This window comes from Camellia sinensis, chromosome 8 (assembly GCF_055761805.1).
Source record: "Camellia sinensis isolate YWXY chromosome 8, ASM5576180v1, whole genome shotgun sequence".
NCBI lineage: Eukaryota > Viridiplantae > Streptophyta > Magnoliopsida > Ericales > Theaceae > Camellia > Camellia sinensis.
The window spans coordinates 153355935-153428023 of NC_138968.1; the positions used below are offsets into that span (position 1 = coordinate 153355935).

At 38.6% G+C, this 72089-nt stretch overlaps 1 protein-coding gene, 1 long non-coding RNA gene and 1 pseudogene across 2 annotated transcripts; 2 read left to right on the forward strand and 1 right to left on the reverse strand.

Moving 5' to 3' along the window:
- Positions 1-26887: 26887 nt before the first annotated feature.
- Positions 26888-28131, forward strand: LOC145796716 (uncharacterized). The gene is made up of 3 exons (XR_014337204.1): positions 26888-26967; positions 27089-27184; positions 27923-28131. It is a non-coding gene; the product is annotated as an uncharacterized LOC145796716 (long non-coding RNA).
- Positions 28132-29283: 1152 nt separating this feature from the next.
- Positions 29284-33695, reverse strand: LOC145797220 (uncharacterized). Its single transcript, XM_082883837.1, has 4 exons — positions 33220-33695; positions 31417-32485; positions 30525-30921; positions 29284-30055 (listed from the first exon to the last, which is right to left on the reverse strand). The coding sequence occupies exons 1-4, from the start codon at positions 33226-33228 to the stop codon at positions 29413-29415; spliced, it is 2118 nt and encodes a 705-aa protein (XP_082739963.1). The 5' UTR covers positions 33229-33695; the 3' UTR covers positions 29284-29412.
- Positions 33696-52965: 19270 nt separating this feature from the next.
- Positions 52966-69192, forward strand: LOC145798191 (putative cyclin-D6-1; annotated as a pseudogene).
- Positions 69193-72089: the final 2897 nt, after the last annotated feature.

The following is a 72089-nucleotide window of genomic DNA, read 5'->3' on the forward strand; positions in this document are numbered from 1 at the left end:
TAATTTAATAAAGGACGAATAATTTAAGGAATAGATATTAATCTCATTCCAATTATAGTAACATAAGAATTTAAATTTAAAATTTTATTTAAATAATATAAAATTAATTTATAAATCAATCATATTGTGATACGTATTAACAAAAATTCAACAAAATAAAAAAATGAGAATTTTTTTTTGTAAATTTTAACTTTAATATGATTATAAAGTTTTGTAATTATATAGTATCTATACATAGATAGATTTACCCAAGCCAATAATGGTTGTGGGGACCAGTAGAAAAAAAAATAATGGTAGGGGAGACAATCAACATATTTTTGGGAAAATTAATCTAGGGTCCATCTCCCACTTTTCGTAATAGAAGAGATCCACAAAATTATTTTTTGATATCTAAGGTCACTAAACATATCACAGAGAAATTTGACCTTACCAAATCAAAACTCATCTCTCTCTCTCTCTCTCTCTCTCTCTCTCTCTCTAAACTTCTCCATTCTCTCTCAGACCTGTCCAGATCAACTCTTGTTCCTCACCCCTGACTTCATTCTTCGCCCGATTGAGCTCTACCTTCACCGAATCTGACCCGTGCAGCAAATTCAAGAACTCATCCGCGTCCAAACTCGGCGGCCTCTGCGGAGCTCGCCTCCTCAAACTCTTAAACGATCCCGACACCGTCAACGGTGTTGATGCCGCCGCCGCATTGCCGCCGTTCTCGCCGTAACTCAATTCCGGCGCCACTGGTGACACACCTCATCCGTTCTCGCAGGCTCAATCCATTATAGCTCAATCCCTCAAATTGTATAGTTTCGAAGAACTTCAATCTGCAACAGAGTATTTCAGTCCTAATTGTTGGATTAAAGGATCTGTTTATCACGGTACAATCAATGGGGATTTTGCTGCCATCAAGGAAATGAATGGAGATGTGTCGAAGGAAATGAATTTACTAAACAAGATCAGCCACGCCAGTCTCATCCACCTATCGGGTGTTTGTTTCAGCGAAGGGCATTGGTATTTTGTTTATGAATATGCTATAAATGGACCATTGAGTGACTGGATTTATCACAACGATACCGATCAAAAGTTTCTGAATTGGACACAAAGAATGCATATTGCTTTGGATGTATGAGTTGTGAATTTATCTGGGTTGAGTGATTTGAAAAGGGGGAATTTCTCTGATTTGAGTGAATTTCTCTGGGTTGGTGAGGAAAATTTCTCTGGCTTTGAGAAAAAATTTCTGAGTTGAAGTGAGTCTAGAGAAATTCTTCCCTGGTCTAGAGAAATTCTCAACTTAGAGAAATTTTAAAAGAGCTGAATTTTGTTTCTAGCATGCTGCTCAGGTGTCTGAATTTTGATAAGGTTTGAATTCATTTTGAGTTTTTAGATTATGGATTTGGTTACTTGAAATTGTGGATTGAAATTGAATGTGTGATTTGATCACAGTGGGAGAATGTGATTTGGCCAGAGAAAATCAACAAATTTCTTTGGCCATTACACAGAAAAAATTAACACAGAAAAGTAACAGATACAATTTTCTTTGGTTTCATTAAAACATAGAGAAAATTATAAGTAAATCAGAGAATATTAGTCAAATACACAGAAAAAATTGTAAACAAATCACAGAGTTATTTGCTCATTTCTGAATGGGCTGCAGATAGCTGCCATGAGATCGATTCTTCTCGATATCATGAGAAACAACATCGTCAAAGAAATTTGGTTAAAACATATTATGAAAACACATATGATAAATTCCGAAGTCAGAGAAATTTGGTTAAAACACATTCCGAAGTTAGAGAAATTCCGAAGTTAGACAAATTCAAAATTTCTCTGGAGATAAATCCAGAATTTCTCTGGAGGGAAATTCCGAAGTCCAGAAAAAATTTTCAGAATTTCTCTGGAGAGAAATTTCTCTTAACCAATTTTCTCTGGATCAATTTTCTCTGGATCAACTTGAGGGACCTTAGACATTATGAAAATATTGAGTATACTTTATACTGTAAAATCTTAATACCAGGGACTTTAAAAAAAATTCCCCCATATTTTTAGTGTGAGAATGATAATTAATTAATTAATTAATATGGATTTCTCTTTCCCCTAACATGCTTCATTAGACGGAACAAATATTTAATAGAAAGGTTCAGCGTTCAAACAGATTGAAGGATGCGGTTGAGTTTGGGAGGATTCACTACGGGTCTGTGTTTTATAATATAAATCGTTTAATGTGTAAAATTTATCGAGTATTATATACTTGTAAAAAATTTAATTAATCAGATATCGATAATTACGTGATCAAATTAGTTTTGTATAGAAAAAATAAACAATGAAAACATAAACGGTTGAAAGAAATCTGATTCGATGAAATAGCTATCAATATCCGGTTAACTTGAGTTTTTACAAACATATAGGCCTCTACGGGAAAGAAATAAACCTTCTCGTATAATCCTGTTGATCAAGTCTGCTCTCCTCCAAACGTCGTCGCTTTACTCCCTGAAAACACAAACGTGAGCTAGCCGGCAGGTGTGTGCCGGAAACCCCTCCGATGCCTAAGTCAGCAAAATAAACAAGTAGACGAAAAGCTCTGTGTATCAAAGTTGTGTTACCTCCCCATAAGTGATATTTGTGAGCTTTTATAGGTTCCGTGTGGCACAATCCAAGTAGGACTCTTACTCCTCCATGTAGAGTCCTCCTAGGATTCATACTCCTGAAAGATAATACTTATCCTTCAACACCCTCCTCACTGCTTAAACCAAGTGAGATGGTTTTACCATGGTCGGATTCCACTATGACCGAGGTAAGCATGGCTTATGCTAAGCCGCAGACTAGACCGAGCTAACTTTAGTTCGGCTCTTCCATTCATTGCTCTTACCCAGGTTTCTCCTAGTGCCAACCATGGTGTGATCAGACCGAGCTATCAAACAGCAAGGTTTTGGCCGAGATAACCTCGATAAGCCAAGACCGGGCTAACTTTGAGTACGGCAACCGGGCTATGTTCAAAGCTTCCTTTAGACCGGAGTAACCTCAAGATTCTTTCGGACCGGAGTAACTTTATACCTCTCTTGGGCCGGAGTAACTTTACACTTCTCTTGGGCTGGAAAAACTTCATGGCCTTTTTACTCAATCCTTCGCAACGTGGCCCATAACGGCCCATTACCCAGCTCGGCCCAATTTATAAGTATAAATTACCCTCTCAATTGCCCCTTAATTCCATCTGCGTAGCATGATAGGGATTACCTGTTACCAGCCGAGCTAAAAAATTTCAGAATTCCAACCGAGCTAAAACCATTTAGCCTTTCCAGCCGGGTAAAAAACCCTTTTAGCCTTTTCAGCCGGGCTAAATTCACACCGGGTTGTACCTGTCCGGTCAAAACGTCTCTTCAATCACAGCAACTGAAACGCTTCCTATTTCATGGACACGTGGCATGCTCTTATTGGCTGAAGGCAGCTGTCACGCCGCCCTCGTACCTCGCGTTTTTTGAACAGTTCCCGCCTTTTCGTCCTTTCATCTACACAAAACAAACCCTTGCTATTTTGAATCACTACTCATCTCCTTCTCTTTGTCTTCTAACCTCCACTGTCCTTCAACCTTGCAACTGTGATGCTCGTGTTTTGCTGCTGCCGTATGCTCCCATCCTCTAGGCTGTTCGATCTTCATCAGGTAAGCATTATAAATCTGTTTTATTTTTCTTGTTTTCGTATTTGTTCAATCCACTATATTTTGTTTTGTGTGTTTTTGCAAAACACACTCTTTCTTTCTACTTGATTTGTATGTTTCTGGAAAAACTTAGCAATAGAACACTCGAATACATGTAATACCCTATAGAACACTGGTTTTCGATCCAAAATCATAATGCAACCGGACTAGGATACTGTTTATGCTATGTGTAAGTCTAGCCAGACCATTCAACCGAACCAACACTTGTACCAGTAGTTTTAACAAGTCAAAAAACCATCTTTTGATTTATCTTAGCCGAGATAACAAACCGAACTAAGTCTGCACTTAGTGTGTTTGAAGGCCTTAATTCCGACCGAACTATCTTGGGGCTAAACCAGCACTCTTAGTTCAGACCGAACTAAGAAAGCTGCCCCTAGAATTTCAACCGATCTAACAAATCACTCGCCCCAACCGAGCTACCAAGCACCTTGTTGAAACCGAGATAGGACCTGCAACATTTCACAAAGCCGAAGTAGGACTTAACTTGTTTTTACTTTGCCGCACGGTCTAAAGATATGTGCTTAACACTTCTGTTTTTTCACTTTGCAGACTTAGGTTGCCCAGGCATTCCTTTTGATCGCTCAACTGAGCTACACAGCAACATTTTCCGACCGAGCTAGCACCAAGCATAATTTATACATAACTTAGGAGTAAATGAGTAAATATAGGTTTTTAGTAGAAACACCAGGTGGCATGGCCGAATTCCGAAGGGATTATAACATCCCTGACGATGTCCACCTAACCTTAGCCAAAAAAGATGTTATACCTTGGGGAAACCAGGGCTTTGTACCCTTTACCCTTTTATCAATAATAGAAACCGGACTAAGATTTCCAGTCCAACCCTTAATTTGTGGCTTGAATGATGATGACTTTTTCAACCGGACTAAGATTTCAATGAACGAGAATATGCCCAACCCAGCTTTCCACCAACTCATATCGCATAATAATGGGCATAGCCGAGCTAAACCGCCAAGCTGGCATTAACCTTGGCTTAGCCGAAATCTTCCACCAGTACTCCATAGGGTCAAAAGAAGACGGCTGGGTTTACTATCTTAGAATACGCCGCTGCCGAGAAAAAATAATAAAAGACACACCGGACAAAGACTTGAATGATGATGACTTTTTCTGGGTGTCTGGCAATTTTGAAGACCAGCAAGCCCAGATCCCTAGCCGAAGTATAAACTGGAATAAAGGAGAACCTAGTATAATTACTTCGGTTTGTTGGAATGCTTTGCTTTATTTCGGTTACCTGCTCCTGAACCGAACTAACAGTTTGTCTTCTTTATGCAGATTCAGCCCATCTTCAATCCTTGTACAGTTACCCCAACCTGAACACTATCCGCGCTGCACTACGTTTTCCATAAAGAAGTTGGGCCAAACTTCTAAATTTTGAACCGACATACAGATACAGCGGTCGCCGAAAAGCCAGAGTAACTAACTTTTTGTTGGAGGACGCCCCCGAACCGGACCCAACCTTGCCGCAAATTAACCTAATCCCACTGACTGCTGAAGAAGAGATGGCCAAGAGAAACAGAGTCAGGGCTCTCTTGACCGAGACAAATAGGGCCGAGGTACCACCACCAAACCAAACACAAGAAACTGTGGTGGCCCTACCATCACAACAACCCTCCTCATCACGCCGAGCTAAGCGCGCCCGTACTATCCAGACCGAACAACGCTTAGTTGATGAAGATGAAACCACTCTGCCACCAAGCCCTCCACCGAGCTCGCAACCGGAGCACGCCGATCGAGCCAGCTCTTCCAAATGGGCACCCAAATTGACTTTCCAGAACCGTGATATTCATGACACTGATTCAGTTGTCGCTGAAAAAGACTATCTGATGGCTTTCAACCTTGCCAAGAGTGTGTGTCTCCCAGCCGACATGGAACACCACAAGAACTTGACCGAGCTAAAGGCCATCCGCTCGGCCATGAAATCAATGATCCTGGTAAGTTGTTCTTCTTGTCTCTCTAAATATCACCAACTTTCTGTTCGGTTTTGTCATTAGTTTTTTTTTTTTTAGGCCGTGCAAAAGGGCCAAATTGCGCATAAAAAGTTAATGGAGCTTAGAAGCACAGCGAGGCAAGCCATGGCAGAGGTTGAAGCAAAAACAACCGAACTGAAAGAGTCCTACCAAAAAAAGGCCGAGCTAGAGGCCGAGGTAGCTCGTCTGACCGAACTAGTTACCTCGGCCGATGCAGACAAACAGAAGGCCCTAGCTGTGATGAAGGATAAGTACCTTCATGAGCTAGTCAAGCTCGAAGGTAAGAAGGACGCCGAGATAATGGAGCTGAAGAAGAAGGCAGAAGACGCCGAGCTCCGGGGTTTCAAGGAAGGCGAAGCCCTCTATATCAAACAATGTGAAGCAGCAAAGGATTTGTTCTTCAAGTGCGGCTGGAGAGGTGCTGTGGAGCAGCTCGGTTGTGGGCCCGAAACCGAAATCTACAATGCTTCTCAGTATTTCATTCCGGCCTCACTGGTAGAGTATGCTGCCGACCTTCAGAAGCAATTTCTTGAAGAAGGTGGAGATGAAGGTTCTTCTTCTGAAGACGACTCCCAGCCCGGTCGCCAGCCTACTCCTCCAATTCCAGCGATCTCCAATCCCCCAGCACCTGATGCTATAGTCGTGTCTCCAGCTAAGCCGAATGCAAAGGAGCTTGTTTCAACCGAGCCCAACCGAGCTCTGGCTACGACCGAACTTCCTGCTGAGACCGGACTCAGAGTTGAGCTGGATGCTGATCTAGATGATCTCTTTAACTGATTTTGTATCTTCTTTTTTCTTTTTGCTTTTGTAACCGGGTTGTGGCCCCTCCTTTGTACTTGTTTTGAATTTAATCAATGAAAATCATCTTTTGTATTCAACACTTATTCCGGTTTGATCTGTATGCTTGCACTTGTAATGAGTTTTTCAATGAATTCTTTTGTTCCAACTGTTATCTCAGTTTGTTTTCCTGCTTGTGCTTGCTTTCTAACTGTAACTTGAACGAAACACAATATTTTTCGGCCGAGATACTTTATTCCGGTCTTAGCTGAGCAATCTGATTGAGCTTACTAACCAACCACTCTTTAGCTGATATATGTACTTCGGCTGAAGAGTACCAAGAGTGGTTTAATCCAGTCAACCATTCTTTAACCTATACCCTTACTTCGGCTGAAGAGTAATAAGAGTTTAATCCAGCCAACCACTCTTCAGCCGATGTTCTTACTTCGGCTAAAGAGTACTAAGAGTTGGTTTAATCCAGCCAACCACTCTTTTAGCCGATGTCATTACTTCGGCTAAAGAGTACTAAGAGTTGGTTTAATCCAGCCAACCACTCTTTAGCCGATGTCCTTACTTCAGCTAAAGAGTACTAAGAGTTGGTTTAATCCAGCCAACCACTCTTTTAGCTGATGTCATTACTTCGGCTAAAGAGTACTAAGAGTTGGTTTAATCCAGCCAACCACTTTTTTAGCCGATGTCATTACTTCGGATAAATAATACTAAGAGTTGATTTAATCCAGTCAACCACTCTTTAGCCGATGTCCTGACTTCAGCTAAAGAGTACTAAGAGTTGGTTTAATCCAGCCAACCACTCTTTAGCCGATGTCCTTACTTCGGCTAAAGGGTACTAGGTGTTGGTTTTAGTCCAGCCAACCACTCTTTAGCCGATATCTTTACTTCGGCTAAAGAGTACCAAGTGTTGGTTTAATCCAGCCAACCTCTAGATTGGTTTTTCCAGCCAACCTAAAGTAAAGTGTTTGGTTATTTTGACCAAACATCCTGCAGCCTGGATCCTTATCCTGGGCTTAGGAAGGGTGTTGGTTTTTCCAGCCAACCTTTAGATTGGTTTTTCCAGCCAACCTAAAGTAAAGTGTTTGGTTATTCCGACCAAACGTCCTGCAGCCTGGATCCTTATCCTGGGCTTAGGAGGGGTGTTGGTTTAATCCAACCAACCTCTAAGTTGGTTTTTTCAGCCAGCTTAGAATAAAATGTTTGCAATGTTCCTAACTTCACTAAAACTAACTTTTACAAAAAATAACTATGCTGAAAAGAATCGACTTGTTTTATTGAAGAAAGAAAAAATTACACATGTTTGAAAGAGGAAAGCTAAAAATAAAATAACATGAGATTGGCGATGTTCCATGGCCTAGGGATTGATTTGCCGTCATTGTCTTCTAGGTGGTATGCCCCTTTGTCTGCTAACCCAACCACTTTGTAAGGACCTTCCCAATTAGGCCCTAGCTTGCCATCTCCTAGCACCAGGGTGTTTCCCATCACTTTGCGCAGCACCCAATCTCCGATCTTGAATTGCCTTGGATGCACTGTTTTGTTGTATTTCCTGGATAACTCTTGTTGATATGAGGCAATGTGGACTAGTGCTCTTTCTCTTCTTTCTTCGGCGAGGTCGAGCTCCAATGCTATGGCTTCTCCATTCAAGTCTGGATCAAAATTTTCGCTTCTAATTGTGGGGAGGCCAACTTCCAATGGGATTACTGCTTCCATGCCGTAGGCTAAGGAGAATGGTGTTTCTCCTGTTGATCGTCGAGGTGTGGTGCGGTAAGCCCATAAAACATGAGGAAGTTCCTCCGCCCACTTGCCTTTTGCCTTCTCTAACCTTTTCTTCAGTCCATCCAAGACAACCTTGTTTGATGCTTCTGCTTGGCCATTTGCTTGAGGATATGCTGGTGTAGAATTGTAGAATTCTATCTTGTATTCTTCACAAAAGCCTCTAAAGATTCTGCCATCAAACTGGGTGCCGTTGTCTGATATTAGGGCTTTAGGTATGCCGAATCGAGTAATGATATTCTGCCAGACGAACTTCTTCACATCTTTTTCTTTGATTGATGCCAATACTTCTGCTTCCACCCACTTTGTGAAGTAGTCTGTTGCTGCGAGAAAGAACTTTTTGTTTCCGGGTACTGTTGGAAGTGGTCCTACTATGTCCAAGCCCCACATTGCAAAGGGCCATGGGCTGGTCAATGGTAGGAGTTCTCTGGCCGGCTGATGTATTTGATGTGCGAACTTCTGACATTACTCGCACTTCTTCACATACTTCTCTGAGTCTGCTTGCATGTATGTCCACTAGTATCCTTGCGAAATGGCTCTGTAAGCTAACGATCTTCCTCCTTGGTGGCTTTCACACACCCCTTCATGTATTTCGAACAAGAACGCTTCTACTTTACTGGGGTGGACACACTTTAGATAAGGTCCTGAGAATGACTTTTTGTACAATGCCATAGATGGGGAGAGCCAAAATCGCTGCGACTTTGCTCTAATTTTGTTGGCTTCTTTTTTGTCTTCCGGTAAGACGCCGTCTTTTAAGAACAGTATGATGGGATCCATCCATGAGGGGCCTAATTCGGCGCAGCATATCTCTTCTACTTCGGGGTCTTCAATGCTTGGTCTCAGTAGGTAGTCAATTAGTAGTGGGTGAGGGATGGATGTATCTACCATTGACGCAAAGCCTGCTAGTTCGTCTGCTCTGCTGTTTTCCTCCCTGCCAATCTGTTTTATCCTTACTACTTCAAATTTCTTGATCTTTGTTCTGACCAACTCTTGGTACTTGGCCATCCTGTCATCCTTTGCTTCATAGTCACCAGAAATTTGGTTTACCACCAGCTGTGAGTCGCTGTAGACCATTAGTTCGGTGGCCTTCATGTAGAATGCTAATTTGAGTCCTGCAAGAAGTGCTTCATACTCCGCTTCGTTGTTTGATGTTGGGAAGCCAAGGTTGATTGCTTGCTCCACAACCAGGCCGTCTGGTGAGATGAGGACTATGCCAAGTCCTGCACCATGCCGGTTGGATGCTCCATCCACAAAGAGCTTCCACATCTCTCCAACGAACAACTTCTAGCAAGTGGAGAGGTCAGATGATGTCGTGGGGTCAAGAATGTTGCTGGTATTTTCTTCAAGGTTCATGCTTGCTGTCTGCCCCTCGCTATCTGATTGTACCAAGTTTTTATTTGTTGGTGAGTCTTGGCTTGGTGTAGCTTGGTTCGCTCCTTCCTTGCTGTCTTTATTCTGGTCTGCCTTGGGGTCTGACTGAATATCCTGCACCAGGGGTTGCGCTATTCCGGCATCAACTTCTATCCCTGGTTTGGTTGTATCAGTCAGGTCGACTGGGCAGATATGATGACTTCCAGGGGTGAATTCTGCGACAAAGTCTGCCAAAGCTTGGGCCTTTATCGCGGTTCTGGGTTGGAACTTGATGTCGAATTGTCCCAATTCTACTGCCCACTTCAAGATTCGCCCAGAAAAGTTTGCTCTCTCAAACAAAGCTTTTAATGGGAAAGCTGTGAGGACGACTATAGTGTGGGCGTGAAAGTAGTGTGATAACTTTCTTGAGGCCATCATCAAGGCCAATGCCAGTTTTTCCAGTGGCAAGTACCTTGTTTCGGCACCTAGTAATGTCTTGCTGACATAATAGATGTGCAGATGTTGGATTCCTTCCGCACAGACCAACACTGTGCTAATCGCGTGCTGAGAGACCGCCAGGTACAGGAAGAGTTCTTCTCCAGATATTGGGGTGACCAGCAGTGGTGGAGAAGACATGTATTCTTTCAAGCTTTCCAGAGCGCGGTCGCATTCTTCGTCCCACTCGAACTTGGCTTTTAACCCTTGAAAAAATGGTCGTAGTCTGTCTGAAGATCGGCTAATGAATCGGTTGAGTGCAGCAGCCATGCCGGTGAGATGTTGTACTTGTTTTACTGAGTTAGGTCTCTCCAGATCCTGAATAGCCTTGATCTGGGAGGGGTCTGCCTCAATACCCCGGTTGGTCACTAGGAAGCCCAGGAAATTGCTAGATCCTACACCGAATGTGCACTTGGATGCATTAAGGCGCAACTTGTGCTTCTTCAGAATCTGGAACATCTCACCTAGGTCCCTTAGATGGTCATTCTTATCCTTGCTCTTGACCACCATGTCGTCAATATAAGCCTCCATTGTTCTGCCTAACAACGACTCAAACATCTTGGTGACCATTCTCTAGAATGTTGCCCCTGCATTCTTTAGGCCAAAGGGCATGACCTTATAGCAATACAGTCCTCTTGGAGTGGTAAAGGACGTGACCTCCTGGTCTGGTTCGTACATGGCAATCTGATGGTAGCCTCTGTATGCATCTAGAAAGCTAAGCCGATTGTGCCCCGCTGTTAGGTCTACTAATTGATCTATCCGTGGTAGGGGGAAGCTGTCCTTTGGGCATGCTTTGTTGACTATCTTATAGTCGACGCAGACACACCATTTGCCATTCTTCTTTGGTACCACGACTGTGTTGGAAATCCATCTCGGGTAGTGCACCTCTCTGATAGCTCCTGCCTCTAGCAGATTTCCCACCTCTTCCGCCACTATCTCGGCGTGGTGGAGTGCCGATCTGCGAGTGCGCTGAATGATTGGTCTGGCAGATTGGTGGACATTGAGTTGGTGACAGATGAAGTTTGGATCAATGCCTGGCATGTCGTAGGGTGTCCAGGCGAACACTTCGATGTTAGAGGTCAAGAATTCTAAGACCTTTAATCTCTCAGTGCTGGACAACGACGAACCGAGCAAAAAGAACTTATCCGGATTTTTTTCATCTATTCTTACCTCTACCAAATCTTCCACCGCTTTTTAATCAGCTGCTCTGCCGACATCTGCGAACAGTTCATTACTCTCAGGTTCTTCCACCGAATGAACATATCCCTTGGCAACGCGGGTGCCATTAGCCGTGACAAAGCATTGCTTGGACATAATCTGGTCTCCAAAGACCTTTTCAATTACTCCAGTTCCATTGGGGAACCGCATTACTTGATGGTAGGATGATGCTACTGATTTCATGGCATGGAGCCATGTTCTTCCCAAGATTATGTTGTAAGTGGAAGGGACTTTCAATACCCAAAATTCTACTTGTTTTGTCACGCTTCCTGCCCTGACTGGCAGGATAATTTTGCCAACTGGCCATTCTGGCATTGAGTTGAATCCGATCAGGGGGGATACAGTCGGTGCCAGGTCTTTGTCATCCAATTTTAGTTGTTTGAAGGTGTCATAGTACATTATCTCACACGAGCTGCCTTGGTCTATCAGAATTCGCTTGACGTCATAATCCTTGATGCGGAGGGTGATGACCAGTGCATCGTTGTGAGGGTAATATATTCTTTCCAAGTCTTTGTCTGAAAAAGACATGACGTTCTTGGCCTCTGTTTTCCCCCTTTTGATGGTAGGTTGGGCACTTAGTATCTCCCTTAAGTGCTCAGCCTTCTTGATCGACCCCCTGAGCTCGCATACACGCTCAGGTTCGAATACTCCATGTATCACATTGGTTACTCCTTGAGGTGGGGCGTCAATTGGCATTCCATTGGGGGTTATTGTGGTCCTGGGGGGCTGGTTGCGTCCCTCCTTCAATGTATTTATCCAGGTGACCGGCTGCCACCAACTCCTTCAGATGCTGTCTCAATGGCATGCAATTTTCAGTGCGGTGCCCCTTTTCTTTGTGAAAGGTGCATCGCGATCTTTCGTCATTGTCTTTCTGTGCTTCCCCTAGCTTAGCTGGCCATCTGACGAAAGGCTCATCGCATATTTCACTCAGAATCCGATAGATCGGCTTCTTGAATACCGTGGTTATGGCAGTACGGATTCTCAACCATCTTTTATCCTGGTCTTCTCCGTTATCCTGTCTGCCTCGTCCGTTTTTGTTTGGACGTTCTATCGCGTTGATCTTTGCTGTGGTCTTTTTATCTGGTACTGCGGTCGTGCCAGATTTTGTTTTGGCACGGGCGCCATCCTCTTTCGCCCTGATGTGCTGATACATTCTTTCCATCAAGGCCTCCATGGTGAGGGGCGGTGTCATGGTGATTGAGTCCCTCAGTCTGTTTCCGACTAGAAGGCCTCTTTTGTATTGTGCAATGGCGAGATTGGTGGGGCAGTCCCCAATCTGGTTGAATGTCTCCCAGTAGCGACTATTGTAGGAACTTAGTGTCTCCTTTTCACCCATGTCGATGGAGAGTAACTGGTCAATCTCCACCGGGGTTTTGGTGTTCGTTCTGAACCTCGTGATGAACGCCTCCGCCAATTGTGCCTAGGAGGCTATGCTGCCTTCTGGAAGTTTTTCGAACCAAGTTAAGCCTTGGTCACCAAGGCTTGATGAGAAGAGGATGCACATCAAAGCCTCGTTTCGCCGATATACCGCCATAACCTGGCGGAAGTGGCTTAGGTGTATGTAGGGGTCCGTCTTCCCCTCGTACGTGGTGAATTTGGGTTGAAGGAAACCTGAAGGAAGGCGCGCGTTTTCAATTGCCGGAACGAACGGCGATGTCTGCAGCCTTGCTAATGCTTGGTCCATTGGTTCGTAGGCAGGGCGTGGCAACGACATTCCAACCTCGACGCTTCCATACGTTCGAGAAGCCAACCGCTGAAGGGCAGATACCCTGCGAGGGTTGCGCGCCCTAGTATCCTCCTTCCTTCGTGCCTTTTCTTCCAACATGTTCCGCAAATCGGACGATCTTGGCAACTCTGTCTGCCTGGACGATGTCTGGTGCGAGCGTGAGGGTCGATAGGTACTTCCCTCAATGTAAGACCTCAATGATCTCGTTCTCTCAGACCTGAAGTAACGAGTTCTGAAGGTTCTGGATTGAGTATCGCCTCTCCTGAGGCTTCTACTCTCTGCTTGTGATGGTATAGAATGCCTTCCACGGTCTTCTGAACGGCGAGGAGGCGTCTTGCTTTGGTGCTCCTCTCCTGTCGCCATTCCTTTTCCCTTCATCTGGCGCTTCATGGCCTCCATATCCGCCGCCATCTTCCTTATTAATTCATCTTGTTCCTTCACGCGGTCCTCCAGAACTTAAGGATCAATCCTCCGCCTTTGTCTGTCAGGACTTTGTGAACGAGAGTGACGGGGGCTGTTAGTCCGCCTCTTCCCCCTTGCATCCCTCCTGGGATTTTGTCGCTGTGGCTATAAGTCCGCCATGGGAGGGATAGAAAGTAGGCCTTCGCGTCTTGCACCCCCCTCTAGTGTTTGTTCATCGATGGCGGACTGCGGCAAATCTTCGTTGTGCGCCATTGTTTCTAAAGAGGAAAAGCTTGATCAAGAGGTTTTGTTCTTGTCTGAATTCCCACAGACGGCGCCAATTGTACGGGAAAGAAATAAACCTTCTCGTATAATCCTGTTGATCAAGTTTGCGCTCCTCCAAACGTCGTCGCTTTACTCCCTAAAAACACAAACGTGAGCTAGCCGGCGGGTGTGTGCCGGAAAACCCTCCGATGCCTAAGTCAGCAAAATAGACAAGTAGACAAAAAGTTATGTGTATCAAAGTTGTGTTACCTCCCCATAGGTGATATTTGTGAGCTTTTATAGGTTCCGTGTGGCACAATCCAAGTAGAACTCTTACTCCTCCATGTAGAGTCCTCCTAGGATTCATACTCCTGAAAGATAATGCTTATCCTTCAACACCCTCCTCATTGCTTAAACCAAGTGAGATGGTTTTACCATGGTCGGATTCCACTATGACCGAGGTAAGCATGGCTTATGCTAAGCCGCAGACTAGACCGAGCTAACTTTAGTTCGGCTTTTCCATTCATTGCTCTTACCCAGGTTTCTCCTAGTACCAACCATGGTGTGATCAAACCGAGCTATCAAACAGCAAGGTTTTGGCCGAGATAACCTCGATAAGCCAAGACCGGGCTAACTTTGAGTACAGCAACTGGGCTATGTTCAAAGCTTCCTTTAGACCGGAGTAACCTCAAGATTCTTTCGGGCCGGGGTAACTTTATACCTCTCTTGGGCCGGAGTAACTTTACACTTCTCTTGGGCTGGAGTAACTTCATGGCCTTTTTACTCAGTCCTTCGCAACGTGGCCCATAACGGCCCATTACCAAGCTCGGCCCAATTTATAAGTATAAATTACCCTCTCAAGGCCTATTTTGGAAAGATAGTAAAAGTAGCTTTTTGGATTTTAACCAAGCTTTTAGCTTTTTTAGACAAATTATTTGGAAAGTTGGTAAAAAGTGGCATTTGGCTTTTTTAATTAATATTTGTTTATGATGTCAAATCATAATAAAATGGTTAAATTATCCCTATTTAGTTTAAAATATTTACAACTTCACCCATGTAACACATTCTGACCCATGAGGGGTAGAATTGTAATTTCATCATTGGCTAAAAACCAACTTCCCAAATGAATTTTTTTTTTAAAAAAAGCCAACTTTTAACTTTTGCTACAAACTAAAAAAAGTGGCTAAAAGCCAACTTCCCAAAACAAGTCATAGTACTCAATGAGTTTTATACAATGAACAATTTAGATTATCAAAAAAGGACACGTGATGGGCCCAACATCACCAATCCCTTAATATAATGATAATATTATTGTAGGTGATATTCTGAATACATAAAGATTATAATTATACATTTGAAAATACCCGAGATTTTGCAATCCGTTGGTGATGGCTTTTTTTTTTTTTTTTTTTTTTTTGTTACAGGAAAATCGTCCCACTCTCCCGCAGGTCCAAGGCAGCGCCCCTTGAGGAGATCACCAGGGTGTCCTGTTGTCCGTTCCAAGTAAGAGACTATAACCTGGAAGCTTGTCCCGACCTCCCAAGGCAAGCTCCGCTTAAGTCAGGACTCGCACAGCGGGGGAGAATTAAACCCACACCAAGTAGCTGATAAGGCATCCTTGAGGTCAACCTCCTAACCAACTGTGCTACGCCCAGGAGATTGGCCCAGAGGGGAGTTGAACCCAGGACCTAAGAGCTTAAACCCCAGGCCCTTACCAAGTTGCTACTCACCCCTAGGTTAAGTGATGATGGCTTTTTTGATTTGGCAAGGCGTCATAACACTCACCACCAATCCCATTTCCATTGAAATATTTCTCGATCTTAGATATTATTGTAAAAATATTAATTGTAATAGCAATGTCACGTAGATGCCATTAATCTTTTCTCCCAATACGATATTTTTCAAATGATTAATGGCATCTACGTGACATTGCTATTACAATTAATATTTTTACAATAATATCTAAGATCGAGAAATATTTCAATGGAAATGGGATTGGTGGTGAGTGTTATGACGCCTTGTGTGGTTTATCTATATTATATTTTAATAACTTAAGTCGTTTATATTATATAATTTAGTAAATATATTATTTATATAAAAAATAAATTTAATTTGATAAGTATAATTTCATGATCAAGTAAAATAACAACTTTAAACAATTATTAAAGCCATACTTGCCGTTTATTTTTCTTAAACATAAATGTGATCTTATTGTAGATTGTAGATGTTTAATTAATTTGTTTTTTTTTTTTTATGAATGATCTACTTAACAAGTCCTACACTACAAATGATTTGGATTATTAAAATAAATTTGAGACATGCTTTCGAAGGCTCATAAGAAGGTGTTGTGCCTATAAGGGATAGCACCAATCCCAGGTTCCTTGTTTTGAAAATTGATAATTTTAATTTATCTTTAATTTTATACTGAAAATCATACAAAAAGTAAATAGAATAATTAACTTTTTTTGTAATAATTTTTTTAAACTATTTTAGGTGGATGCCAAAACGAAAAATATCAAGAAAAAGAATGTGTGGTTTGAACAATTATGTAGTGGGACCTACAATTAGAATGAACAAAGAATATAGGTCAAATTACACTAACAGTCCATGAAATTTGAGACTTGTGTCACTTTGGTTCTTTACCTTTTAATTGTGATATATTTGACATTGAATTTTGAATCTCGTTCTAAATAAAGACAATTAAAAACATTGTTGTTCCATTTAGAGAGCAAAATTGTCAATTTAATAAAATATAAACTAGTTTGACGAAAATAAAAGTTAAAAAATTATTTTTGAATGTTCAAAAATTATTTCTACTCACCAAAGATAAAATTATATAAAAATAATAAATCTTTTACATTTTTATTTATTATTAATTTTTTATCGAATTAATTTTTAATATATGTTTGGATAATAATCATGTAATGGATGAATTTATTTATTTTTTTATTGTTATCATATAATAGATGATTGTATTTGTTGTTAAAATATATTTTTGAATGATTATCATGTAATGGATGGTTATTAGGCTTTTAATGTGTAATCGATACATTCAATCTGTGAAATGTTTTTAGTTTTAGATTTTTTTAATTTAATGGATTAGTTTAATAATGACATCAAAGTTATCACCGTATTTAACTTTTGAAAAAATAGAAACTAATTTAACGAAAACATATATCAAATAATTTTTTTTTTAAAAATGATTTCTACTCTCCTAAAAGATAAAATTATATAAAAATGATGTGTCTTTAAAAAAAAATTCACTAATTTAATTTTTAATTTCTTAGAAAAAAAATTTGAAAATAGATTCTGAAAACCAAACCAAACATAACTTTATAACCAAGAAAGTTCTAACAATATTCACAAAAAATGCCGTTATATTTCAAATAATATACAAGTTAACTAACACAAAATAAATTGCATGACGGCTTTGCCCTTAAAATGGAACGTTTGCAATGAAAATATATTTGATTGTCTTTATTTGAAATAATATTTAAAATTCAGAATCAAATGAATCACAATTAGAAAGTCAGAAACCAAAATAACAAGCACACTACTGCTAATGCAATTCGCCCAAGAATAAAGGTGCACATAAAATCAAATACATAATGAAATATAAATCATGTGGAACCCACATTTGGGAATCACCATTTGGAAGTCCAAATTTGTTAAAATTGAAGATCTCAACTTTACAATGCAGTTGACCCACTATCAAACTAACTTAGATTTATTTCGGTAATCTAAACTATTCATAGTACACAACTAAATAAGAAAATTACCCACACAAAAAATCAAATTCATTCAATATCGACTGTCATACTATTTTTGTTTAGAAGGCCTACATATTTTGAAAATAGTCCATTCATTTATTATAATTGATATGTGATTGATCATATAATTAAATATCTCTTATTAACTTAATTTTTTTACATACATTTTCTTCTCAACTTATTATACAAAATAAACAGTTCAGATAATTAACATGGGTACATATTAGTCTCATAATGTACTAACTTCATGAAGTTGAGATCTTCAACTTTAACAAATTTGAACTTAGTCTTTGTGAGATATCTATATCTTATTATGTATTTTGTTTGTATATTCCTAGCATTGTTGATGAACAAAAATGCTAAAAATTTCAAATAAATTATCAAAAGTATCCCTAGCATTGTTCTTGAAGGAATCTGAACAATATATTATTTTTCTATTAGTATGAATTCTTGATCCCTAGCATTATTAATATTCTTACCTGTAGGTACTCATAAAATAAAAGGGGACAATTACATTGAAGTGGTTTTAGTGAAAATTAATTATATATTAATAAAAAAATTATAATTATAATTATAATTATTAATATTTATAATATTTTTTAATCTTTTGTAATTATTTTTTCTAACATGTTATTTCCCTAAAAGAAATGTCTATGAAGACTGAAAATATAATAAAAAAATTAATCAAAAAAAAGTCAAGAAAATCAACTTTTAATTAACTTCCCAAAACAATTCTTAGATTGTGTTGTTCACCATGACATGAATAATCTGCGGTTTAACAAGTGACTTGGAGGTGAGTTGGGACCAAAAAAAATACAGAAAAAAAAGATAAATAAATTAATAAGACAAAATGTCACATTCAAATTATAATTATTTTATTTTTTATTTTATAAAAAAGTAAAAAAGTCAAGAAAGTCAAAAAAAATTCTAAATAGAGCTAATTTAGCCAAACTAAGTTGATTAAAAAGTCAAAAAATTAAATTAAAAAGGTTCTTTCCGAAGGAACCCTGAGTATGAGCGCTTTGATTGTAAATCATGTTGTTAATGAATATTGTAGACCCTCTGTCTTTGGGAAATTATAATTTATTCCTAGGACAAATTTAAGTAAAATCCCAATTTAATTATTAGCCAAATTAGTGGGTTTCATTACTTTTTTTTGATAAATACTAACAAGTACTTTCTGTGGATTATTTAATAGAAAAATGTTTGATGGTCTGAATTTTTGTGGTTCAAATAATTTGAATGTGTCAAAACGATATCGTTTTACATTTAAAATGATGTCATTTTGAGACATTCGAGTCATTCAAGTCAAGAAAATTCAGACCACCTAGCATTATTGTATTGATTATCAATAATCATGCAAAAGGTATTTTAAAAATATGTTAGTTTAAAAAAAATAAATTAAAATTAGTGAAAAACGTATTATGTTTACAAATATTTTATCTTCAAAATTTTTCTCTTTTTTTAAAGAGATAACAAGACAGGCACGAGTGGTGTAAGGAAAATGTCTCGTAACTCAAATTTTGTGGCTCAAATGGCCAAAACGACGTCTTTTTGGCCATTTTTATGTTGTTCTGTACTCAAAACGACGTCGTTTTGGCCATTTGAGCCACTTTTGAGCCACAAAATTTGAGTTACGTAGCATTGTCGGTGGTGTAAATATGTTTCAAAATAACCAAATAAGTTCTCCTCTTGGTCATAAATTCAACAGCTGGCAAGCAGGTGACGTGAATGGTGCTGAGGTCAGCATCATTGCACAGTCCAACGTCATGTTGCATCTATATTATTATTTTAAGAATAATGTTATATGTATTAATTAGTGTACTAACTAATATATCAATTAATGATGTAGCATAATTTAAGAGATTTTATTATTTATAATTTATATAATGAGTGGGATTAAAAAAATATCATAACTAATATTAGTAGACTAATTAGTATATTAATTAATGCATGTAATATCACCGTAATTTTAAACAAGGGTAAATTACAAATATGCCCTAGAGATTTGTTTAAAGTACAAATTGTCTCTTGTAGTTTGAAAAATTACAAATATTTCATTGTTAAAATTTGTTATTTAACAGAATTAACTAAAAAAATAAAATTCATAATTACTCTCTCATACAATAATAAAATTACCTAAATTATTAATTGAAATATATTTATAACATTATTAAAAACTATTAATTGACTTGATGATTTATTAATAAAAAGAACGATTTGTTATGAAATTAAAAATTTTAAGAGTGAAATGTAATTTTAAAGTTATAAAAAAATAATTTATATTTTAATTAAATTTCAAGAATATATTTTGTAATTTGCCCTTTAAGCAAAGTTACAAACGCCAAGAAGTAGCGAAGAAATTAAGGACAGTTTTTTTTAAGGGTTCACACTTTATGAATCCAAAATTGCTTTCCTACTGTTTTTTTGAATCACGTGGACCAACGGTCAACATTCAAATTCTTCTATTCCATTGACTGGTAAACATTAATCAAAGACAACGTATTATGTATTCACTTTCTGTCACTTGTAAACCTGTTTCGTGTTAGATTCAAACATATGAAGAGCCAAAGCTAACAGCAAATATGTATATATATATATAAGTTTTAAAAAATATATGCAATGCACGAGTTATTATTATAATATATTTAAATTTTATATTTTTGATAATTTTTTAAAAATTAAAATATTACTCTATGAAATTAAATAGAATAAATCATTATATGATATATATTTTTTGATTGGGTAAATTACATTGACACCCTCTGAGGTTTATATTTATTACAGTTTTCTCCCTCACCTTTTGAAAATTATATCATCTACTTGAGATTTAAAGTTTAATTACAGATTGTTCCCTCAGTTAGTTGACTGTTAAGTCAACTAACAGATTTTGTTGATGTTAGCAATTTAATTTTTTTAAATATCAATTTTACCCTCATTGGGTAAATTACGTTGACATTCCTCACATTTTAAAAATTACAATCCCTTCTCAAAGTTTAAAATAGCATTACTAATTGTTCCCTCGGTTAGTATTAGTTGAAAAAAAATTAATTGAAAAAAAAATTATTTGAAAAAAAATTTTTTAGTCAAATTTTAAATTTTTGTTTAAAAACCAACGTAAACTTATTTTTTGAATTTACGTTTTTTGCTCAAATTTACAAACTGAGACAACTATTTATAAAACAAAAATAAAATATCCAACAAGTTTTTATAACAGTTTTTAAAATTTTTGTAAATATAAATTGAAAAGTGAAAACGAAATGGTTACCAAACAGGCCTCAGATGGTAAAAATGTCGTAAAATTAACAAATAATTAAATAAGTTACCACGTAAGAAATGACTTATCAAAAGATTCTTAGGCTATGTATGGTTTGATTTTTAGAAATTTTTTTTAAAAAAAATTAAAAATTAATTTGGTTAAGAAATACAAAATAAAAAATAATTATCATTTTTATATAATTTTTATCTTTCGAGTGGTTAGAAATAATTTTTTACAAATTAAATATATTTTTTCATATTTATTTTTATTAAATTAGTTTTTTTTTTTTTTAAATGTCAGGAGGGATCCGTATTAAATTAAAATCTCAGGGGATGTGAATGTAATTTACCCTTTAAAGTATATATAAAGGTTAAGGGTAAATATGTCATTTTAACTTAAAAGTTAACACTGTCAAATAATTACACTGACAAGGGGGTCAGTGTAATTTTCCAAAAGTGAGGTGGAGAACTGTAATAAACATAAACCTTAAGGGGTGTGAGTGTAATTTACCCTTTTTGGTTTGTTATGTAGATTCCAATTCTATTATCATATCATTTTGGGTAAATTTATGAGTCTTTAATATTTTTTTCGAATTTATAAAAAAAATTATAGTGTGTAACTTTTCTAAACAGATAAATATAAAATAAATACTAAGATAATTCTCCCATCTAAGAAAAACTACTAAGATAATTCACTCAACTAATAAAGAAGTAGAAGAAAATACATATATATATATATATAAATAACTAATTTTATTAATACATAAATTATACTTGCACAACAAATGGTCAATTTTGTTAATAAATAAATTATTAACAAATTTTAATGATATAAAAAATATTTTTCAGTTAACCATTTTGTTAATAAATAAATTATTAAGTCAATTAACAATTTTTAATGATATGAGAAATATTTTTTAATAAACAATTTTGATAATTTATTATTGAACAGGAGAATAAATTTTTTTTTTTTTTTTACTGAGTATTGTGTTAAATTAAAATTTATAACAAACGATAGTTGTAATTTTTAGTATTATAGGATTGATTCATACTTTAAACAAACCTAATGGGTGTATTTGTGATATGTTAAAAAATAAAAGATTTATGTTTCGTATTTGACAAAGAATGTTTGCTTAATTACGAAAAAATATGTTTTATAATTGACCAAGAATGCTTGCGTAATTACAAAAAAAAATTATTTCATAATTGATTAAAAATGTTTGCGTAATTACGAAAAAAAACATTCACTCAACATATAGGCCACAATTAGTAAATTATTCAAAATAAAGGGAAAAATCAAAAAAAAAATAATAATACCAAACTTCAAGCAGGTGAGCGATTCTTGGGAGCTTTTATTTCCACACCCTTGTTCATCTCTGTGCACATCCTTCTTAGTTCACACACCTAAAAAAAAAAAAGGGCCATTTTTTGATAAGTCCTATTTATAATTGTTTTGTTCCATAAAACCCAAACTGTTTCTGAATATTCCATTAGGTCCATTAATTGTTAAAGGACGAAATAACCCTCTCCGCCTCTCCCGCGTGAAACCGATTCTGCAAAAACCCATTCCTATTCGAAATATTCAGTCCACAAAATTTCCAAAACAAAAACTCAATCGACGAAACGATACTGATATTGCCTCCAGTAACCCTAGATTCCTCTTCGTCTCACCACTGCGAAGCTTCACATCGGAAGGAGGGTGCTTCGTCGTTCGAAGATTGTTGTCGCCCCATTGAGTTTATTTTATCCACTGAGTGTGATCCATACCCACCAACCATGACGAACAAAAGTAAGGAATACCATTCCACCTTCTGCTTCTCAATCATAATGTCATCATTGATGTATACATACACCCTCTGGTTTTCGGATTTGAATTTGTAAACATAGATGTTTTCGGAATTAATTTTGTAAAAATATATGTAAACATTCACATTGGCCTCTAACTGTTGTAGTTTTCGGGATTTGTTTTTGGGCACATGGATGATGTGAACATTCACATTACTATTGATTGCTGGGTAAATTTAGAGTAGTACACACTTATGTGAATGTTCACATCATGTGAATGTTCACATTAATGTCAGAACCCCCAAACTTCACTCAACACTGTGATGGAGGATGATGAAAACATTCACATTGTGACATCAATGCCCAAGTTGTTTGTGTTATTGGGTGTAGTTTGGCCCTGTTGGTTCCCCCCTTTGATTTTTAGAAAATTATAACATAATGTGATCACCCATGTAAGCATTCATATTGGCCAGTAAATGTTGTTGTGTTCGAAATTTATTTCTCAAACATGGCTGATGTGAACATTCACATTACTATTGATTGCTGGGTAATTTTAGAGTAGTACACACTGATGTGAATGTTCACATCATGTGAATGTTCACATTAATGTCAGAACCCCCAAACTTCACTCAACACTGTGATGGAGTGTGATTTAAACATTGACATTGTGACATCAATGCCCAAGTTGTTTGTGTTATTGGGTGTAGTTTGGCGCTGTTGGTTCCCCCCTTTGATTGTTAGAAAATTATAACATAATGTGATCACCCATATAAGCATTCACATTGGCCAGTAAATGTTGTCGTGTTCGAAATTTATTTCTCAAACATGGATGATGTGAACATTCACATTACTATTGATTGCTGGGTAAATTTAGAGTAGTACACACTGATGTGAATGTTCACATCATGTGAATGTTCACATTAATGTGAGAACCCCCAAACTTCACTCAACACTGTGATGGAGGATGATGTAAACATTCACATTGTGACATCAATGCCCAAGTTGTTTGTGTTATTGGGTGTAGTTTTGCACTGTTGGTTCCCCCCTTTGATTTTTAGCAAATTATAACATAATGTGATCACCCATGTAAGCATTCACATTGCCCAGTAACTGTTGTCGTTTTCCGAATTTATTTTTCAAACATGGCTGATGTGAACATTCACATTAGTATTGATTGCTGGGTAATTTTAGAGTAGTACACACTGATGTGAATGTTCACATCATGTGAATGTTCACATTAATGTCAGAACCCCCAAACTTCACTCAACACTGTGATGGAGCATGATGTAAACATTCACATTGTGACATCAATGCCCAAGTTGTTTGTGTTATTGGGTGTAGTTTTGCACTGTTGGTTCCCCCCTTTGATTTTTAGCAAATTATAACATAATGTGATCACCCATGTAAGCATTCACATTGCCCAGTAACTGTTGTCGTTTTCCGAATTTATTTTTCAAACATGGATGATGTGAACATTCACATTAGTATTGATTACTGGGTAAACTTACAGTAATAAACACTGATGTGAACATTCACATCACTGTATAATGATGTCAATGTTCCAATTACTGTCAATGCTGGTTGTTGAATGTTGTTTGCTGCTTCGAGTTCCATCCTCTGTGTTTCAACCAATTACATGTGCTCATTTGAACACACAGGTCTTCCCCATAAAGTTCATGGCAAGCGAAAGCGAGGGGAATCCCGTTTCAAAACCAAGCCTGATCAAACAGCTGTTCCGGAAGAAGTGAACATGAAAAAAGTGAACTACCGGTCAAATCTAACTGGACTGGTCAAACTGTTAAAGGATACCAAATTTACAAGTGGCCAATTGAAGTGCCTTAGAAAAACACCATTCTGGCCATTATTTGATAGGTTGATCAGTAACGGAATCGACCTCAACCACTGCATGAAATATGATGATGTGATTGTACGTGTAGTACAAACATTCAAGCAATCTAGTGGAAGGTTTTACATTGGGGATAAGAACATCCAGATTTTTAGAAGCGACGTATCACTGATTTTTGGGGTGGACTGCGGCACCAAGTCGATGGACCTCTCTTATGGTGCAAAACCAACATCCGGCATCATACACCGAATGTGCAAGGATGTTAGCCGGTTAAGTGCTGCCAAAATACGAGAAATTCTGAGGGAAGCATTGAAGGACACAAAAAAACATGACGATGAGGAGGTCGCAAGATTAGTTTGCATGTATGCATGCGTCAAGCTATTCTTTTCTACATCCGGAGAAACAATTGGATGGGTTTTCTACTCATACATGGACCCATTACACAAGATGATCGAGTATGATTGGGCTGAGAGCATCCGGGCAACCTTGATGGGTTCATTGGGCCAAAACTGTGGAAAACCAGGACGAGTCACCGGATGTGTGATGTTGTTAATGGTAAATCAAATCTCATACAACTTATTCTATGTTTAATATGAACATATACGGGCTCTGAACACTCTGATGTGAATGTTCACATTTCTCAGCTTTGGTGTGGAAGTTGACAACATTGATGAAAACATTCGCATAACTGTTTCAGTAATGTACAAAACACACATTAGTAGATGCTGGTGTAAACATTCACATTAACAGATGTGAACATTCACACCAGTTGTACCACTCACATTACCAGATGTGAATATTCACATCAGTAACATCACTCACCATTAGCAAAATGTGAGCATTCACATAGTAATAACACTGACTTGAACAGATGTGAACATTCACATCAGTATCATCACCCACCATTAGCAAATGTGAACATTCACATCAGTAATAGCACTGACACTAACAGTTGTGAACATTCAGGTCAGTAATATCACTCACATTAACAGTTGTGAACACTCACATCAGTAGTATCACTCAACATATGTGAACATTCACATCAGTAACATTACTCCACATTAGTAGATGTGAACATTCACATCATCGGATGTGAACATTCACATCAGTTTTAAGTGATGTAAACATTCACATTACTGGCCTAGTGGTGCACTGTGAACATTCACATTACTGCACCAGTGGTGTAAACATTCACATCAATGTTAATTTCATATGAACATTCAAATTACTGATATTTGTTATTTGTTTCAGTATTGGCTGTGTGAGCATACAACAATCTTACAACCCCACAACCCCAATGCCATTCCACGATGCGTAAAATGGGACCTCACAGCCTTACATAGCAACATGAAGTCCATAACTCTGGCTAAGCTAGGTTTAAATGAGGTAGAAGTACAACCAAATATATTGTGCTTATTCAAATAGTGCGACGAGGAACTATCTAACTAACATACTGTCTGGAAATGCAGGTATATGGCGGCGAGCTAATGGCATCACCAACTGAAGCGAAGATTTATCGTCACACAAAATTGAATGTGGAGTCAAGTGCAGTAGCAAAAAAAGATGAAAGCAATGAGGATCAAAGCAAAGACAGTCAACGCAGTGATGACAGGGATGCATTTTCTGTTGATGCAGTGGACCTGAATGATGTTGGACATTATATCAACCCCAGCTGTAGCACCCCCAATGCTGAGAAGGGAATCATCATAGCACAACCAACTGAGCCCGACATTGTGGAAGTACTCATGAAAGAAAACCAAAAAGCTTGGGCTCTTGTACGGCAATGGGAAACGAAATACAAACAGTTGGAAGAATCGTGGGAGTTGAGGGCAAGGGTGATTGCTGCCCTTGAAGCCAAACTATTTGACCAATCGGGCTCATCCAATGTGGACATGCACATGAAGACTTGCATGGAGTGGAAAGATATAGAAATTCAGCGGCTGACAAAGTTGGTCATCAACTTGGAATGCGAAAAAACAATACTTGAAGACCTTTTTGACGATCAGTCCGTACACATCATCACTCAAGTTGAAGCACAAAAGGCTCATGACAGCCTTAACAACAATCCCACTGCAGCATTGGAACACGTTATCAGCCCCCCATCAAGGGTAAAGCGCATAAAGCAGAAGGTAAGGACAGAACACAGGTTGGACGAGTTTGAATACCCCAACCTGCCTGGTCAGAAGAAAGGGAAAGAGGGAGCCCAACAGAAATCACATGCAGTCCAAATTGCACAAGATTTAGACAAGCAACCACCAAAAAAGCAGCCAACCAAGTCCAAGAAGTTATCCTTGAACAACAAACTCAAGGTCTGGGCTAACATGAACAAACTCAACAAGCAAAAAGTCCAAAATTTGCACAAGAACGGCGGTGATGAGTAAGTGATCTTACATATCCCCAACTGCTTTTTTTTTCCATCATGTTCAGTTTACATACATACTTAATAAATTAGACCATTTCATAAATGTGCAATGTTGACATTAAAATTTTCTGTAATCACAATGCACAGGTTGCTAGTCTGGCGAGGGGACTCAAAGACTAAACATGTGTATTTTGATGACATCATACACCTCATCAAGGAAGAATCAATAACCAACAACGTATGGCAACTGTAAATGTGTACAAAACACACACACACACACACACACACACACACACACACACACACACACAGAGTGAAGACACTGTAAATAATGTACTGCCACCCCTCCGGTTCTGCAGGTGATAGATGCTTATGGTGAAATTCTACTTGAACTACAAGGGCTAGTCAACCCAAGTTTGGAAGATTCATCATTCATCTTTACAAGCACATGTTTGGTAACCACTAGACTTTAATTTTGATTATGTCTCCATACATGTGGATGTTATTCTCAGCATTACATGCTTACATTGTTAATTTAAGTAATAGGCATATGTCAATGTTAACAAAAACATAAAATGACCTTTGAGAAGATTCACATTGACAGATGTGAACATTCACATCATTTGCATTGAATATTATATGCTTATTATGTTGATTAACTTAAATGATACACACATGTGAACATTCACATCAGTAATATAACTCATAGTAACAGATGTGAACATTCACATCACCAGTATTACTCACATTAACAGATGTGAACATTCACATCAGCAGTATTTACTCACATTAACAGATGTGAACATTCACATCAGTAACATCACCCACCATTAGCAAATGGGAACATTCACATCAGTAATAGCACTGACATTAACAGATGTGAACATTCACATCAGTAGCATTACTCACACTAACAGATGTGAACATTCACATCAGTAACATCACCCACTATTACCAAATAGGAACATTCACACCAGTAATATCACTGACATTAACAGATGTGAACATTCACATCAGTAGCATTACTCACACTAACAGATGTGAACATTCACATCAGTAGCATTACTCACACTAACAGATGTGAACATTCACATCAGTAGCATCACCCACCATTAGCAGATGAACATTCAAATCATTAACACCAAACATCGATATAAATACTTAGTACATCATTGTATGCCCTTTGTGTGCAGAAAATCATTGAACAGTACCCCCTCACAAGAGGAATAAACTAATTGATGTACACATCAAGGAGTATCAAGGCCAGAGATTCTTAATCTTCCCATTACACGACAACTTTCACTGGACAATTGTTGTGTACGACGTGAAAGAGAATGTATGGAGGCATTATAACTCACTGCGCCCAAGAGAAGGCATACATGATCCACATATTGACAAAGCACAAATACTGGTAAGTGGCTGTCAAAAACAATACTTGTCGTGATGTGTAATATTTGAACTTGGACGTATGCCCTATGTTGGTTGGTTCCTAATATGAAATTTCATTGTTGGCAGAGGGACTACATCACAGCTTTGGTGCACAACATTGGACCGTCATCACCATTATGGACCAATTTATCAAGCCAAAATACTTCGAAAACAATCATATCAGTGGACATCTGTCCCCAGCAAGCATCAAATTCGTAAGCCTAAAATCGATTTCTACACATGTTCCACAATCTTTACCCACCTTAATTTCAAAATCTAACAAGAAGTTTGCATTTTCAGGGTGGATTGTGGGCCTGCAGTTTGTTACATCATGAGGGCGCATGTATATCGTGAAGACATTGTTGCCAGCCTAGATCGCTTTGAATGGTGTCAAATAAGAGACTCATTAGTACACCTTTTCCTGAACCACAGAAAGACAGTGCAATGTGAAAACCTATAGGTGGGGGGTGTCCACCTATCACTGTTACCCAAATCTGTTATCCACAGTTAAGACAATTTAGTTTCACTAGCTTAATTGTAAATGAAGTCTATATCACTGCTTGTACAGATACTTTTCAGTCAATATATGTATATGCATTTTCAGGCCTATTTTGCGTTGGTCGTGTACATTGAGATTGTATTTTCTTTTTTTTTGTTTGGATACACATGACATGATGTCAATGTTCACATCACAGAATGATCGTACACTTTCTTCTATTTTAAACCATACTACATGGATGTGAATATTGCTTAAAGTGTTCATGTAACACAATATGACAGGTGTGATTATGATATTTCTTAACACAAGTCAATATTCACATCTAACAATTTGATGATGTGAATATTCACATCATAACTTCTGATTATGCGAATGGCAACAATTATGTCATGAATATTCACATCTTATGAGTTGATGATGCGAATGGTTACATTGATGTAAACATTGCTTTTAACAGTAACAACAATGTGAACATTCCCACCACAGAAATGTTTCAAAGTTGAACAATGTGAACATTCACATAATGTGAATGTTAACAGCATGCATTCATCCAAAACACACCCAACATAAATGTCAGATTGGTACCTTAAAAAAGTAAAAATAAAACACAAATCAAACACTAATGCATTATTATGTTTGCCAACGCAACGTAATCTTATTGCAACCCAATGTTTCCCAACACAACACAATCTTATTTCAAAAATGAATATAAGAATCCAATGTAAAATACAATGTTGAAATGAAAAAAGGTACATCTTATATCGGCTCCGTGCATGATTTTCGATTATGGCTCCCCAACTTATCACATCTCCCGCACCTTATTTGCTTCAGTTTCTCACCCCTTGATGGGATCCTATTCTTCTTCGGCCTTCCGGGTGGTCTTTTCACGGTAGGCGGGTATATAGTAAAGTCCGTGGGATCAAAAGGCGGCTTCTCCACCGATGGTATAGGGAATATGGCTCCCGAATAGGCTGCACGATATGTCTCTACATGAAAGTAATGTTCTACACAATCATTGAGATTGTAGCGGCTCTTTTGAATGGCAATAACAGCATGGTCACACGGGAATCCGTTGATTTGCCATTTGAAGCATGAACATGTACGCCTCGCAACATCAACTGTAACCGATGGTATCGAATGAACTTCAAACACATCCTCGTTGGCTTTGCTAACTTGCCAAGACTTGCTGTCATTGAACGAATCCATAAGCCTTGTTTCGAATGTCGGACAAATAATCTCATTCCATTTGTTTGCTTGGTCACGCCGTGCAGACATTTGCCGCATCAACTGAGTACGAATTTTGTCCACCATTTGAGTGATAGGAAGATTACGTGCTTCTTTAATCCAGTTATTAAATGACTCCGCCGCATTGGATGTCATCTCCCCATAACGCATGCCCCTGCACAGTATATCACAAACATTGTACAATACGGAATTTAACAGGCCTGACCATTAATGTTGACAGATGTGAACGTTCACAGTACTGCCATTAGTATACACTGATGTGAACATTCACATCAGGGTATAATAATGTGAATGTTCACATCTGCTACCAGGTTTTAATAATGTGAATGTTCACATTACATGGTTATTACGTTGTCAACTTAAATGATAGACAGATGTGAATGTTAACAACAATAATAAAATATGACACGTGTCAACATTCAAATCTGTAATACATTGCATGACTATTTGACAAATTAGCAGATGTGAACATGACATCAGTCATCATTAGCAGATGTGAACATTCACATCATTTACATTGAAGATGAAACACAATTCGAAGATTGTCACCATTATAAACTGAAAATTCACATCACTACCATTCTAAACTTCAAAAATGGAACACCTTAGGAAACTGTTATTACCTGAAGTATGAATTTGCCCAGTGCTCAGGTGCTAAGTCCTTGAAAAAATTATGAGCTCGTTGTTTACCCTCCTCTTTTAATTTTGCAAGCTTTTCATGGAACCCTACCACAGTTGGCTCGTAGGCACAGTCACCCAAACTCCTTACTAGGTGATCCCTGAATCCATTATCAATTCCTTTCATCCGGTCTCTTAAATTGCTCTTCAAGTGTTGTAAGCAATAACCGTGATGAGCCGATGGGAACACCTTTGGCATAGCTTCTAACAGACCAAGATTACGATCCGAAATAAAAGTAATATGGCGCTTCCCATCAACAACCTTCCCAAGTTCATGCAAGAACCACGACCAATTAGCCGTGGTCTCCGAATCAACAATTGCAAATGCAACAGGAAACAGACCTACAACACAACACCAATACACAATTGTTCACAATATTCCAAAGTGAATAGAAAAATAGTATAAACGAAACAGGTCATGTGAATGTTCATATGTACATTGCCCTCTTTACTATTTCTATTTTCGGATTCAGGTTCGTAAACATCAACGATGTGAACATTCACATTAACGACCATTAATAATTCATTGTTGCTTGTTGAGTCACTGAAAATGTTAACATTCACAATACTGTTCATTAATAGATCAACTAACATTAGTATACACTGATGTCAACATTCACATAAGAGTGTAATAAGTCTGATGTGAACATTCACATCAGTCTGATGTTAACATTTCTGTCAGTAGCAGACAAAGATGTGAACATTCACATCAGTGCATACTAATGTCATTGATGTGAATGTTCACATTACTTATAATTTAGCAATCACTCTTTCGTCCAGACTACGCTGCTCAGAGCGAATATTGACATGAATAGACAGGTAAAAAAAACTTCTAACCATTGTTCCCGTCTTTCGCCGTTGCCGCAAGTAGCTGACCTTTGTACTTTCCTTTGAGGAATGTTCCATCCAGGAATAATAAAGGCCGACAAGCATTGAACCCAGAAATACACGCAGCGAATGACACAAAGAAGCGACAAAACTGTTGACTACTCGCATCATAGTCAATATTGACATAACTCCCCGGATTGTACCGCATCACAGCATCCGAATACCACCGCAACTGGTCAAACGATAACGAGTGATCTCCATGGATACCAGCCTTTGCTTTCTCCACACGCAACCATACGACATGGTAACTCACATCTAGCCCATAATCCCTCTTCAAAATAGTCACCACTTCACACGGCCGAGTCAACGGCTTGTCCCTCACAATTTCAGATATGGTACTCGACACCAAATCCGAACTAACTCGCGGATTCTTCGATGTTCGAACATCCGTACCACAAGTATGCACATCACTAAACCTCTTGATGTAGAAAAAATCATTTGCTCGTTGTGCTCTACAATGTATAGCCCACAAGCACCCCCTCTCCTCCCGCATCGCACACACAGCCGTAACTCTTGTTGTCTCGTTCTTCACGTATGTGAACTTAAACCCACATTGGATCGCATACTTACATAAAACGTCACGAAATTCTTGTGCACCTCCAACAAACCGTTGTCCTACATGCGTAATACCATTTGCCCAAGGGGCTGACAACAACACCTTCTTCTTATGGTGGCAAAATCTCCGTAGTGCATCAATTTCATCCTCAACCCCCACACGCAGCAATCCCAAACTACTTGACTGACCAATATCACACTTCAACTCAACCACAACTTCTACATGTTGTACCCCCATTGATTTAGCAAGCAGTACCATGTTCTGAAATTCTTCCTCATTGTCCAAATGACACTTATTAATCCCAGGTAGTTTACAGAACAATGAAATAGAACCAGCAGACAACTCATCCCATTTCTCACACAAACACTCCACCAAACGAGAATAACACATTGCGCGGGCAACATTTATTACAGTTGTACTACAACCATATGTACACACCAATAGCATAAAGGTATCCATCTCCTGTAAAAACACAAAAACACAACAATGAACAGTAATGAAAATCGATATGAAAATTCACATTGCGCAAAAAATAGATGACTACGTGTACATTTCAACTGCTAAATCCATAATTCACAATATGAAGATGAGAACATTCACATTACTATTAACAAGATGTCAACATTAAGCAAACATCAAAGTCCAATGACAACAACAACAATCTTCACATAATATAATGATGTGAACATTCACATCAGTGTATGATGATGTAAACATTCACATCAGTGTATAATGATGTGAACATTCACATCAGTTTATGAGGATGTAAACTTTCACATTGATATTAACAAGATGTTAACATTAAGCAAGCATCAAAGTAAAATGAGAACATTAACAATCTTCACATAATTATTAACAATCTTCACATAGCCTCATTAAGCAAACATCAATTTAAAATGAGAACATCCACATTCTTCACATATTCCCCATTCACAAAATGTGCAGATTGACATTGATATATATACTGATAATCAAATCATCCACACCGAGCCTCATTACGCATACATCGAAGTCAAATGAGAACTACACAATCTTCACATAATACGAATGAACTCCCCTCCACATAACCACGTAAAATGCATATAATTAAAAAAACAGAGCATTCAATCCATATAAATCCAAAAACAGAGCATCTGATCCATTATACGAACGAAACCATAAACTGAACATGTATTCATAACCAAATTGATACTAACCTTGATCATCCAATCCTACAATCGTACAGAAAGTTGAAAAAAACTGATTTGAACTAGTTATAATCTGGCAAATGTAACAACCGAACACACTCCTCTTCGTCGTCTTCACACGCAAACCACAGAACCAGACTCCAACAGCAAGGACGAAACCCTGGCACAACCAAACCTTGCAACGAGCATGCAAAACATAAACGTATCTCTCGGAATTGGATTGATGATGAAAAGCGTAAAATAGAAACTACCAAACTGCATGAACGAAGAAACAGGCACCTTTTACGTATTAACACTGTACATATATATATAGGGGCAAAATAGTCCAACAAATTATATTAAATTAGAAAAATGGACCTTATGGAATATCCAGAAAAATTTATGGGACTAATTAGGTTATAATATTTTTTAGTGGACCTAATGGGTTATAACAACTCTAGAATGGATTTATCAATAAAAATCTCAATAAAAAAATTACTCATTACATACACTTTTCTTTTATTCCAATTATTTTCTCCCATATCTAAAGCATACACACACAACTTTCAAACACTCTCAATCCACGCAGGGTCAACATTCACATAGCTACGCCTTGGCCAGCCGGTTCCAATCTCCATTACAATCACAACTGAGAACCAGAGAGTTTCATTATAGTCTCCTACATAGGGAGAACCAGCCTACTTTCAACCTCTATAGAAGACCTCCATTGGTTCATTCGGAAATACAGTATCAAACTAATATATAAGGTTCAAAAATATAGTTTTCGAACCAAACACATTGATTCAGAAGGACAGTGTCGAACCAACGTATTCGGATGTTGAAATTCAAATCAATATGTTTTGTTCGGATGTTGAAACTCGAACCAATATGTTTTGTTCAGATGTTGATGGTTGAATCGATGTGTTATTTTCGACTCTGGTTTAACGAACGACGAAAAATGTGGCATCAATCGTCTTCTCAAGCGAAAGGAGTGGCGTCAATCGTTTTCTCAGGTGGAGGGGATGGCGACGATACAACACTACCCTTGTAATAACCTCCCACTTCGCGACACAAAACCGCTGCAGCTCCCACCCCTTCGTGATCCACAATCCGCAGAGAAAGAGAGAGAGTTTCAAATGATGGGGTGAGGGAGGGGTTTCGATTCGAGAAGAGATGGGCTAAGGGAAGGTGACAGAGGAAGGGACTGTATTGAGGAAGGGGACGACTGGAGGGGGTGGCGGCCAGCAGTGGGGATAATTAGGGTTAGGGTTAGGGTTTTGGTTGAAGAAGAAAGGGATATTTTGATAATTTAATTTTAGAACAAAAATGTAATAAAAAAATATCATTAAGTGTGTAGAAAGAGGAAAAGTGGTGTGTGAAAATAGAAACTCCCGCGATTCTTAGATATATATATATATATATATATATATATATTTGAAGAGCGAAAGCTACAACAAATTAAATAAGAAAGAAAAATGATGTTTTTATATGATTATTTATATAAATTTATTGATCAAATTGATGTAACAGTGATATTTTTAAAAATATAAATTATTTTGATGAATTTTTTGTTTTAAAGTAATATAATTAAATTACATCACATTTTTTATACTAATTTTCTTAATTTTTTTTTATTTTTTTTTTGTATAACATTATTAAACACGAACATAAATTTTTAGGGCATTTGTGTTTTAGAGCAAGTGGACATAGAAAATAAAAGAAAGACTTACATGTATGCCTGAATAAGTGAATTTATGCCTCATAATAATTAATGGCATTTTTTATCAAACACTATTAAAAAAGTCATTAATTGTTAATTTTTAGCGACAGTTTAAAAATTTTGCTCACTAATTATAAGTTTTAGCGAAAAAATTGTCAAAAAAAAGTTACTAGTTTTTAATTTTCAGCGACAGTTTGAAAAACTCATCACAGAAAATATCACTAATTATAAGTTTTAGCGACAATTTATAAAAATCATGACAAAAAAAAAAAAACACTAATTGTCAATTTTTAGTGACATATGCAAAAAATAGTTAGAAAAAATTATTTTTAGTGATGATTTTACAATAACTTATTTTCAATAGGACTTTTGACAATTAAGTTCAATTATTAAGATCTATTGACAATTTATCCAAAATAAAAATGAATCCAACTAATTTTAACCTCCTCTTTATTGCCCTCTAGAAACACAAACATAAGCCTAAAGGCTCAAATGGTAAACAAGATTAGCAAATTTCTTTTCTTTTCTTGTTTTTAAGATTATAAAAATCAACAACCGAAGAGGATGTAGAAAAATCTTGGTGCAACCAAATTCAAAAACATTTTTAAAGAATTTGTTGATATTTCTTTCAATCCATGAGAGATTGTAATTTTGAAAGTTTGGTTTCATATTTTATATGAATGAATTCTGATGATACTATTGGTCCCTGAGAAACGGGTCGGGCTGATCCACGCTTCCCACACCGTCGTTCAATTGCTGGACCTGTTGAGAAACCTGCACAAGAGTCCAACGGGGAACGGGAGTCCCCCAGCGAACCCTCCGACGAGCAAGTTAAAAAGTGAGACCAATGGAATGTAAAGGTAAGGTGGTGATAAAAGAACTTAACCTTCTTTTTGCCTTAGAACCTTCTTATATCATTTGTTCATCATTTCCTTGTCCACTGTCATATTGGCTGAATGTCTATGTTCTACATTGCCTTGTTCATGGTAAGGCTGTTATGTTCCGATGTGAAGGGGTTATCGCATTAAATGCTGCAGGGGACCTGATTAATGGCTGATGTGTGGTGTAATAACTCTGCAGGATCTTTGTCTGCTTATGTGGCTGATTCTTCTCTTGACAAGTGTTTAGATGTCATTGGTTTTTGGTACAACGCTGGGTTCCAAAAATGTTGGGTTTTACTGTTTGAATCATGCATTGGGCTTTAACTGGTGGGCCAAAAGCCCCTATGGGCCCACTTATGTCAACAGTCCCCCATTCCCAAGTGCAGCTTCAGTCCAACGAAGGGAATAAGGAAGAAGACGGGAGTTGTGGGTGGTTGAGTGGGAGAAGACCGACTGGAAGGGGGGCCGACCGCGAAGGGTGACCTAGTGAGAAGGCCAACCGCGAGGTAGGCCGACCGCAAAGGGTGACCGAGTGAGAAGGCCGACCGCGAGGTGGGCCGACCGCGAAGGGTGACCGAGTGAGAAGGCCGATCGCGAGGTGGGCCGACTGCGAAGGCTGACAGAGAGAGAAAAGGAAATGGCGACGTGCGGGGCTCGAGGAGCGGCGGGGCACATGGTGATATGAAGTGGAATAGACAGGGAAGGGGAAAAGAGTAGTGGATCGTGGTCGCACACGTGGCATAATCCCGTAATGAGGAAGGTGATGCGTTAGCAGGAAGCGAAGGGATAGGCTAATATAGGGCGTTAAAAAGGCAGGGGCGAAAGTTTTTGAAAATTTTCAAACTGGCAAAATTTAATCTCAACCCTTGGAATATAGGCAAACCGTGTGCTTTTGGAGTTATTCACTTTACGTATCTTATCGCAAAAAACCAACACATTCCAGAGGTGAACTCATTTGTTTTGTGTGACACGCCTCTGCAACACTTTGCGAACTTCCTTGTGCCAGTATCCGAAGCGATACGCAGACACGTGAGAGGAATGGCTCGAGATGAAGTGCCAACCATAAGGCTAGACTTATTGGGAGAAGACGGCGCAGTGGAGTTGGCGGAGCAGTACCGCGCAGAGCGGAGGGAGGAGAGGGGAATTGGGCAAGCGGCACGGGCTCATCCGTTGACGATGATCGTGGCCGCCAGGCCAATTAGCCAAGTGGAGCCGGACCACTGGCACACCAAGGCCGACAGGTCGACATTTACGGAGGAGGAGTTTGAGGAGCTACGAAGGAAGCACCAAATCCAGGCGAAGGTAGAGCTGAGCCTGCCCACATCTAAAGAGAGGACGTCAGACGCACGGCCGATAGAATTCACTTTGTATGAGGAGGCACTGCGGGGGGGTTGAGGTTACCACTCCCCCAAATAGTGGTGGACGTACTTAACATGTTGGAAGTGGCGCCAAGGCAACTGATGCCCAACGCATGGAAGATACTGATGGCTTGCGCAGTTTTATGGCCACGAGCAACCGAGGGGGCGGCTATGATGGTGGAGGAATTCTTCTCCTGCTACAAAGCCTTCGGTCAACAAAAAATGTGGGTGACTTTGTAGGCTGTGGCAGGCCGGGGTCTAGTGGCAGGCTTGCCATCTTTGGTGAAGGGGTGGAGCCTGAGATGGTTTTATGTATCAGCGAATAGTAGGGGAGGAGTTCGCACAACGCAGAAAATCCCCACAAAGTCGGTGGAGCCAAAGCTGGATGCGGAGGCTGAGAACAAGATGAAAAGGGTGAAGGGGTAGAGGGAGAAGGAGGGGGAGAACAAGAGGTGAGATGACTTGATCCTACCTTCAACCCTGTTTGCCTTAAAACTAGGGCCGCAGCCAACGGAAGAAGATCCAGTGAGGGAGGAGCTAGAGGCGCGGAGGAAGGCAAAGGAGGGGGAAGAGCAGAGGGTGTTCGCTAAGGCAGACAAGTATAAGGAGACACAATTGGGGCCTGTACCGAAGCTGGTGATGAGGGAGCAGGTCCGACCGCGTCCTAAACCGTTGGGAGACAAAGACCTAACGGACTTTGCCCCACTGCCACCCCCCAGTGGACCCACTGAAGGAGAGGGGCAAATAGGAGGTGGAGACAATGTTGAAGAAGACGAAGATGAAGAGGATGGCGTCGGAGGGGAGTAAGCATGCCCCGGTTGCAAAGAAGATGAAGGGCGTGAGGGCGGAGGAGGCTCCAGAAAGGGAGACTGCCCAAGTGTGGAAAGAAGATATGGACGCAAGTGTCCAAATGCTGAAAAAAGACATAGGTGCAAGTGTCCAAATGGTAGCAGCAGTGGGGCCAGTGGTAGAAGTGTTGCCCAGTTCTGGGGAAAGTCTGGGGTTAGCAACCCGGAGACGAGCGTCACGTTAAAGACCACCATGTACCATGCGCGCGCTCTAGCAGGCCGGTCAACAGAAGAAGGGAGGGAAGCCAGGGTCACAGCCGACTGCCTTGTTGGAGTGGTGGAGGATGCGGCCGTGCGATAGATGGCGCGGTTGGCGAAGGCCAACCTCTTGAGAGGGTTTTGCTCAGCCCAGATGGAGGTAGCGACCCTGGCAACTGCCTTGATGAATAAAACAGCGCGCTCAATGGTGGAGGTAGAGCCGCTGAGGACCCAGCTGGAAGAGGCGAAGACGCAGCTGCAGAACCTAAGGGTTGAGACAACGGGCTGGAGGAGGGCCGCTCGGAGTGCATGCACAAAGGGGCTGGAGTATGCGCAAAGGGCAAAGAACATGGAAGTATTGGCGTTGGTGCAGAGCTAATCAGCAGAGCGGGTTAGTGCCGAGCTCTTCGCAACCAAATCAGAGCTGGAAGCGGAGTGCCAAAAAAAGGTATCGCTAGAGTTCGAGTTGGAGAGCGAGAAGAGGAAGCTAGAGCAGGTCCAACAAGCCTGCACCACCGCCAATGAGAGGTGGGAGGAGGCCATGACGAACAATGAAGAATTACGGGACCAGGCGGTCAAAGACAAAGAAGAGGCAGATGGTCGGATCGCGGAGTTAGAGAAGGCCCTGGCAGAGGAGAGGGCCAAATTGGCATCTGAGAGGGCGACGTACCCCGACTTAAGTATGGCGGCTGTAGAGCAATTCAAAGGGTTCGCTGACTTCCAGATGACCATTGATGTCGATGTCGCCAGTAGCCTGGTGAAGGAGGAGGATGAGGGGGCTGGGCCGTCGGGAGCGGCTGCTGGAGGTAGGAGTGAAGAGGAAATAATCCAAAGCTTCTAGCGGTCTGACTTCTGCAAGCATGAGATGAGCCAGTTCTGGGATAGCGGCTGGATGACTTTTAAGTACAAGGCGCAAGAGCTGTTCCCGGACGTGAACTTCAGTCTCGTGAAAGTAGAAGAAGACGACGTCGCCTAGACTCCCTTGGATGAGGGGATTGAAGAGGAAGATCTTGCCTCCAGTGAGGAAGAGTGACCTTTTTAACTAAGTGTAAAAATTTTGTTTTTGTTTGTGTTGTTGTTTTCTTTTTTAATATGTAATTTCTACAATGAATTGTATGAAAGCGTAAGTTTGTGAATAAAACAATGAGTTTTCTTTTGTATTATTGTTGTCGTTATGCTTTTGAGTTGTAAATTTGGAATAATGAAAATGGCTAAGTAGAATTCAATAAAAAAAAATGGGTGTAAAAATGAAACTTGTGTGTGAATTGCGAAATTTGTAAGTAAATTGTGATGTAAAAATGGTAAAAATGGGTAATTAGGCTAACGTGTATGATTAGTGAAAATGAATGGGCATGGACCTGGATTTTAACTAAGTATGGCAACAGTTGAGACCAGCTTTGATTCAAACCAGCGGAATTCTTTATGCTAGTTTCGACTAAGACTGGGAGGCATCTACCAGGCTAAGGCTTTAATTAACTCAGTCTGGCTGAGGCTTAAGTTAACTCAGTCTTGCTGAGCTCTTCATGCTCAGTCTGGCTGAGGCTTAAGTTAACTCAGTCTTGCTGAGCTCTTCGTGCTCAGTCTGGCTGAGGCTTAAGTTAACTAAGTCTGGCTGAGCTCTTCGTGTTCAGTATGGCTGAGACTTTAGCTAACTCAGTCTGGCTGAGGCTTAAGTTAACTCAGTCTTGTTGAGCTCTTCGTGCTCAGTCTGGCTGAGGCTTACGTTAACTCAGTCTGGCTGAGCTCTTCGTGCTCAGTCTGGCTAAGGCTTTAGCTAACTCAATCTGGCTGAGCTCTTTGTGCTCAGTCTGGCTGAGACTTAAGTTAACTCAGTCTTGCTAAGCTCTTCGTGCTCAGTCTGGCTGAGGCTTAAGTTAACTCAGTCTTGCTAAGCTCTTTGTGCTCAGTCTAGTTGAGGCTTTAGCTAACTCAGTCTGGCTGAGCTCTTCGTGCTCAGTCTGGCTGAGGCTTAAGTTAACACAGTTGTTATTGAAACACAACGCAGATAATGGAGATATAAAGACATTGTCATTTAAGGCACAATCTATTGATCCCAAGTTTATACCATGTATGGAAAGAGCAAAAATGAACAGGTGTGCAGATCGTCAAAAAGAACATACAATAATCGATCAATACAAAAAATAGGAGATGTCATTTTACTTAAAATAACACTTCAAGTGCTCGGCGTTCCATGGATGGGGGAGGTCTCTGCCTTCTATGTCCTGGAGTCGGTAAGTGCTTGGGTGAGGTCTGGCCTTAACAACGTAAGGTCATTCCCATTTGGCTGCTAGTTTGCCCTCGGAGGGATTTTTGGTGGCAAGAGTTGCTTCGCGCAAGACTAGGTCCCCCACTGCGAACTCTCTCGGTCGAACTTTGCGGTTGTAGTGTGTTCTCGTTTTCTGCAGTTATGAGGCCCGTCTGACAGCAGTGGTCTCTCGGAGCTCTTCAATCAGGTCCAGGTTAGCCCGATGCAATTCTTCGGTTAGTTCTAGATCTGGGTGCAAAACCCGCGGGGTCGACAGGCCGATTTCCACTGGGATGACCGCCTCAGCGCCATATGTTAAGCGAAAGGAGGTTTCCCCAATAGGGGTTCTGGCAGTAGTTCGATAAGCCCAGAGTACATTTGGTAGTTCCTCAGCCTAGAGTCCCTTAGCGGCTTCCAACGTAGTTTTGATAATCTTTAGGAGGGAGCGATTGGTGACTTCGACTTGCCCATTGGCTTGGGGATGACCTGGGAAAGAGAAACATAGCGTAATGTGGAGCTCTGCACAGAATTTCCTAAACTTGGTATTGTCGAATTATTTGCCATTATCTGAGACGATGGCTTGAGGGATTCCAAATCGGCATACGATCGACTGCCAGATAAATCTAGTTGTGTTCCGTTCAATGATTGTGGCGAGGGGTTCTGCTTCCACCCATTTAGTAAAGTAATCAATGACAACTACAGCGAACTTGGTTTGGCCCCTACCGGTGGGCAATAGTCCAACTAAGTCGATGCCCCACTTGGCGAATGAGTAGAGACTGCAGAGTGTAATCAGTTCTGGAGGTGGAGCATGGGGGATGTTGGCGAAGCGTTGGCATTTAGCACACTTAAGCACAAATTCGGTGGCATCTTGGTTGAGAGTAAGCCATGAGTAGCCGGTGCAAAGGATTTTATGGGCCAGTGACCTGGCACCCGAATGATTACCACATACGCCTTCGTGGACTTCCCTCATCACATAGGTCGCTTGAGCAGGACTGAGACAACTAAGGTATAGGCGTGAAAATCCACGTTTGTACAGTAGGCTGCTGATGAGGATGTAATTGGACGACCGAGCTCTGACTTTGGCAGCCTGTTGTTTATCGTCTAGCAGCTCCCCACTCGTCAAAAATAGAAGGATGTCTACAGCCCATGGGATAGGTTCGTTTGGAGGAAGTGAACCTCCTACTAGTTTGGCGAAATTGCCGGGTGGGCTAGGTATTCAAGGCGGACGCCATGGTTGAGGTCTGACTGGTCGGCCGAGGCTAATTGGGCTATTTCATCTGCCTTGGAGTTTTCTGACCGAGAGATGTGTTTGATATGGAAAGTATTGAAAAGGCGAATAAGAGGGAGTGCAATATCCTTGTAGGCTCGCATCGTATCTTCTTTTGCGTCGAATTCTCCCATAATCTGCCCGACGATCAATTGGGAATCACTGAACACTTGGATATGGCTTACACCAATGTCTCTGGCTAGGCGAAGACCTGCTATCAAGACCTCATATTCGGCTTCATTAGTTCTTGTGTTGAACAGGAAACGGAGGGCACACTTGAAATAACCACCCCCAGGAGCAGTGAGGATGAGACCAGCCCCACTGCCTTCTTTGTGGGATGATCCATCGATGTTGAGGGTCTAGGAATGGGGGTCTTCTACCTCAGTGTTGAATTGCCTTGGCGAAGGGGGCGTGGTTGGAGTGGGATTAGTGAATTCCAAGATAAAATCGGCGACAACCTGTCCTTTAATCGCTGTTCGAGGTCGGTAAGAGATTTCAAATTGGTTGAGTTCAACAGACCATTGCATAAGTCTGCCGGATAGCTTTGGCTGTTGCATTACCTTTTTAAGAGGTTGATCAGTGAGAACCACTATAGAATGAGCTTGGAAATAAGATCGGAGTCGTCTTGAGGTTATGACCAAGGAAAGGACCATTTTTTCCAGCAAAGGGTAGTTCTATTCTGCCCCCTTGAGAGCTCGGCTAATGTAATAAACCAGACGCTGTACTGAGTTGTCCTTTCTGATGAGGGCCGCACTGACTACGATGTTTGATACGGCTAAGTAGAGAAAGAGGGTCTCGCTTGAGAGCGCCTGAGAGAGTAAAGGGGGGGTTGGCCATACACTGCTTCAATTGTTGAAAGGCCTCTTCGGATTCGGTGGTCCACTCAAAGGCCTGTCGAAGGACTTTGAAAAAGGGAAGACACTTGTCTGTCACGCGGGAAATAAAACGGTTGAGGGCAGCGATTTTGCCGGTAAGCCGTTGAACCTCTGTGACCGTTCTAGGAGACTACATTTCTATCAGGGCCTTGATTTTTTCAAGGTTGGCCTCGATACCCCGCTGACTGACCCTAAAACCCAAGAATTTCCCAGATCCTACGTCGAAGGCGCATTTCTCCGAATTCAACTTCATTTGATACTTGCGTAGGGTTTCAAAGGTCTCTCTCAGGTCTGTCAGATGATTAGATGAGAGTTTGCTCTTGACAAGCATGTCGTCGATGTAGACTTCCATGTTCCGACCTATCTGGTGGTGAAAGACGGCATTGACCAACCGTTGGTAAGTTGCTTCGGTATTTTTCAATCCAAATGGCATAACGCGATAGTGGTAAGTTCATTTGTCTGTGATGAAAGAAGTGTGTTCCTGGTCGGCCGGGTGCATCAGAATTTGATTGTAGCCAGAGAAGGCGTCCATGAAACTGAGCATCTGATGTCCGGTAGTGGCGTCGACGAGCAGATCTATGCGGGGGAGCGGATAACTATCTTTGGGGCAAGCTCGATTAAGGTTGGAGTAGTCGACGCAGAGTCGCCATTTACTGTTGTTTTTACGGACCAGAACTACATTTGACAGCCATCTGGGGTAGTTTACATTCTTGACGAACCGTGCCTCCAGCAGTTTGTCTACCTCAGGAGTAATAAGGGCATTGCGTTCCTAGTGAAAGACACACTGTTTCTGGCAGAAAGGTCAAAAATGGGACTTTATGCTGAGACGATGAGTAATGAAGGGGGATCGATACCTGGCATGTCGGAATGGGTCCAGGCAAATACATCACTGTGCTCGGTTAGGAGGGTTGTAAGGTCGACCTTGGCTTGGGAGGATAGTTGGCTGCCGATCTTGGCTATTTTTGCTGGGTTGGTAGGGTCGATGGGGACTTCAACAAGTTCTTCCACTGGTTCCTCTCTAACTAACTTGTCTTTGTCTCTAACGTTGAGTCCTTCGATGATCATAGCCTCCTTCAGCTTGATCTTTTTGAGTGAAGTGACGTAGCACTCTCTAGCCACCGTCTGCTCTCCCCTCACGGTGCTGACCCTAAGATCGGTAGGAAACTTCATGGACAGATGGTATGTGGATGTGACTGCTTGAAAAGCGTTAAGGGCTATGCAGCTGTGGATGATGCTATAAGCAGAGGGACAGTCGACGACAAGAATAATGAAGAGCTTGGTGGTCTGCCGTGGATACTCTCTGATGGTGATGGAAAGATCGATAGAGCCTATGGAGGTCACCCGATCCCCCGTGAAGCCGACCACTGGGGTTTGGAGAGGGGATAATCTTTCTTCTCTGACCTTGAGCTGGCGATATGCGTTCAGGAAGATGATGTTTGAAGAGCTGCCGTTGTCGACAAGCACTCGTCTGACTTTGTAATTGGACAGGAGAGCAGAGATGATGAGGGGGTTGTCATAAGGGTAACAGATGCTTGTGCAATCAGCCTTCGCAAAGGTGATGGGTTCCGTCCACTGTTTAGGGTGTTTGAAGGGGTTGTCCAATGTCACGACTTCTTTGTCGGAGCCTTGCCTGATTTTTCTGAGTTCGGCTCGTTGGGTCGAACGAGATGGTCTTCTGCATGCAAGTCCGCCAGCAATGACTCTGATCTCTCTAACCGGAGGAGTAGGGTTGCCTTGTGCTCGGGGTTGTGGTGGGGGCCGATCATTGCCTTGGTTGGGTTGTACGGGTGGTTGGGGAGGGGTGTGTCGGCGGTTGCCCCTGGTAGGTTCAGTCCATAGCCGTTGCTGGGGACGGGCTGCCGTGAACCGACTGAGGCACCCCTGGCGTATCAAGCTTTTTACCTGGTCTTTGAGGTTAACACATTCCTCGGTGTTGTGGCCGTGGTCCTGATGGAAACGGCAGTATTTGGATTGGTCTCGCCGGTTGGAAGGAGAACGGGAAGGTTGTGGCCATTTCAAGTTGTAATCTCATTGGATTTGGTTCAAGACTTTTTTCATGGGGAAATTGAGGGAAGTGTACCGTTCGAACCGACCGGGCGGTCAGGTAGGTGCCGATCGGTCAGCAGTTTGGTCGGTATATTGAGGTGCTTGCTGTATGTATTGGGTGATTCTGGTTTTAGATTCCTTTCTCTTCTCTCTGAGGGTTAGTTGTTTGGTTGTAGACTCTTGACGGGCGGCCAGAGAATCTTTGGCGTTCATGCGTTTTTGGGCTTTGGAAATGAGAGTTTCCATGGAGGTTGAAGGGTTTTTTGAGAGGGAGAAAAGGAAGTTGAATGATCGTAAACCAGCCATGAAAGCCGTGAGAATGACCTTGTTGTCGTTTTCCGCCACCTGCAAGGCTTTGTTGTTGAAACGGGTGACGACACTACGTAGCGACTCCTCCTGCATCTGACGGATATTGAGGATCTGAGTTGCTGGACGCCGCTGGCACTGGGCACCAATGAAATGGCTAAGAAAGGAATCACTTAGGTGTTGGAAAGTAGAGACAGAGTTTGTCAGCAGCTGACTAAACCACAGTCGGGCCAACCTCTTAAGTGTTACGGGAAAAGCGTGATACATGATCTCATCAAGGAATGCATGGAGGATCATTAGGGTCCTGTAAGTCTCCAAGTGGTCGACCGGGTCCATTGTGCCGTCGAAAGAGTTGATTGAGGGCATTTTGAACTTAGGAGGTAGGGGTTTGTCCCTGATAGAGGCAACAGACGGCGAATTGGCTGTTGTGGAGGGTTTATTCTGTATGTTCTGCATGACTCCTTGAAGCTGGAGTTTCATGGCTCGGAGTTTCGCATCCCAGATAGGAACGTTGTCACCACCAGAATGCAATGGAGGCTGGACACTACTGGCCTCTCCTTCGGGAGTAGGTGTTTGGACTGATGGGTGTAGACCCAGAGGTGGCGGGTTCATATCTTAGGGAGAGGGTCGCAAACCCTCCAAGTTGGAGCGGTGGGCTTGTTGGAAGGGATGGCTCGAGGTTCGTTCTCAGTTAGGTGGGATATCTTGTAGTGGTGGAGGAGGCACAAGGAGGTCTCGCTGAAGCAAAGCATTGATTAGGGCTTGGTTTTGTTTGGCTAGGCGGTTGATGCTGTTGGTGAGTTCTGTGAAATACTGAAGTGGGTTGTTTGGGTTAGGAGGGTCGGCTCGGGGGTGGGCAACATTGTGTTGAGAAGCCATGGATCTCGTTGTGACCATCCACCTTGGTTGGTGGCAAGAAGGGATTATCGGGGCCTGGTCTCCGGCGACAATGAGCACAATTGTCACATGGAGTGAAAGGTTCCCATAGACGGCGCCAACTAATGATACTACTGGTCTCTAAGGAACGGGTCGGGCTGATCCACGCTTCCCACACTGTCGTCCGATTGCTGGACCTGTTGAGAAACCTATATAAGAGTCCAATGGGTAATGGGAGTCCCCCAGCGAACTCTCCGACGAGCAAGTTAGAAAGGAAGACCAATGGAATTTAGAGGTAAGGTGGTGATAAAAGAACTTAACCTTCTTTTTGCCTTAGAAACCTGCTTATATCTTTTGTTCATCATTTTCTTGTCCACTCCGACCAGTCATGTTGGCCGAAGTCTATGTTCTAGCTTGCCTTCTTCATGGTGAGGCTGTTCTGTTCCGACGTGAAGGGGTTATCGTATTAAATGCTACAGGGGACCTCATTAATGGCTGATATGTGGTGTAATAACTCTGTAGGATCTTTGTCTGCTTATGTGGCTGATCCTTCTCTTGACAAGTGTTTAGATGTCATTGGTTCTTAGTGCAACGTTAGGTTCCAATAATGTTGAGTTTTAGTGTTTGAATCATGCATTGGGCTTTAAGTGGTAGGCCAAAAGCCCCTATGAGCCCACCTATGTCAAATTTTATTAATATTGGAGGTAAAACAAATATTATGAAAGTGCTTTTGGCTCTTCCATTCTATCTAAAAAAGTTTGTGCAAATGCAAAACACTAAGGCCATGTTTGTTTGGGCGGATTGGATTAGGTTGAATTAGCATTTTCATGACAAATAATTCTAGGACTACGAATTCTTTGAATTGTGTATCCTATCTTATGTTTGGATTGAGTTAGGACTATAAGGAGGACTAATAGTTCAAACTTTGGCTTAATTCTCTAATTTATAGCCCACCCCTACGTGAGATTGAATAGTTCATCATATGTGGGATATCATATCCGGATGGATTATGAGTACATATTTCAATTGTTTAACCAAATATCGAATTAATAATTTTATTGGATTATTAGTCTAATTCCAAAGTCATGTCCATTCAAACAAACATGACGTAAAGTTAAATTTTTTAACTCAAAAAATTATCTAAAAAAATCAGTCCCAAACTAGGCCTTAGTGGTTAGTTGCACACCATCAAAAACTTGTAGTGTAATGTAAGTAGTTTTTCACCATTTTAACTCTACTTTGGGGCTATGTACACAGGTAAATGAAAAAAAATTAAAAGGTTTGATTTTTCAAAGATTAATTTGTTAGACAGTTTCCGTGTCTATACTGATTTTTTTTCTTTACTGATTTTTTTTTAAGAGGCATCTAATCTACTTTGATGATGTGTTTTTTTCAATTTGATCCAGGCAGCATCTTGGGCACTGTTTGGTTGGCTGATGTGATTTGAAAGAGCATTATTGCCCCAAGTTCTCGGACTAGAATCAGATGAGGAATATCACCTTGCAAGCAAATCCAACTATAGTATAAAATTTGTAGATTGGCTAATGCAAGGCAAAAAAAATGATGATGGGCATGATCAACACAACTCACGGCCCGTTTGGGTTTTGGTTATTTTAATAATCTTTATTTTTTATGAAGAAAACATATAAAAAAAAAAAAAATACAGAGAAGAGTGTAATAATTTGTACTGATTTTTTTGGTTAAAATAACCTATTAGCAAATGAGTGTAAGTTTGTTTTTACTTTAACTATAGCAGATTAATTAATAGCAACTACTGGTGCATTACTTGGTGTTGGAAGAATCATGTTTTCTAATTAAAAGGATTTAAATCGATGCAAAAAATATATTTTAGCCATTAGATGTATATAAAATGTTTAAAATATCAATTTTATTGAGTTTAATAGCTAATATATATATATTTATAGATTATATTTAATAAAAATAGATAAATAGTTTAGATTGAAAACAAATCAAAATATTAGAATTTAAATTGATAAATTAAGACTTATTTTGTTATAAGGGTTCAAACTCTAATTTTTATTTTTATTTTTTTTGTAATTTCCCCTAATCTTTCAATAGATTTTGCTGATTAAAAAAAACATAGCAATAATTTTTTCTCTCTCTCGGTCAATTTCTTTGGATAGCTCGTTGATCTCTTCACAGTTGACTGGTTTTGTTTCACTCGTTTCTTTAGGTACATGCACATGCCACCTATTTTTTATTTTTTATTTCACTGTCTCTTCTTCCTCGTAATTTTGCCTCAATGACCCAGAATCTGGATGTATATCATTTATGTTAATTTAAATAATAGTATCTGCATTTGTATCAATAGTGATACCCTTTGGTGTCGGGCAATATCAATTAAAAAATATTATACACAAATAATTTTTTTACTGGAGTTTTTACTAATAGGCATAATGACGTTATATGAGTTCATTATTTTGTATCATATGATAAAAAAAATTTAGTAAGATAAATCAATTTCATATTATTAGTCTTTAAAAATGGTCTAATTTTCATAAAGCATTACTTTAGACTCAATACATTATATAAAAATTTTAGGGACCAATTTTTTTCATATCTAAAAGTGAAAATTTTATTACAAAAAATATTTGAGGACTAATTCTGTTGTTGTAAAGATCGTTGTTAAAATATCGTCTTAAAAAGTTAAATATATATATATATATATATACATTTATTAGTAAAATTTAAAAAATATCACTAATAAATTCACAAGAATAAAACTATTTGATGCCATTTTTTTAGACAAAATTGTTTGCGCAAAACAGATAGCAAGTCATCATTAAATGACTACTTTCATCGTTAAAAATATAAAAGTGACAATTTCGACAAATAAAATATTTTATTATCAAAAAGTAGTTTTATCACTAAATTTTTATTTCTAAAATCTTAATTTGTTGTAATGATTTGCCAATTGCAAAGTTAGATTATATGCATTTTTTTCATTCATTTTTTTTCAGTTATATTTGAATCATGAATTTATACAAAATTTTATAAAAGGAAGGGAAATGAAAGGCGAAAAGTAACAGCAATTTACTGTTAAGCATTCTCGTTTGTTGTTGATTGTACCTTAGATTAATAATTTAGTGTTAGATACACTGAATTTAATAATTTACTGTTATCAAATAATTTTGATTAACGTTTGGGAGCATTAAAAAGAGAGCAGTAGGGAGCACAAATGAGGTGGCTCCCCCTTTATTTATTTATTTATTATTTATTATTTTTTTTATATTTTTCAGATCATTAGAGCTGTTAGTGCTTGTTTTTTTAGTGGTCTCAATCAGCTTTGTATAATTTTATGATAACAACTTCTTGTGACTATCATCAGGTCCGGTCCTAAGATTTTCAGGGCCCAAAGTCGATAATCAATTAATAAATTTCTAGGGCCCTTCACATTTATTTTTTTCATTGAATGAAAAAAAAAAAAATTGAAAGTAAAGGACAAAAGATTTGTGTCAAAATTACAAAAAATAACTAACATTACATTATAACAATTAATAAGTATCGCTTGCTTCTCGCTCTTATTGCATTTTTAGAAGCAAATAAATCAATAATACTTGCATAATTTAGTTTTTTTGTAAAATCATTTTCAATTGATAACAATACTAATTATTTTAAATGAACCTTTCAATTTTTTAATTGATCAATTTATTTTAAGTTAATTTGGACTTTCCTTAATTTTTTTTGGACTTAAATGTACGTTATATGTTATACTAAACTACAATAGGAGAGGCCCGTTTTTTGGGTCTATTTTTAATGGATAATAGTGCTAATTTTTTTTTAATAGGCCTTTCAATTTTTTAATGGGTCAATTTATTTTAAGTTAGTTTGAGTATTCTTTAATTTTTTTAGACTTAAAACATACCTAATATATTACACTAAACTATAATAGAAAGGAACTCCTTTTTTGAATTTATTTTGAGAGGTCCTAGACAATAGCCTTGACTATCATCAGCTCCAAAAACTTTTTTTTGCGTGGTTATTTTATTATTATTTTTTACCATCTGTTAATTTCTTGATATTCATGATTTTACCCCTTGATGAATTTTGTGAAAATGAATTTATATTGAAGGTTTTTAGTTTAAATTCCTTTGGAACTTGCAAAACATTCCATAATTAGAGGAGAGGAGGAGGTTTGGATTTAAAGATGATTATTTTATTATGAGTAATTATTGAATGTAACAGTAATATTTTGCGGTGATATCACCCCTTAAATTGTGATAAAGACCATAATTTTTAATGTGGCAATATCACCCTCTAAATTAAAGAGGTTAAAAAAATGAAAAAGATAATACAAAAGTCAACTTGTTACTTTTAATTTTTTACATATTGTTTTATAAAAAGTTAAAAAAAAAAAAAATCAATCAATTAGTGAGAGACAAATTTTGTTAAGCTAATAGCCTTCACAATTTTTTATGGCCATTGACACAGTTTTTGTTAGAAAATTCCCTATTTTCGTTGGCTTTGACGTCTTGATTTTTCAATAGATTTTGCTCATTCTGATTGGCTTCAGATCAGTCAATTCCTTTGCATTGCTCGTTGATCTTAGCCGTTGAGTGGTTTTCTTTAACTCGTTTTCTTTGGATATATGTCCATGTGCTAGTTATTTTTTTATTTTATTTCATTATCTCTTTTCCTGGTAATTTTGCCCCTACTACCGAATCTGTAAGTGTACATCATATTTGTTAGTTAATATATATAATATATTAATTTTTAAAATGATATCTACATTTTGTACCAGTAATATAGTCATATATCGATTGATATTATATAATGTTAATTAAAAAATTATTGTTCATAAATAAATTTCTTATTTGAGTTTTTACTAGTAGGCACAATGATATTAGTCAATTGATAATATGAGTTCATTATTTTTGTGTCAAGTGGTAAAATTTTTTTGGTGAAAACCAATTTATACATATTATTAATCTTAACGGTTTAATTTCATATAACGCGGCTCTAGACTTGTCAATTGCTATGTTAGATCACATGTTGTGTTTAGATTATAAATTTATGTAGAGATTGATAGAGGAAAATGAAATGAGAAAGAGAGAAAATGACAATAATTTAGCTTGAATTTTTTGTCATTCCCTTTCTATTTCTTTCTGTCCACAAAATCTCTATACAAATTTGTAATCCAACCACAATCTTAAAGTAATTAGTGACAAGATTAATCATAAATCAATTAAAATTCGAAGTTGAAAGTGCTGTAATTGAAACCAGTATAATTAATTTAATTAAAAAGAATAGATATGTTTAACTATGAACATTGTGTTGTTTTAGAAATACAAACTTTGAAATAAATAGATGCACAAAAATATATTTTTCTATATTCTATCCCCTATGGATTGTATTAGTTAATTATAAGTACTTTTGGAGTAGTAACAATAATAGGACTACAAATGAACCGTTCAAGTTCAGCTCATTTAAAACTCATTTGAATTCAATTTGTTTACTAAATAAACGAGTTTGAGTAGCTGTAAACTCTACTTGATAAGGCTCGTGAACATCAAAATAATAATAATTATTCTTTTTAATAATATATCCAATAAATTTTAATTAATTTATTTTATTTTATTTTTTGTTTGTGTTGGTATATGTGTACATTTGCATATTTGATTAATGAAATTTATTATTAATATAACTATTATTGTATATTTTACTCATAATTTTTTATTTTTGTCTTAATAAGTAAATTTATTTAAGTTCAATTTTTATTTTTTTGAGCTCGAGCTCGACTTGTTTATGTGAGGAAAATTCTAAATATACATAAAATTCATACAAAAAATTTGATAAGAATGACGTGACAATATCATTATTGTAAATAAATCCATCTCAATGGTGTTTTGTTCTGAAATGAAAAGTTCACTATGAATCACATTATTATGTAGAATTTTTTTTTTATAACATTACTTTTTATGTAATTAAGTTGGCTTAAACTAAGTTTGAGTTTCTAAAATATTTAACAAGCTGATCTCGAACTCAATTATTTAAGCTTAACTTAAGTTCAGTTCGAGTTAGAACTTGACTAAATTTTAGTAAACAATGAATACTCAAAAATTCGGTTCGACTCGACTAAATTTGTTTGCCGTCCTAAAAATTAATAATGATATAAATAGAGTTAATGTGACTTAGATAAACCATTAATATATTTTTGTGGAGTCTTACTAGTCAGAAATACTACCTCTAGATGCTACATTGGTAAATGATTGAATATTAATATAATAACTCTCGCTATCATATGTCGTTCGAAATTTTTTCTTCCGATATATATTTTGAAAGTGTTGTTCTCTCACGTTTGTTTGTACTATTCGATAAATCCTTGCATGAAGTCAAATGTTGTAGGCTTTGAAATATATAAAAGAACAAAGATAGAGAACACAGCTGACTGATTGTGCATGTTTGTTTGCAGAGATGATAATAAAATCAGAGGATTGAATATTGCTTTCCCCTTCTTTGTTTTTTAAAGAAAGAACATGCCTTTCCTTGTTAGTGGTGTTTTTTTATTTTTATTTTCCGGACTGTCTAGTACAGGTGCAAAGTCCTCTGCAATTTTTTTCCATCGTATGATAGTTTAATTCCGTATTTTTATCAAACGCGGTTCGGTCTTTATTTGACAGATGACTTTTCTTTTTGTTTGGAATTTTGTTAACAAAAAAAGTAGTTTTCAAAAAATATTTGTAAATGAGTTTTTGTTTGTTTTTACTGAGCTTTTTTCATACTTTAATCATTTTTAAAAAAAAAAACTTTTTAGATACATCAAAATGAAATCCATCTAAAAAATAAAAGAATTTAACTAAAATATGAAGAAAAAAAATTTACTAAAAACAAACGAAAACCGAACAAAAGGTACATAGATTTTTGTTTGTTTTCAGTAAATTGATTAAGTGTATCTAAAAACGTACAAAAAATTTTTGATTAAAATATCAAAAAAATTAATAAAAATAAAAAATAATTTATCTAAAAATAATTTTTGAGCAATCAAACCAAACAGACACAGATTCGCAAGGAATGTCATTTCATTTTTACACAAAATGTACACAAATAATTAATTCATAGCCATCAGATAGAAAGTCCTTCCGCTATAAGTCGGGTCAGGCTTATAATCGGTAGTGTTTTTTTTTTGGATAATTGGATGTTCGAGTGCTCTGTCACTGATGTTCAGGTAATTTTTACACTTTTTTCTTCCATGTTCTGCTTTTTGAATGAATGAACAGAGCACTCTCATAGATATATATGACTTGTGGAAACACAGCATGATGGAGGTTTCATCTTTGATACCCAAACAATTCAGCGAATGGAGATGTTAATCCTCGGAGCGCTCCGTAACTCCCTTCCCTTTCATCAATTTCTTCATTTCTTTGTTCAAATTCGAGGACCTACCATTGATTCAAGCTCCTAAAGCTCGAGCCACTGAAATCATCTTCAAAGCACAAAATGGTGTATACAAAACCAACAATCATTTATACATTCACACAACACAACACAACACAACCCACTTCATAACTTGAAAAACTACTTGATTTTGCATTACAGACATCATGATGTTAGAGTTCATGCCATCGATAATTGCAGCATCAGCCCTTCTCTCTGCTTCTCACGGACTATTTCCATTACAATGTCCAAGCTTTCGGGTAGCAATTTCAAAATGTTCATATGTAAATAAGGTAAAACTAAAGTCCTGTTGGCTTTTTGGCTTTCGAAGGTTATTTTTGTAATTGTGAGCGTGCCAGCAAGGATCAATCAGTCCTTACAGAAAATTAATTGCCAACAAATTATCATACGATTGTGTTTTAGTTCTTTCAGCCTCAATGAAGAGGACTTTTACTGGTGGCTTTGCTTAGGAGAAGTAAACTGACAATGATTAATTGAAAAACAATTGTAGTATTTCATTAAGTAAAACAAAAGACTTTCAATGATCCAATTCAACCTCGTAGAGGTTTACAGCAATAATCTACTTGAAACTACTCCTATGAACGAAGTGCAGTACAGGAATTTTAAAGTACAGAAATGTAAAAGCTGGAAATGAAATAAAGTAGAATAAAACTGATTTTTTGGATCTGAGTCTGGGCTTTTTTCTGGAGCCTTCTCTGCCATTTATACTTCTCAAGGATGACCATCGAACTGCACTTCTAACCGTCGAATCGTTCCTCCATGATCGCTGATCATGTTGCCTTATACTTAGCTCCACTATGCCATCACTTGCAGTTAAGCTTCCCTCCTGATTTTTGAATTTAAATATGAGTAACCGTTGAAGCCACATCACTTTGCATCCTTTGCTGATCCAGTGCTACGCAAATCTTGTAAGAACCAATACTAAATGCCACGTGTACGATCACGATCAAAAACTTGAATAGTCTTCCAGTATTGCCCTTATTTTGCCACGTGTTGAATTGTAATTGGCTTATACAAAATATGTAGCCAACATTACCCCACGCACTAGTACACCCAATACTTAGTGATATTAGTGGATCAAGGTCTTTTATCCACGTTTTAGAACGTACATGGGCTTTGCATTTTTAGAAACACAACCGTCATTCATTGATGAACATTTGCATTAACTCCTCTTTAATCCCTTAAACACGCCTATTTTCTTAGTATTCGAAAAGTCCAATTCAATGGAGAAACAGACCTTTTCTTATTTCGATCAAGCATATGAAGAGTTGTTTGATAATACCATTTGTCCTCGAAAGAATCTTCATGCATTGATTAGCCACCTTTACCCACCTTCCTATATTCAAGTCATGGAAGCTTTCACAAATTATCAACCTTTGGATTACGAACATACTGTCCACAATCCCTTGATTCAGAAATTTGCAAATATGGACATGGGAAGCTCTTCCTCTAATTCACAATCTTCTGCATGGGATGAGACCGTGGCTTTTTCTTCTCATGGGGCTTCTGGTTGGAGAAGCTGGTCGGAACCTGAGGCATGTGAATTGAGGGAGCGAGTTAATCATCACTTTGTCAAGTTCACTGGTCCTCTAGAATTCCTTTATGATGCTCGAAGCTTGGTGGTTTATCTTTACGTGCCCATCAACCGTCGACGCAGTTTAGAGGACAATCTGCTCGTAGTATGGTACACATCCTCCATGTCTACAAAGATAGTACAAGTTACCCAACGCCCAGAAGAGGCACAAGGGTATAACCCATCGTTTTTAGCCCAGAAGGCGAAGCTTTGCCTTTCTGACTGGCTTGATTATGTTAATGCTCCTCAGTTTTCTCCTACTTTCGAAATGGAAGCCCCTATACCTTCTCCTCTGCAAAATCCCTGCTGGACAGAGAGACTGAGGCTTACCTTCTTTGTGGACAAGGTTTTTCCTCCTTATAAGCCTCCACCTTCCCCTACTCCAGCTCAACGGAAGCAAGCCCAACTTCTGCTTGTGGCATTTTCTCACTTGCCTTTCAATGTTCTTGAAGACGATGTTCCTCTCAAGAACTTTTGATGGGCTTATGATATTATGACTCGGAGTCACGTCCTCAACCCCGTTGCCCAAGCAGAACTCTAAATGTTTTTAGACCAACTCCCGTTGCTTTTTCATTGGCACCGGACTTTTGCGGCCACCACCTAATCTCTGAACCAACTTTCATCCCTTCGAGTTCATACCCAATACAAAGCAGAGAATCTTATTGAAGAATACGATGACTTTAAAAATAAAGACTCTTCGTACTGGGATGACTTGGATATGGACGAGTTGGAACAAGGGTTAAAAGAAACAGCATTCGAAATAAAGGCTGAAGAGCTCTTTTATCAAGTGAGAGCACATCAACTTCAGCAACCAAGCCTGGAAAAAATATAGGATAGAATAAAAAAGGAACAACAATTTATTGACCGTAGTTGGACTAAATTCCATGATCTTGTTATTTATTCTATTCCTTACTTTTATGAACTTGAATTTGTACCCAAAGAGGGCCCTTCGATGTAATTGCTTTTGTTTCAATACAATTAAAACATTTCGTTTTGCTTAGCATGGTTTGGCTTTATCTCCGTTTGTCTTTACAAGCAAATTTAGGGCTTCGAACTCACCAATCTCATCTTTCGAATCTAGATTCAATCATCTCAAATGAAACACTGAAAAAACCAACAAGAGCTTTTCCAATTTATGGAATACAGTTGACAACTTTTGCTGATTTCCATTTCGAATCAGTGCTTTGAATTTAACAGTCTTACCCCTTAAAGCTTGTTTTAATCATATCCAACATATGGTCATATGATTAATACGATCAATTAGTTTTAAATCAATCATTTTTGTTTCGAACAATAGTCCATACTTTCCAAAATATGGAAGCTCCTCTCAAGGGCTGCATTGTTTTAATCCGAGAAACAATTTCTTCTGTATACTCTCAAACCAACTAATGGTTTTAATACTTCGAACAACAATTCTCATCCTTAAGGGATCTCAAGTTTTGCTTCGAAAGATACTACTCTCACTAAGAAATCTAAAACAGGTCTTTAAACCCCTTCGAAGTAAACAAATACTTGAACATTTTTATATCCTTAGGTGTGGAATGTGCTTCGAAGCAAGCTTTCGACATTTGAAGCCATTTGTCATTTCATTCTGGCGCTAAAAACTGGCTTCGAAGCCAAATATTTTATTTCGAAACTGACATCAACATTTGGGATGTGTTTTTCTTTCCAAAAGTATCAAATATTGAAAAAAACTCTTCGTATTTGTACTTTTAGTACTTCTCTATGAATTACACGATATATTTTCCAGACACAAAGGTTTTTAGAACCCTTTTATTTCGTATTCTGAAATCACTCGTTTGCTCAACACACAAACCCTTCCCCTCTATTAACCCTCTCTTCCTTGCTACTTGCCACCAATGGATTCTTCTTCTCTGAAAGTACCAACTGGCGATCGTACAAGCCCAACAATGGTTTTGAAGAGATGTATTGAGGAAGAGATCGCCAAACTTACAGCTGATGGGTCAAGTTCCATAGATGGACACCTCTTTGTTCCTCGCCATAGCGATAAACAAGAATATATCCTAGGTCCCATCTTTCGAGAAGCTCCCGCTCAACTTCCAGCTTTATACCCTCGCTTGGAGGACCACTTTCTTCTCTATGAAGAGGGGCTCGACTGGGGAAATTGGAGAATGATCCGTCCTCACCGTTGCTGGCCGACATTGAGAGCTGAGTGGGAGGAATGGTATGACAGAGTTGTGCCTGTAAGAGAAGGTGACCTGCAAGAGCTCTGTATTCTCGACGACGTTCATCTTTCTAGGTTTATCATTCCTGAAGACCCTTTTTTGATTCCTGCTGCTCTTTGCTTTTGGAACATGGCTTTTAATTTTTTTCAGTTTCGGTGTGGTATGATGGCCCCCACCGTTCTTAATATCTGCCATCTCCTAGGGCTTTCACCCCTTGGTACTCCTTTTACACCCAACTACCCGGACCTTTCTGTTAAGTTTTCCCTCCCACCTTTAAATTCCTCCTACAATGATTTTGTAAAGGCTTAAAACAAAAGGGAAAGCCCCGTGAGAGATAGAGAACTCTTTTCCTTTATTTTATACTGGTTGTGTAAATTTCTTTTTTGTACATCATCTTAGCGGATTATGCCTGAGTTTGCCCCACTTGCGAAGGCCCTTGTTTTGAAAAAACGCATAGCCTTGGGACCATATCTCTTAGGCCATGTTTATAGAGCCTACTCCCAATTTTGTGAGAAACCTCTTGACATCAACCAAGGAGGTCCCCTTTGGGTGCTCTAACTTTGACTCTTTGCTTACTTTACTGATTTGCATCCCAAATGCTTAAGATTCCTTGTTCAGGATCCTAGCACTTATGGGAAGAGATATGCTAGAATTGTCCTCTATCCTGCTTCCTTTGCCTATTACCTCATCTTTTTTCATCAACTTCCTATTTCTCCATCTGCCACCTTCTTCTGCCCCTTGGATGCCAACAAAGGACCTGCTTGGCTGCAAACATTCTTGGCTGATAAAGAGCGCTCCACCCCACCACACAAAGATATGTGGGCTTCTATTTTGTCACCGAAGGAGTTGTTCATTGGTACTTTAAACCCTCGAGCTTATAAGTGCATATCTGAGGTATACTGCCATTCTTAGTTTGCCAGGCAATTTGGGTTTACTCAGGGGATTCCTGTTCCACTTTGTAGCCTCTCGAATGTCCATCTTATGGCCAAAGACTTGAGAAAACCCAAATCAAAACTAGAGGCGGCAACATTTAAACTGTTGAAAGAATTGAGTGAGTTCAAACTTGTCCCCTTCCTTCCCTTTGGCTTGGCTTTGAAAAGATTTCAAAACTGGTGGACAGCCAATATGGAAGTGCGTCTATCAGTACACCCTCATGATTTGCTGATAGGGCTAGGAGTGCCTTCTAAGGCTAAACCAACAACAGTTGAGAACATTCCCTCTCTTTCCACAGCTGCCCAAACTGTTCTTGTAGCCTCACCCTCTCCAGCTAGAGTTACTAGAGCTGCTTCGAAAAAGGGTAAGTATTTTCAGGTTCCTTTTCTTTTAGACTCTTTTGTTTGTTTCCTTTACACTCATACCTCTTGGTGCAGGGTCTCCACAAGAAGAATCTCCTAAAAGAGCTGAAACTCTAGCTGCTCTCAATGACAAACAACAGTAGAAAAAGAAAAGGAAGCTAATACTCACTCTTGAAGAATCTAAATCTCAGACTGAAGAGAGAGAGAGAGAGAGAGAGAGATTGAGAAAGAACAAGAAATACCATTACAGAGAACAAAGAGAAAAAATGTGGCTGTCTCTTCTTTTGATTTGGTCGAAGACCCTACTCATGAGACAGCTACCAAAGCAGTGGAAAAGGGAACTTGCTCCTGAAGAGCTTGAATCCCAGATTGAAGAGAGAGAGATTGAGAAAGAGCAAGAAATACCATTACCGAGAAGAAAGAGAAAGAAGATAACTGTCTCTCCTTCTGATTTGGTCAAAGACCCCACTCATGAGGCGGCTGCCAAAGCAGTAGAGAAGGAACATTCCAGAGAAATAATTATTTTTCAAAGAGCTGAGAAGAGGCGGCAGCAGCAACTATTAAGAGATGAAGCTGCTGCTGCTGATGCAATCCAAAGGGAAACTGCGAGAAGGCAACACATTGCTGAGCACTATTCCCTTCGTAACTCTCCAATCATTGCTATCACTTCTGAAACAAGTAATTTCTTTTATGCCTCTATTCTTTTCTTGTCAAATTCTTAGTATTGAGACTTGACATTACTTTGTACTTCTTCTTTTGCAGCAACAACTACTGAGCCTATTCTTCCAATAAGGACTCCCTCAGTTTCGGTTGAAGTTGATCAATTGCAAAATGTGAAGTCTATTCAGATAATACTCCCACTTCTTAGGCCTACATTTTCTGTACCCTTCTTGAGGCCAAGTATTCCTGCTCCTTTCCCTTCTGGCTTAACTCTATATCTCCATCATTTGACTTTTGATTTATCTCAATTTAATTCTCTTTCGAGCCTTGCTTTTCCTCCCCCTCCTAAGGGAATTCCAACTGCTGTTCCATCTCTGATGTTAGCTGATTCCTCTATAGAGGGTGCTGGCAGCTCTCCAACTCATAGTCTATTATCTCTGCCTAGTTCCAGCCCCTCTTCCCTCGACCTATTGGTGGCTAGGACTATACAGACTGCTGAAGATGCTCCATCCACTTCTCCTATCCCTATGCAGCCCTTTCTTCCTTCTACCAAAGCTCTTTCTACACTTTTCATGTCCACGAATGAGGTAGACATCTTCGAAGCCAGACTAGCTAGCCTCTTTGACATACCTTCTACCTCTCCAATGGCTAGCGATGAGACCGAGCCATTAGTTTTGGCTGATTCTCTACTAGAAATCTTTGAGAGCTCTTCCACCAGTAGTAAGACTTCCTTACCTCCAATAGACTTGGATAGCTGCCTAGAGATCCTTTTCGAGGATCCCTTTCGAAGCCTTATAGAGGCTTATAATAAGAAATGGCTTCCTCTAATGCTGCAAGATTGTTAAACAATCTGGCATGATTGTCTCGGGTCATTTGTCTCAAGCAGCAGCAACCATTGATTTCTACATCAACATTTGTCATGCTGCCAAGGCTGCAGAGAAGAAATTGGTGAAAGACCAGAGCTTCGTTTCCAAAGTACATACTGAAGTATCAGAGTTAAAGGAACAACATTCCTCTGTCTCCCAATTTCAAACTCAACTATTGGAGAAGAAAGCTCAACTTGAAGAGGAACTATCCGCGGTTAACCAGGCCTTAGATCGAACACAAAATTGCAAATCACCAATCAAGGACTGGCCGACTGAAAACAGGAAATGACCACAGCCATCCAGTTGTTCTCATCATTTAAGAATAGAACATCCTTTGTAAAAGAACAACTGAGACATTGTACTAATTTTTGGGCCAATTTATGGCAGAATGTATTCAACTCTTTATGAAAAGCAAATTCTTATTCATCATTTGAATATTCTTATGTTCTTTTACTTAACATTTATTCTATTCCTTGTGTTTCCCATATGGTTAGAAAATAAGGCTTCAAGTATCTGCCATTAATCTTTTTGGGATGTATATATCCATTCAAATTTCTCAAATGGTATGCTCCAAAAGACAGGACTCTATGAACTTGATATGGTCCTTCCCAGTTAGGTGACTATTTACCAAACTTATGGCATTTAATCCCTATTGGGAGTATCGTCTTCCATACCAAATCACCTTCATCAAAGCCAATGTGTTTGACTTTCTTATTATAGTTTTTGGCTGCTTTCTTCTTTTGGAAAAGAATGTTATTTAATACCAGAATTCTAGCTTCATCTATACTTTCTAACTCCAAGCACATACTCTGATGGTATTACTTAAGATCTAACTAGTCTTGGCATCTTACCCTCAAGGACTTAACATTAATTTCCACAGATAACACTGCATCATGCCCATATATTAAGGCATAAGGAATGACTCCTGTGCTTGACCTTGGAGAAGTTCTATAAACCCACAATACATCAAACAATAAGTTATGCCAATCCCTTGGATTGTCTTCCACAACTTTCTGTATTCTTTTTTTCAAAGACTTATTAGATGATTTAGCTTGACCATTGGCTTGTGCATAATAGAGGGTGGAATTAACAAGGCTAATTCCAAACTCTGCCACAGAAGACTTTACCATTTTCCCATAAAAAATAGTCCTATTATCAACAGCTATAGTCTTTGGGATACTAAATCTATGGATTAAATCCTTAATGAATCCAATGACCTCAGTCTGGTCTACAGCCTTGTATGGCTTAGCTTCGACCCATTTAATGAAGTAATCAGTGGCCACTAAAATGAAACAATGATGCTTCGAAGAGGGTGGGTGTATTTTTCCCATCATATCCATGGCTCATCCTCTAAATGGTCAAGGCTTCACAATTGCATACAGGTCAGTTATGGGCACATACCTTATTGTGCCATGCTTTTGGCATGCCTAGCAACCTCTTGCATATTCTATGCAATCTTTAAGGATAGTTGGCCAATAGTAGGAATGCCTTCGAAGCAACCATCTCATCTTCACACCAGGCTGATGAGCACCATAGATGCCTTCATGAACGTCAGCCATAGCTGTCAATGCTTCTTTTGGGCCTAAACATTCCAACAACAAACCATTTCCCCCCACTTTTGTAGAGAGCATTACCATACATTATGTATTGCATAGACTGTAATTTAATTTTTTTGCTGGCCTTCGAAGATGGGCCGGCCAGATACTGCATTAGTGGATGCCTCCAATCTTATTCTTGTAAGTCATTATGATTGACTTCCAGGACCACATTCCTTTTATTCAAGGGTAGTATTACTTTCTGATATGTTGTCTAGCTTATATCTCTTCCAGTATTATCCCTTTTCTTGAAATTCGAAACTTTCTGAGCCACATCATTAGCTTTATTATTCAAGAACCTTAGGACATGAGTTACATTTGCTATCTGAAATTGAGAAAGCAGATGCAATGCAACAACATAGTATGGCAACATGCTTATACTTTGACATTTGAAAATCCCTTTCACTTGGTTGACTACCAACTGAGAATCTCCAAATATGTCAACTGCATGAGCTTGTAATCCAATAAGTATTTCCAGTCTCATTATTAAGGCTTCATATTCAGCTTGATTATTAAAACAAGTACTTTCATCCACTCTGAAACCATGTGTAGTTTCTACCCCTTGTGGTAACTTAATTACTGTACCAATCCCAGTTAAACCATTGACTTTTGATCCATCGAACCACATTTGCCATGATTTAATACTAGCCATACCAAGTTCCATTATCTCTTGGCTTTCTGTTTGAGATGGATGGTCTGTCAAAAAATTAGCTAAAACTTGTCCTTTTACTGCCTTTTGGGGAACACATTCTAAATGAAATTCTGATAAGGCTAGTATCCATTTGCCAATTCTTTCCCTCAACATAGGTCTAGATAACATATACTTAACCAAATTTGTGGTTGCAATTACCAAGACAGTTGTAGGCAAAAGATAGTATCTTAATTTCATTGCAGCAAAATACAATGCAAGACACAGCTTTTCTACAGTTGAGTATTTACATTTACAAGAATTTAGAAACCTACTAAGGTAATAAATAGCTTGCTCCTTGCCTTCTTCATTGTCTTGGGCTAAGAAAGCTCCCAATGAATCCTCTGCTGTAGCTATGTACAATTTCAAGGGCTTATTACCCTTTGGTGGCATCAGCACTAGAGGGTTGGCCAAGTAGGCTTTGATTCCTTCGAAAGCAGTTTGATGTTCTGCTGTCCACACAAACTCCTCTTCATCTTTTAGCCTTAACAAGGAAGAAAATACTTTAGTTTTCCCTACAGTATTAGAAATGAATCTTCGAAGGAAATTAACCTGTCCAAGGAACTTTTGTAATTCTTTCTTACTTGATGGGGGTCTGGCTTCAATGATGGCTTTGGCTTTATTCTGGTCAATCTGTATTCCTTTCTTGTGTATTACATAGCCCAAGAAGTTTCCAGATGATACGCCAAAAGCACATTTAAGAGAATTGAGTTTCAACTTAAACTTTCTCATTCTTTCGAAAGCTGCTTCTAGGTAAAACAAATGTTCCTCCATGGATTGGGATTTCACTACAATATCATCAATATAACACTCTAAATACCCTCCAATGAGGTCATGAAAGATAGTGTTCATAGTCCTCTGATATGTAACTCCAGCATTCTTCAGGCCAAATGGCATTTTGACCCATTCGAAGGTGCCAATATACCCAGGACATCTAAATGCTGTCTTATGGATATCCTCCTCTGCAATACAGATTTGGTTATATCCAGAATGCCCATCCATCATTGATAAAACTTGATGTCCTGCTGAACTGTCTACCAACAAATCCACTATAGGCATAGGATACTCATCTTTTGGAGTTGCTAGATTCAAGTTTCTGAAATCGATGTATACCCTCATTTTATCATTCTTCTTAACTACATGCACAATATTGGATAGCCATTCAACATATCTGGTTGTCCTAATAAAGCCTGCCTTGAGTAGTCTAAAAATTTCCTCCTTAACCTTCTGAATCACTTCTGGACTCATTCTTCTTGGTTTTTGCTTGTATGGCTTGAAATTAGGCCTCTTAGGGAGCCTATGTTCTGCTAAGGATCTATCCAATCCTGGTAGTTCATTCTAAGACCATGCAAAACAATCTTTATATTTCTTCAAAACAACCAACAACTGGTCTCTGTCAAGAATATTCAACCAAGCACTTATATAGGTGGGTTGTTGTATAGAACCTTCCCTTAAATTTACTTCTTCTAAGGGGTCTTGTATCTAAGAACTTACTAAAGCTCCTTCTTTGATTCCTTCTGCCTTTGAAGCAATCTCATTGCTTTGTTCTGCTCCCAGCTTCTTTAATTCAACATCTTTACCCTCCTCCTCATAAACAAAGTCTGTCCATAAGGCTTCCTCTTCCTGTATCTTCTGGACTTTTGTTTCAATGTCCAATGCACAGTATTTATCAAGGGCCAAAACCCTGGCCTGCTGCTGCTTCTGCTTACAGCCAATTATCATGGCTTCTTTCTTTTGCTCTTGCACTTTCTGGAATATTGATTTTACATCCAATGCTGATAACTTAATTAAAGCCAAAGACTTGGATTCTTGGGCTTCATCTCTTTGCCTACAACCAAGCATCATTGTTATCCTTAACGATAAACTTTTCATTAGCACTCTCCTGGACCAAGTGCTTTAGATGTGCAAATTCTTCATCAGCCGTCACATCGGCTGATCCATCAGGCTTTCTCAGTATACTGAGTGATGCCACTCCTTCAACATATAATTTGGCCTCTGCAAAATCTGCACAAGCTATGAAGGGTTAAGGATCTGCATTGATCTCCTCCGTCTCTCCATTGCACAAGGCCATCATGATTTTCTGATGTAAAGAGGAAGGCACACATTTGTTGGTGTGAATTCAATCTCTTCCAAGTAAAGCATTATACTTAGCATTGCTGTCGATAACGAAGAATGCTGTCATGCAGTCCCTGGTTCCCATACTCAGGTTGATGGGTAGAATACCTTGGGCCATCTATTTGTCTCCCGCAAAACCAGCAATGGCTGTACTGGTTGGGATTAGTCTGGCGTTCTTCTTTCCTAGTTTCTTCAACGAAGATTTTGAAAGCATGTTTACTGCTGCCCCGTTATACACCAGCACCCGATTCATCGGTATTCCATCGAAGAAGGCCTTGATATACAAGGGTTTGACATGCTGTATCATGGACGCCGTGGGATACTCAAAAGGGTATGAGAGGTTAATACTTACCTCTTCCTCACTCCCGTCTTCAGTTTCCATTGGTGTGGCTGTTTCGAATTCGTCTTGACCCGTACTTACTAGTGAGTCTTCACTGGAGACTGGAATTGGGTCAACCTCCTAACCTTGGTTTTCATCTTCAGCTTGAAACTCCTGCGGTAATATAAGTACCATATTCACTGACACCGGAGGGAACGAGCCAAATTGGACAATTGGTTGTACCTGCTTTCCCTCTCGGTCAACTTGTTCAATTACTTCAGAAACGTCCTCCATGCTGCATTCTGGCATTTCTGTGTTAATAACTTCCTTCGAATGGTCTGTTTCCGTTGGTTTTTCGACAAAAAATGTCCGTTCAGCCATGAAGGCTTCAAACATTTCTTCCTTAACCACCCCTTTCCTTTGGCTTGGGATGACCTCATCTTCTATCTCACTATCACTTTTCATCAGAGATTTTTTCAATCCTACCAAACTGGATCGTTCCTTGGCCTTTAGCTCAGAATGAACTTTGGCCAACTGCTCCCTGCTACAACTCCTTTTGTTTGGGAGAGTCAATTTCAAATTTGAATCTTCTCCTCTTTCTGCTTGGCTTTTTAGCTGAACCAATGAAAAACTTTCTCCACCTTCCTTCAGATCCTTCTGGTACTGGGTGTACCATCGTTGGATCTTCCTTCTTTGGGACCTAGAAATCACTGGAACCATATTTGGTTATTTTGTTTTCGGGTGCTTAGGCAACACCCAATTGTTTGGAGCCACCAAAGGAGGTTTGACCATCCTACCTAGGTTTCCAACCCCATTTCTTTGGGTAGACATTTCCTTAGGTTTGTTCTCCATGACAAACCAATCTGGAACTCCAGGTACCCACGAACCTACTGACCCAACTATCGAATTGTTCATTTCTTCCTTCGAAGCCATCTTCGAAGCTGGCTGTGAAGGCCACTGCTTAGCCTTGACTCCCTGCCTCGAGCTTGACTCAGGCCTTTAATAAAGGTAGCCACTTTTCATCTTGCGTAAGGCTGGTCTAGAAGGCCAATCTCTGGCTTTGATCTCATAAACTGAACCTTTCTCCGGCCTCCTTTCAGGATGACTGCTCTCAATTCTGTAATAATTAGGTGGTCTGGATTCATATAAAGGCCTCTTGCCTTTAGAATGCATTCTAGTGGCTGTTGGCTCAGCCATTAATGGCTGCTGCCTAATGCTAGTTGGATATGACCTTTTATTATAAGCACTAGTTGGTTTGGGACGCCTCTGCACATCCTTGTAGTATTGCTTCCCATCAATTGGAAGCCCTTTCAACTACTTGTAACTCAGCCTGCATCTGGGACACATTCTTTGCATGACAGCTGCTTCTAAAGAATCGTCATCCAGTGCTTCTTCATTAGAATCTTCTCTCTGGCATGAGAAACCTTGTCCAATAATTGGTAGATTTCTGTTGTCTTTCTTGATAGTTGTCTGGCTGGCCACATGCATCTGCACATTGACTTTTTCCAATTCTTTCAAGGTCAAGTTCTGGAAGTCTAGCATAATAACATTGGCTGCCACCTCTCCAATTTCTGGGAATGGATTAGTATCAATCCCCATGGCCTTTTCCACTTTAACTAGGAATTTTAAACTCCCCTTTCGAATCTGCTCTTGGATCCTGTCTCGAAAAATAATGCAGTTTTTAGTTTAGTGAGACCAAGAATTAAGCCATTTGCAATACACTTTTCCTTTAAGTTCCTCTGGAGATGGAATTTTGACTTCTTTTGGTAACTTCAGGAAATTTGTAGCAAGCAAACGATCAAAAATGTCATCTGCCTTTGTTAAATCGAAAGAGTATTTCTTATGATGGTCTTTCTTTTTAAACTACTGGTCAATTGTTGTATCTTTATGAATTAATGCTTCACAGATCACAGGTTCTTTCCCTACAATCTCTGCTGCATCAATCTCATAATTAGGATCTCTATAATACGTCTTGTATGATGCATTACTTCGATCTTGTTCTTCTTCTAGTAATGCTTCATACCTAGACACCTTATAGGTTAATTTCACTAAGTCTCTAAACTCAATTGAGTCAAACTTTTTTCAAAACCTAAACTCTAGACCATTTTGAGCCAATCTCACAAATTCAAGCTCCGGTAAGATGATCCTATATTTATTTTGTGCTCTTTTAAATCTGGCAATAAACTGAGTAGCCTTCTTATCAGGCCTTTGGCTCAATCTTGCCAAATCTGCCATGGAAACCTCTGGCTCTATTTGGAAGAATTGGGTATGAAATACCTCTTCCATTTGTTGCCAAATTTGGATAGAGCCAGGTGTAAGATTAATATACCATGCAAATGCTCCCCTAGGTAGAGAATTTGGAAATAGTCTTAACTTCATATAGTCATTATTGGTAAATTCACCGCACTGAGCCGCGAACCTAGCAATATGCTCAACCATTGATTAGTTTCCATTCCCATAAAAAAGGACAAAATCTGGAATTCTAAAACCTCTTGGGTATTCATGTACCCTATCTACCCATTCTGGGTATGGTTTCCTGTACACAGGAGTCTGAACCCCCCGAGCCATTGGTCCACACATCTCTCTAACAATGTCAGCAATTTGGTCTCTGGGGACCACATTTTGTGCCTGTTGGACCACTACTGGAGGAACAAACACAGGATTTGGTGGACAACCTTGTTCTTGGGGTCCTCTTGGTTCATAGGGTGGTATATTTGAGACTGGTTGTCCCTGTGGTACTGGCTGCTATTGAGGGTATGGATGACCTCTTTGAGCCTGTCCTGCAAAAGGACCTGCGAAAGGTGCTGGAACAGGTGTTGTGTCTCTTCCAGTTGTAGGAAACTTTCCAACCCCCCAGGTATAAATTCGAATAAAGGGTTAGTGAACCCCCTTGTGCCAGGTATGGTTTCGAATATGGGATTTGGAACCATCCTTATGCCATTTTCTTGTACTAAGCCAGATCCAGCAGTTTGTATGGCTTCGCTGTTAAGTAATGAGGCATTTTGACTTGCCATAGGCCTTGAAAGAGGCTCATACCAAGACTGAGGTGATGGTCTTTCATGGTATTGATTGCTAGTTTGACCATTAGAATGTCCATTAGTTTGCATAGGCTGTTTATCTCTAGCCAATCTTTGCTGAAGGACATTTGAAATTTCCTCCATGTGTCTTATGTTTGTTGGTTGGTGGGTATTTATTCGATCCAAAAAGGATGTTGCCCACCTTTCCATTGTATTCATTAACTGCTGTCCCATGGCATCTACTAGGCCACCACATGGATTTATTGGCTGAGTAGATGGAACAGTGGATGGTCTAATTCCTTGGCCTCGTCCAATATTATGAACATATGGTACTTGTTCCGAAGTGCTGGTCTGTTTAACCATAGGTTCTGATAAAATAGGTGTTTCCATAGGATGTGTTATCACATTATCCTTGGAATTAGGTATTTCTACCTTTTCTTCCACACCTTCTTCCAAGCGTTCATTTTCTCCTTGTCTCCTACGTCTAGCCATTTCAATTAGTCCCACTAGGCGTGCCAAAAATATATGTTGGCTTTTTGGCTTTCGAAGGTTATTTTTATAATTATGAGCGTACCAGCAAGGATCAATCAGTCCTTATGAAAAATTAGTTGCTAACCAATTATCAGACGGTTATGTTTTAGTTCTTTCAGCCTCAATGAAGAGGACTTTTACTGGTGGCTTTGCTTAGGAGAAATAAACTGACAATGATTAATTGAAAAATAATTACAGTATTTCATTAAGTAAAACGAAAGACTTACAATGATTCAATTCAGCCTCGTAGAGGTTTACAGCAACAATCTACTTGAAACTACTCCTATGAACGAAGTGCAGTACATGAATTTTAAAGTACAGAAATGTAAAGAACAAGAAATGTAAAAGTTGGAAAGGAAATAACGTAGAATAAAACTGGTTTTTTGGATCTAAGTCTGGGCTTTTTTCTGGGGTCTTCTCTGCTATTTATACTTCTCAAGGATGACCATCGAACTGCACATCTAACCGTCGAATCGTTCCTCCATGATCACTGATCATGTTGCCTTATACTTAGCTCCACTATGCCATCACTTGCAGTTGGACTTCCATCTTGATTTTTCAATTTAAATGTGAGTAACCGTTGAAACCACATCACTTTGCATCCTTTACTGATCCAGTGCTACGCAGATCTTGTAAGAACCAATATTAAATGTCACGTGTACGATCACAATCAAAAACTTAAATAGTTTTCCCGTATTGCCCTTATTTTGCCACGTGTTGAATTATAATTGGCTTATACAAAATATGTAGCCAACAAGTCCATTATGTACAGATAAATTCTTGTTTTTGTGTTTTTATAGTAATTTTTTAAATTAATTGTAGTGACATGTGTTGTTGCAGGATGAGTTGTTTAACTGTTGCAATTTAATGCAAGACATATCAATGGATGGCTATGAATCCGTGCTCGAATTAGCATCGAGCTCAAGAACACCGGCCAATGTGCTTGACTGGCATTTCCCGAGAGCGAGCTTAAATTCAGAAAACGAGAAGACCAACACCACCACTGAAGCTATTACCACCACCACAACAACAGCTAGGCTAGAGAGAGTCACAAAGCGTCAAAAGATTAGTAGTTTCAAAAATGATAACTCATTTCAGCTTTCCCAGATTCAACAGTGCTGAGCTGAGAGAGAGAGAGAGAGAGAGAGAGAGAGAGAGAGAGAGAGAGAGAGAGAGAGAGAGAGAGCAGCTAAGGCACAATTGGTTGGATTGAGAAGGACACTAGCTAGCTAGCTGAGCATGAAAAGGTTGAGTCGTGACTAGTGAGTGGTAGAGATGGTATGGTGGTTGTTGTTGGGCTTTTATCTCAACCCCAGAAAAGAAAATGGAGAGAGAGAAAGAATAAAATTCCAAACAAAGACAAAACAATACTTTGTATTCATGGTCCTTGGCTTGTGTTTTTTGGTTGTTGGGTGTCTCTTTGTTTCTGGCAAGGGAATAATGATAATGATAAAAACTGAATAATTTTCCTGGGAAAATCAAAAGGTTTTCTTGGCGCTTGCCCCTTCCGTCTTTAGCTTTATTTTTTGGTTAGAGGTGAAAAAGGAAAAATTCTATCTCCACACAAATAGTTAACTCAAGGCACATACTTAATGAAATATTAATTTAATAATAATTATATCCTAAATAAAAATGATCATAATAGACTTCTAGCAACATCCATAATATTATATGAAAAAATTCTCTATACACATTTTTTAAGAATAAAAAAACTCAATATACACCTTTTGAGTTTAAAAAAAAAAAAAAGAAAAAAAAAAGTAAACCCTATTTTTCCATTGTTGTCAAATTGCTGAGAGAGATTGCATTTTTTTATTTGGGGGGGGGGGATTCAACTGAAATTAACGAAGAAGATTGAAGAACTAGGTTAATGATTGTTAACCAATGAAGCACGGTCCTAAAAAAAAATAGTGAACGTGCTCTGCTCTTTGGTGTATGATTGATTATTTTTTATTTATCTTCTTATCAACATAAAATGCTCTTTGGTTTATGGCTTCGTTTGGGAAGTGGGTTGACCTTTTGACTTTTTTGGCTATTTTAGCCTATGACTAAAAAACTTAGTTTGGGAAGAGCTTTTGGCATTTTTGATTTTTTTGTGAGAGAAAGAATGTAATGATTATGGGTTGGATGTGATGTTTTGTCTTATTGAGCTAAAAAACTTATTTTATTTTTTGTGACTATTTTAGCCAAAAAAGCTCAAAAGTTGGCTTCCCAAACGAAGCCATATGATTGAAGAACTAGGTTGAGGAAGTAAAATTAACTAAGATTGAAGAATTGGGTTGAGGATCTATATATATATATATATATATATTTTGGGTGTTCTCTAAGAAAGAAGGTTTTCAATAGAGGACTAGGTCGACTCGACCCATGATTAAAGGCAAAAGTGTCGGGTTGAATTTTCAAGAATGAGGACCATGGCTTTTAGAGACTAAATGGGACGATGATATGATACATACAACACAATGATTCGCACTCATTGATTCCTTGAAAACAACACTCGATTAATTCTCCAATCTATAGTAAGTGTAAAGAAACCAAACTAAATAAATACTCAAAAAAAAAAAAAAAATTCAAGCTAAGATTGAGTACTCCCATAGTGTTTTCTTTACTTATATCGATCTAGGATTTTGGGTTTGGTCAATTCCTTATATCTGTTTAACGTCTACTCGGGTCAATTTATTTAATTTTATTTATTTAATTTTATCTCTCTGCATATCTCTTTGGTTTATGATTTGAAGAACTGGGTTGAGGAACTAAAATTAATTAAGATTGAAAAACTGGGTTGAGGATTTTTTTTTTGAAGGGAGGTCTTCAGTAGGGCAAAGTTCTTCATTGTGGATCTTTACTTTTACTGTTGTAGCACTGTGGGCCTACAAATTTTCAAATCGTAACAGTAGCAGTGGATGTGAAAGGAGGGACAAGTGTCTGGAAGGAGGGTTGAAGGGGTGTGTGTACAATAGTATGACTGAAGGGTATAATTGATACATTTAGTGTGTGGATTGAGAAAACTAATTAATAATTAAATTATAAAATGTGTGTACTGAGAAATAATGTAAATTGAGATAATTAAATGTGTGGAAATAGAATTTCCCTTGGAAAAGGGGTGGTGGGGTAAGCTTACCATTTTGCCTTTTTATGGTGTTTTGCCGTAAATTTGGAATGTCTTAAAAAATAATAATTGGGTTTTACAATTAGGATAGGTTTACTTATCTTTATGAAGTAATTAAGAAATAAATAATTAAAATATAACGTATATAATACTATATGACATTTTAAGAGTATCTAATTATTTTCTCAAATATAGTTAACAAATAAATGAAAAATATCACAATTATGTACTGAAAATGAGAGACTTTCTAAATGAGTCTATAAACACAAAATTAATGTGGCTCAACGTCAACATTTTACATTAAAAGAATCATCTATGAACATGATTCTTATTTACAAAATTGACATTGTTTAAGTTATTCTTGCAGTGTTCCTGCCCGCATATATTTTTTTTGTATAAGTTACTTCAGAATTTAGAAATCTTGAACTACAATGGCCAAGAGTGCTTTAAAAATAAGTGGAAATTTTTTTGGAACATATAATTTGACGCCATCTTTTATCTTTAGGATAATTTTATCCGGGGGTTGGCATGGACTGGAAGGTATTGTTGGGCCTGTAGGGCTCACAACAAATCTCGTTGTAATAATCTAAATCGTTTAATGTGTATATCTCGTCAAATATTATATGTTTGTAAAAAATTACGTTGATCAAATATCGATAGTTACGTGATCAAATCAGTTTTTTGTAAAAAAAAAAATGGACAGTGAAAAAATAAATGATTGACAGAAATCATATCCGATGAGATAGCTATCGATATCCGATCAACGCGATTTTTTACGGGCATATAATATTCGACAAGTTTTACACATGGAATAACTCATATTATCAAAACAGGACCCGTAGTGGGCCCCCACAGGCCTAACAGTATCCTTTAATCTGATCACGAACTGGAGGAAAGTCCAACCTTTTTA

Bases quoted from the DNA above. Each gene is read 5' to 3' on its own strand.
- LOC145797220 (XM_082883837.1), bottom strand. The intron at 30,922-31,416 runs GTTAGAAGTTTT...GTTGTGTTGTAG, and splicing joins GGCGAAAGACGGGAACAATG to GTCTGTTTCCTGTTGCATTT. The intron at 30,056-30,524 runs GTAATAACAGTT...TATACTGTGCAG, and splicing joins TGGGCAAATTCATACTTCAG to GGGCATGCGTTATGGGGAGA.